We start from the raw sequence: 72,089 nt of genomic DNA on the forward strand, positions 1-72,089 counted from the left end.
AGCAGAAGAGAAGAGTTAAAACAGAAAGGAAGAGGGTAGAGAGAACTTTTTCTGCTTTTGCTCCTTCTTAATTGGATTCAGCTCAAACCAATATGTTAAAGAGACATATTTGGGGGTGACATATTCTGGTTTCCTTCACCAATAAGGATGTTTTTCAGTATTTTTGCATTTCTTACCATATAAACTTTACCATTCTAAGGAGTGGGTGTCATAAGATTTATGGCATCAAAAGCTTTTGGAAGGGAAAGCAGCCCTGGGTTCCTTAGGACTGGTAGACACCATATGTATACATGTACAGTTACACTTATGAATCCATTTTAAATATATACATGTGTACATACTTATGTTAAGCAACAAAATTCTTAATACCTTTATAGTCAGACAACTCCTGTATGTTTGGGTTAAAAGTGGTTAGCTGGGGGAAAGGGATGGTTAGGGAGTCTGGGATGGACACGTACACACTGCTATATTTAAAATGGATAACCAACAAGGACCTACTGTGTAGCAGAGGGAACTCTGCTCAATGTTATGTGGCAGCCTGGATGGAAGGGTAGTTTGTGGGAGAATGGATAGATGCATATATATGGTTGAGTCCCTTTGCTGTCCACCTGAAACTATCACAACACTGTTAATCAGCTATACTCCAAAGTAAAAAGTTTAATAAAAACAAACAAACAAACAAAAAGTGATTAGCCAATTGATTGTTTAAGGGACTTAAGGAACAAAGAGATAAAATGATCAAGTGAATTCCATTTGATGTCATAATTCCCCTGCCTCAGGGAGGGTTTTTAAAATCAGATCAGTTGTAGATTGGGCTTCCCTGGTGGCTCAGACAGTTAAGAATCCATCTGCAATGTGGGAGACCTGGGTTCGCCCCCTGGGTTGGGAAGATCCCTTGATCCCTGGGTTGGGAAGATCCCTTGGAGGAAGACATGACGACCCACTCCAGTATTCTTGCCTGGAGAAGCCCCACGGACAGAGAAGCATGGTGGGTTACAGTCCATGGGGTTGAAAAGGGTCGGACATAACTGAGCAACTAAGCACAGCACAGCACAGTATGTCTGCAGAGCAGAAGAGAAACAGGAGGTGACAGGGAAGGGAAGGAAGGCCAGGGAAGAGAGTGGGTTTTCAGAACAGAGAAACCTAAGTAGAGACCTATAACGGGTCACTAAGGATGCCAGCTTTTGTAATATTTTCTTAAAAAGAAGTTTAATTAGAAGCTTCTGCTTTATTGGATTTGTGGTCACTCCTCCCACAGCCTCAATGATCTCCTGAAATACAAGTCTGTCCATATTCCTACTCCCCTCACTGCTGCTGCTGCTGCTGCTGCTGCTAAGTCGCTTCAGTCGTGTCCGACTCTGTGCGACCCCATAGACGGCAGCCCACCAGGCTCCCCAGTGCCTGGGATTCTCCAGGCAAGAACACTGGAGTGGGTTGCCATTTCTTTCTCCAATGCATGAAAGTGAAAAGTGAAAGTGAAGTCGCTCAGTCGTGTCCAGCTCTTCGTGACCGCATGGACTGCAGTCCACCAGGCCCCTCCACCCATGGGAGTTTCCAGGCAAGAGTACTGGAGTGGGGTGCCATTGCCTACTCCAACTCCCCTCACTACCGAAACCAAAACCAAACAAATAAGTTTCTTAGTAGGGTTCAGGTGCTGCAGCCTCTTTTCTCACCTCTCCATTGTCCACCTTACAGTAGTGTGTTTTCTTGTCTGTCTTTATTTTAATGGTTCATTTATTTATTTGGTAGTTCTGCTTCCCAGGTGGCACAGTGGTAAAGAATCACCTGCCAATGCGAGAGAGGTAGATTCGATCCCTGAGGAAGATCCCAGGAAGAGGAAATGACAACCTCCTCCAGTATTTTTGCCTGGAAAATTCCATGGAGAGGAGCCTGACGGGCTACAGTCCAAAGGGCTGAAAAGAGAAATGACTGAACGACTAAGCACACACACTGCATGTGAAATCTCAATTCGCCCACCAGGGATTGAACCAAGTGACTTCTGCAGTGGAAGAGTGTAGTTCTAACCACTGGATTACCATGCAGTTCCTCTTGCATGCTTTTCCAATTCCAGAAAACCAGGTAGTCCGCAATCTATGTATTTTCTCCTGCTGTCTCCTTGAATTACAAATGTTAATCTCCCCTTTCTTTGTGTGAAGAGCAATCGTTTAAAAAACTGTAATAACTGTCAGGGAAAAGTCCTTGGTTCTTCATCTGAGCAGCAGCACCTGCCTCTCAACTCTACGCATATCTCTTATTTATTTTTTTAAAAAGATTATATTTGTTTGATATTCCATACAATGTATTTTATTTTGATATCAGTCGCCTAAACCCCATGAAACTATTTAAATCTTTGTATCCTGTCCCCTAGCAAAGTGTGACACTCAAGAAATGTTTATGTGGCTTAAGGGAACCCACGTTTGGTTACCAGTGACCCCGTGACGTCACATACCTTGGGCTCAGAATTCCTAAGCCGTATCTCAATATCACCGTGCTTGCAAGTGCCTCCGGAGCACAAATCCCTTTCGCAGGGTCTGAAATGCACTAAGTCACTATTTACCAGTCTTACGACATAGCTCCAAGCCTGGGCTAACCCTGATCCGTGAGAGAAACAGAAACTTAATTTCTAGGAAAGAAAAGCCCGCCTGGGGGTGGGAGGGACGAGGGAAGTAGAACTGTGGGCGTCACAGGCTCTGCCAGAGCTCAGTGCGGCCCCCCCACCCTCACTCCCGCAACCCCCAGCCTCCACACGCTCCGGGTTTCCAGGTGGACGGCACCCAGGTGGGTGCCACATCCATGTCCCATGGCCTGGAGAGCGTCACCCAACCGTTCTGCGCGGAGCCGTGCAGCCGGGCGGGACGCGGTAGATGTCACCACGCGGTGGTCACGCTCTCCTTGGCGACGCGCGGGCGGCGGGACCACGCAGAGGAAGCCGTCGGGGTTCGAGCCCCGGTACCCCGGAAACCCCGAGGGGAGAAGGCGGGGCGGGGAAGAGTCGATCCTTTTCTCCGGAGTTGCGCAAGGGGCAGGACGGCGCGGGTAGACTGGGACCGCCTGGGCGGGCATCCCCGCCGCGTCCCGCGCCGGGAGGCCGAACCAAAAGCGAAAGGAGCCGGGTCCCCCGCAGCCCCGGCGTCGCGTCCGCGGGGGGGTCGCCGCGCGCCGGGCAAGTCGGCGAGGGCCGCCGCTTTGTGACTTCACTGGTTTCGCAACAAGCCCGGGCCGCCCGCGCCCCACCCACCCCGGGCCGCTGCCTCGCCGCCAGCTGCCTCGCTCCGCTCTCCGCGCCCCCCCTCCCTCCGGAGCCGGGCCTGCCCCGCCGTCGCGGAGCCTCGGCTCAGCCCGGCCGCCCGCGGCTGTTCACCGCACGTGCGCCGCCCCCGCCTCCCGGCGGCGCGGAGCAGCCCGGCCACCAGCCCCGCGGCCCGGCTCCGCAGAGCGCAGCGCCCTCCCGGCGGTGGCGGCGCGATGCTGTGCTTTCTCCGGGGAATGGCCTTCGTCCCCTTCCTGCTGGTGACCTGGTCGTCCGCTGCCTTCATCATCTCCTACGTGGTCGCCGTGCTTTCCGGGCACGTCAACCCCTTTCTCCCCTACATCAGGTGAGGAGCCGGCAGAGTGAGGCTGGACGCGGGGCACCGCGCGGGAAGCGCTGCTGATGAGAAGGGGAGGTGTTCAGACCGCACTGGGCGTCCTGCCGGAAGATCGGGTGCCCACGTATAGACGAGGGTGCCCTCGGTGGTCCCGGGATGGACTAGGAGACGGGGCGTGCGAGCTGAGCAGTTCCGATTTTATCCCGACACTGAGCAGAGTGGCATCCTAAGAGGCTCAGGATAGACAGGAGAACTAGCAGACTGGGTACCGGGCAGACGCCTCTTGGGCGGTATTGAGACCAGAGTGGTCCTGATGGATGGCACTTGCTGAGTGTGTAAGAGGTAGTCGCCCAAGTCGCGTCCGACTCTTTGTGACCCTACGGACTGTAGCCCGCCTGGCTCCTCTGTCCATAGGATTCTCCAGGCAAGAATACTGGAGTGGGTTGCCATTCCCTTCTCCAGAGGATATTCCTGACCCAGGAATGGAAGCTGCATCTCCCAGGTAGAATCTTTACCATCTGAGCTACCAGGGAAGCCCTATGCTAAAGCAGCTCCTGGATTTCACTTCCTCTTCCCAAAATCCTCGAGAAGCGGCTGTCTGGCTCCTCTTTCTTGCGAGAAAACTAAGTTTAAGCAGATGTTGAAATACCATCAGTGTGACACTGATGTCACAGCTGGGAAACTGGAAGCAGAACTCACACCCAGATTAATCCCTATGCCAGAAGCACCACCGTGCTACCCTTGGGTCTTTGAGAGCGGCTCTCAGTTCTTTTGTGTGGAGCTGCCCAAGATCCCTTGGTCTTCAGATTGTCAATGATTAGTGACATCTCAGCTGTTGTTGCCATACAGTTTCATTTTTCATGAGTTTTTGCCTCTACTTTATTTTTTGGGGTGGGGGCACACTGCTGGGATCTTAATTTCCTCACCAGGGATTGACTCGTGCCCCAAAATTAGAAGTCACAGTCTGAACCACTGGACCACAGGGGAAGTTTGGCCTCTACCTTTATTGAGAGTCACTTTATCAGTGCCCAGGACACACGTCTGGATTTCCTGTGGCTCCCAGCTCTGTTCCTTGCCCGTGTTAATGGCATTCCTTAAACGTCAGAAAGATCCATCCTTATCCTAGTGGTGTATCCATCCTGTCTTACCCCTCTGGATCTGTATTGATTGGTGAGGGGTTTAGAAAATTGGTGAGACCTAAGGTTACTGCTTAATTATTGTAGGGATTGTAGAGATTACAGAAATTGCAGGGCCTCTTCCTCTTGCAGCAATGCCCTATATAGTCTTTTTAGTAGGCAACGAAGGCGAAATGAAGGTGGAGCAGGTGGGGACTAGAGTTTAAAGGTGCAAGGAAGCAAGCACAGAAGGATGCACAGAAGCCAGTCTGGAGTAACGGTCGGTTTGCTGACGCAAGATGACTTTCCCATCAGGCCTGCTGCCCCTGCAGAAACCTCGGCTTGGTTTCTCCTCGATAGTCTCTGTTTTCATTGTCTCGCTTCTCTTGATTCTGAAGTGGGATAGATCCGCTTAGACTGGTGTAAAAAGAAAGAGTTCTTTTCCCTGTAATGCTTTTTATTGAGAAAGTAGTAGCTTTGTTTGTCACCAGTTTGAAGGTCAGGGGCAGATAATGAAAGTGAAAGTCGCTTAGTCGTTTCTGACTCTTTGTGACCCCATGGACTATACAGTCCATGGAATTCTCCAGGCCAGAATACTGGAGTGGGTAGCCTTTCTCTTCTCCAGGGAGTCTTCCCAATCCCAGGGTCGAACCCAGGTCTCCTGCACTGCAGGCGGATTCTTTACCAGCTGAGCCACAAGGGAAGCCCAAGGATACTGGAGTGGGTAGCCTATCCCTTCTCCAGTGGATCTTCCTGACCCAGGAATCGAACCAGGGTTTCGTGTATTGCAGGTGGATTCTTTACAACTGAGCTATCAGGGAAGCTGGGGCAGATAGTATTTGGTATGAATTGGGTAGGTGATTGGACTTCCCTGGTGGCTCAGATGGTAAAGCGTCTGTCTACAATGAGAGAGACCTGGGTTCAACCCCTGGTTCGGGAAGATTCCCTGGAGAAGGAAATGGCAACCCACTCCAGTACTCTTGCCTAGAAAATCCCATGGACGGAGGAGCCTGGTGCAGGCTACAGTCCATGGGGTCACAAAGAGGTGGACACGACTGAGCGACTTCACTCTCACTTTCACTTGGGTAGGTGATCAGAGGCAGCATTTGAGTCTTTGTAGGGGTTTCTGAGGGCTCCCCAGGTGGATCAGTGGTAAAGAATTCACCTGCCAACGCAGGAGATGCAGGAGACATGGGTTCAATCCCTGGGTTGGGCAGATCCCCTGGAGAAGGAAGTGGCCACCCACTCCAGTATTCTTGCCTGGAAATCCCATAGACAAAGGAGCCTGGCGGGCTACAGTCCATGGCATTGCAAAGAGTCAGACATGACTGAGCAACTGAGCATGTGAGCACAAGAGTCTGATATGGTAGTGATTACTACCATGTCCAGGTGAGATATTAGATGTGCAGAAAAGGGGAAACAGCTGACAGGACCAACCTGTTGTGAGATGCTCAAATCATAGACGTTCCAAGGAAGAAATTTTAAATTTAGCAAGGAAAGAAAACTTTCAGGAGAAAGCAGAATTATAGAAGAAAAAGGTACAAGATTGTTCTCTTGTTGCCTGGAGCCTTCAGCCTACAAGCACGTGATTGCTTGCCTAAGTGTGCCTGGGGCCTTTAGGTTGTTTGCTCTTTGTGCCTACAGGAGTGGCTAGAGCACTGGATTACCTCTGCCCCTCCTAGAAAACCTGTCTTTGAGGCCAGGGCAAGGGCAAGATTAGAAGGGCAAGGACAAGATGGGATTAATTCCTAATTTATCTTGTTGGCCTAGACCTTAGGTGGTAAAGAAGTCACCTACCAATGCAGGAGACACAGGAGACGAGGGTTCGATCCCTGGGTTGGGAAGATCCCCTGAAGAAGGAAATGGCAGCCCGCTCCAGTATTCTTGCCTGGAAAATCCCATGGACAGAGGAGCCTGGCAGGCTGCAGTCTATGGGGTCGCAGAGTCAGTCACGACTGAGCCTGCCCAGCAACTTAACTGTCTAACTCATCTCTGCCCTCAAAGAAGCCTCCAATTCTGGCTGTCGTCTACCAGAATGCTCTACCTCCAGATTATCACAGGCTTTCGTCCTTATCTCCTTCTTTGTTCGAATATTATCTCTGTGAGGCCTGCTCTGATGGCCCACAGGGCTCCTTATCCCCTGGCCTCAATCCGGTCTTGTTTACCACAGCACCTATTACCTTCTAACAAATGATATGATTTGCTTATTTAGTATGTTGATCCTGTAAGATCCATGAAGGCTCCTGATATTTGTTGAGTTTTCTTGATATTTCTTGGGTGTTTATCTGTGAGTCTTGTTTCTCTTTCCTCCAGGGTGGGGCAGAGCCCTTTAGGGAAGGCTTGATAGGCCCTTGGTGGTGGGTCACTGATTTGGACATATTTAGGGTGAGCACCCAATACTTTGGCCACTTGAGGCAAAGAGCCAACTAATTGGAAAAGACCCTGATGCTGGGAAAGATTGAGGGCAGGAGAAGAAGGGGATGACAGAGGAAGAGGTGGTTGATAGTGTTATGCCCAAGTCGCGAAATCTCCCAATGACCACCAGGGAGCCGATATCCGAAGCAAAAGGAAGAGAGTTTTTATTAACAAGCTCGAGCTGGGGCTTCCACCGTTTTACCGACATAGCAGCTATAGGGAGGAGCCCCGGGTTTTGGATTACATTGCTTATATAGGGAGTGTTCATGAAAAAAAGAATTTCTAGGTAGGGGGACGTCTGATTGGTCACTTTATTTCGAAGGGTTGTGTGTTGGTTTTTGATTGGTCCCTATTACGTAGGTAGACCACAAGTTCCTGAACGCTAAGTCAGGAGATTCTGGTCTGGGGTCCGATTGGCTCGTGGGTGGTCGGGTGAGGTCAGGGGATTTCCAAAGGCTCTTTTCCCGGAACCTTACAAAATGGAGTTTTTCTGTTAACAAAATGGAGTAGCTTAGGTTCTTCAATAGCATCACAGACTCAATGAAGGTGAGTTTGAGCAAACTCCAGGAGATAGTGAAGGACAGGGAAGCCTGGCATGCTGCCGTCCATGGGGTCGTAAAGAGTCGGACACAATTTAGGAACTGAACAATGACCCTTTTATGTGAAGTCATTGTTCAGTCAATCTGATCTTCTGATGTTTTTAAACAACACTGAACACTTTAAATAAAAGCCATTGCATTTTACAATTTTACTTATCTTCCAGTTTTATTGAGATACAGTTAACATACAGTGGTGAATAAGCTTAAGGTGTAGAGTATCATGATTTAACTTGTGTACCTCATGCAATGATCATCACAATAATTTTAGTGAGTACCTATCATCTCATATAGATAGAAAATAAAAGAAAAAATATTTTTTTCCATGTGATGAAAACCCTTACGATTTACTCTCTTAACATACAGCAGTGTTCATTATATTACGCATGTTGTACTTTACTTCCCTAGCACTTCCTTATCTTATAGCTGGAAGTGTGTGCCTTTTGGCTTGTTGTTGTTCAATCGCTCAGTAGTGTCTGACTCTTTGCAACCCCATGGACTGCAGCACGCCAGGCTTCCCTTTTGGCTACCTTCATGTTATTCCTCCCCGCAGCCCCACCTCTGGAAACTTCAGATCTATTGTTTGTTTTGAAGTGTAATTGACCTATAACAGTTCCTTAGTTCCTGGTGTGCAACATAGCAATCTCTGTACATTACGAAACGATCACCGCTAGCCATTGCATTTTAATGTTACTTGTTTACTTTTGGCTATGGTGGGTCTTTGTTGCTGCCCTGGCTTTTCTCTGGTTGAGTTGAGCAGGGACTACTTTTCATTGCAGTGTGCGGGCTTCTCCGTGCAGTGGCTTCTTTTGTTGAGGAGCACAGGTTCTAGGGCGTGCTGATTTTAGTAGTTTGCAGCACATGGGCTCAATAGTTGGAGTTCCTGGCTCAGTAGTTGTGGTGCACGGGCTTTGTTGCTCCACAGCAGGTGGTATCTTCCCAGATCAGGGATCAAACCCGAGTCTCCTTCATTGGCAGGCAGATTCTTTACCACTGAGCCACTGGGGAAGCCCTAGCCAATGCATTTTAAATAAGATCCAGAACTGTAGAAGGACTTCTTTCCAGTAAAATAATCAAATTCAGCTTTCTTATCAGACATTTTCTGATAACATTGTTATTCTTCAATATATTGGACAAATGGAAATATACTCAACCTCATGAATGGAATAAAAATTAAAATCTACTGGATTGGCAGAAACCAAAATGTTTGATAACACATTCTACTGTCGAGATTTTGGGACAACAGGCTCCCGTACATCGCTGGTGGGAATGTAAAATGATTCAGTCTCTGTGGAAGGACTTAAGCACTAGTTATCAAAATGACACAAATACAATATCTATAGTATTATTAACGGCTTTTAATAACAAAGGGTTGGAAACAATACAAGTGTCCATCAGTAGAGGACTGGCTAAGTAAGTATGATTTACCTAAGAATACCTCAAACAAAAGCTCTCTACACATGGAATGCGCTCTTTCAAATTTCCATTACATTGTTACATGGAAAAAAGCAAGACTTAGAACCAAATAGCTACCATGGTAAAGATGGTGAGGGAGAAATAATATACATTTGTATTAGCTTGCATGAAGAAACTAATAAAAGTGATTTATCTATGTAGGATTGAAGGAGGTGGTCATGACCACATGGTCACTGAGACCTTAGCTGATGGAAATAAAAGGGTAGGAATAAGACTTGCCTTGCCATACTTAAAAAAAAAGAATGTTTTAATTTTAAGATAACTGTCATTTTACATCCAGATATAAAAAATATTAAAGATCCCATGTGTCTTTTTTAATTGGAGGATAGTTGCTTACTATGTTGTGTTAGTTTCTGCATACAACAATGTGAGTCAGCCATAAGTATGCATGTATATGTTCCCTCATGAGCCTCCCTCCCATTCACACCCCCTACCCCCTCGATGGACGTGAGTCTGAGTGAACTCCGGGAGTTGGTGATGGACAGGGAGGCCTGGCGTGCTGCAATTCATGGGGTCGCAAAAAGCGACTGAGCCACTGAACTGAACTGAACTGAATCCCCTGTAGGTCATCCTCATGTATCTTTTTACCCAGTTTCTCCCAAAGGTAACATCTTCTAAACTTGGCATACCTTTTTAGATGAATTTATTTTTTAGCCAAATGAATGTTTCCTATCAGAAAATTAAATTAGAAGCATGGGGATTAAAACAGTCACCAAATTCAACAAGTAGTTTCTGTACTGCGTGCGTGCTAAGTTGCTTCGGTTGTGTCCCACTCTGCGACCCTATGGACTGTAGCCCGCCAGGCTTCTCTGTCCACGGGATTCTCCTGGCAAGTGGAGAATTGGAGTGGGTTGCTGTTTCCTCCTCCAGGGAATCTTCTCAACACAGGCATACCTCTCCTGCATTGGCAGGCAGATTCCTTACCACTAGCGCCACCTGAGAAGCCCATTAATGCAGGGATGTGAAAACCAAAGACAAATAAAAATCAACCTCAAAGAATTTGTTTAGATTTTTACAAGGCCACACCCATATTCTTAAGTACAATCATGCTTAGTTTGTTATAGTTTCTTACATTTCTTCTCCTACCAAATCCCTCAGGCTATTTTCAGTCACCTTTATCCCAGCTGATAAGCCTTTCCCTTTTTATACCTTCTGCTTTGGCCCGTGTCTTCTACTTCCAGAGCATTCTGTGGCCCTTTAGTTTTAAATTTTTGCCATTTCTGCATCCTGATTGCTTTTCATTGGCCTAGTCTCACGTTTTGTGCAATTACTGTTTGCTGGGTGGCTTGTGTATGCATGTTAGTCACTCAGTCGTGTCCAACTCTTTGCAACCATGGACTGTAGCCCATCAGGCTCCTCTGTCCATGGGATTCTCCAGGCAAGGATACTGGAGTGGGTAGCCATTCCCTTCTCCAGGGGGTCTTCCCAACCCAGGGATTGAACCTGGGTCTCCTGCACTGCAGGCAGATTCCTCACCACTATGCCACCTGGGTGGCTTGTGGTGAAAGGTTGCTGCTGACCCACGAAACACGCCGGGATTCTTGGCCTCCGAAGGAGAAGAATTCAATCTGGGGCCAGAGACAAGGCTTGATTGCTCAGAGCTTTTGTGTAATCAAGTTTTATTAGAGTATAAAGGAGATAGAGAAAGCTTCTGACATTGGCATCAGAAACGGGCAGAAAGAGTACCCCCCTGCTAGTCTTCAGCTGGATGTTATATAGTCACTAGCAGTCTGTTAATGAATGAAAGGAATGTCTTAAAACTCAGAATGGCACCAGGCCCCTCACCCATAAGATGCATTTTGGGATAATCTTGACATCAGACGATTCATCCGGGGCCATAAAACGATAGACTTGAATCTTGTAGAAGGGCAGATTACCATACAAATAGTTTTATTTACATAGATTAGGGGAACAAATTCTGAGTTTAGCATAATGGTTTGTCGAGTAGGTTCTGAGCCATTTGGCGGAAACCAACTTGAAGACAGAGTCTAGGGTAAATGCTTAGTACATGAACATAGCTTAAGACGAATATTTCCATAAGAAAAATGCGTTGGTTAACTCAAGGTTTGAGAATAATTAACTTAAGGTGAAACCAGGTGTCATTATGGCAACACAGTATTTTAAGAGAAACCTCCTTTTAAATTTGTATAGAGAAGGGGAAAAAATACCACTAGTTTGTTTCCTCCTGCCGCTTAAGCGAGATAAAAATGTCTGACACTTGTAGCCTATTTCCTCTGTTTGGAGATCCCTGGCCTTCCTGCCTGTTACCCTGTCAGTGGTCTTTGGCTATTCCCATTGTTCCTCCTCATGACCACACACCCTGCCTAGTGAGTGATGGCAGAAACCTGGGATCACCGAGGATTAAGCCAAAAGGGAGGCCAAATCACATAGCGAACAAAGTAAAAGAGGTTGGGTCTTTAACTCCAAAACTGGATCTAAAAATTATCCTTATTTAGTTAATAATCACAAAATTTAGGTTTTATATATATAATCATAACTATGTGCTAATAATGCTTATAAGGAACAAAATCCGTTTCTAATGGATAAACCAGAATGAAAAGATAAAGCTCCTACAGGAGCAAAAGATAAAGTTCCTGTAATGAATAGATGGGGAAACAATGGAAACTATGACAGACTTTATTTTGGGGGGCTCCAGAATCACTGCAGATGGTGATTGCAGCCATAGAATTAAGAGACGCTTGCTCCTTGGAAGAAAAGCTATGACAAACCTAGATAGCTTATTAAAAAGCAGAGACATTACTTTGGCAACAAAGTCAACTGAAACACGTAGTAGGTGATTAGTATATACTGTGATTGCTAAGATCATTTACAGCACGAGGGTCTGTATTATTAGTCTTCTCAGCCTCTCTTCAACTGTTAGCTCATTCTGCCAGTGTTCATTGTTCATTAACTTTGACTGTGATTCCAGTTGTTCTCCAAGATCATTTCTGCGGACTTCATGAAAGTTTCCATATTTTACACCCTCACTTTGTAGTGCTATTTGTGAATATTTACAACACTTGATAACCATACTGAGAGGTAACATAGTGTGCTAAGTAAGGGAACAACTTTGGAGTAGATACCTTTGATTTGAATACACCTCTGCCATGCACACCAGCTGTTGGAGTTTGCACAATTCATTTGACTTTCTTTGCTTCTCTGTGGGTTAATAATAGCACCTGCCTGATGCATGAACATGTGAACTCACTTAGAACTCGTCAGTGCCCTGGTCAAGAACATAAGTTCTCTGTTGGTGTTTGCTATTAGTCATATCAAGGGACCAGTCTACATCGGTCTGGATAGATGCCAGTGTTAAGTGGGAAAAGACGTTTGGTTGAGGTGAGGGCTAATTTTATAACCCCTCAGTTTGTGAATATAGTAGTAGCTTTCTTAACCAACCTCGACTTAATCAACTTGCTCTCCTAACTGGTAAACTCATTCTCTGAAACACACAGTGACGGAAGCTGGGGGTCCCTGGAAGCCTCTCCCAGCAGTGGCCTCTCTCAGGGCTGCCCACTCTCTTCTCTCATCTACTTCTTTGTCCACCTGTTAAATGCCAGCTGTGTTGGTTCCCAAATGAGTTTATGCCAGTTGTGTTTTCTCTACTGTGATTGTGTGATTTAAAATCAATGTACAGGAACTGTTGGTCTGCGAATGCAAAAAGATAGTTGTCATTTCTAAGGGAACTCAGTTGAATGCTTTGGAAAGATTCCAAAGAGACAAGTTGTCAAAAATTGCAGTCCATTTAGTAGTGTTTATGACAAGTGTAAAGATGTACAGAACCTGATGAAAAACTAGAAGGATTCGGTGCTGTAACTGCTTCAAAAGTGTTTTTAAGATTTCCCTTCACTGTAAAGACACTGAAACTGGAAATGAGATCATCCACAGCACACGTGCTGTGTACGCCAGGAGGACACATAGTGGGCTCATGTAACACATGTTACAGCCTTGACCAGTGCCCGTACGCAGGCGAATGAATGTATGGACAGTTGTATATTTGTGGTGTGTACATATTCATATGATTTTTATTTATTGTTTTTAGTTGAAATATAGTTGATTTACAATGTTTTGTTAGTTTCAGTTGCATAGCAAAGTGATTCAATTATGTATATACATATTCTTTTTCAAATTCTTTTCCATTACAGGTTATTATTAAAAGATATTGAATATAGTTCCCTGCGCCATACATAGATCCTTGTTATATATCTATTTTATATATATTAGTGTGTATCTGTTTATCCCAAACTCCTGATTTACTTCCCACCCCACTCCTGCCATATCCATGTAGTTTTTGATGGCTTCCTGCTTAAACCAGGTTTTTTGATTATTGTGGTTTAGTCACTAAGTCGTGTCTGACTCTTGTGATCCCATGGACTGTGTATAGCCTGTCAGGCTCCTCTATCCATGGGATTCTCCAGGCAAGAATACTGGAGTGGGTTGCCATTTCCTTCTCCAGGGGATCTTCCCAACCCAGGAATCGAACTCAGGTATCCTGCATTGCAGGTAGATTCTTTGCTGACTGAGCTACAAGGGAAGTCCCAAGTTTTTGATTCTTAACTACAGTGAATTTCAGGCAATGGTGACTTTTGCTTCCTTGTTCAGCTGCAACAATGGGACTTGAAATAATAAATAATAGGATAATGAGGTCTCTGTGTATATAGTCAGAGAAGGAAATGGCAACCCACTCCAGTATTCTTGCCTAGAGAATCCTGTGGACAGAGGAGCCTGGTGGGCTGCTGTCCATAGGGTCACATAGAGTCGGACACGACTGAAGCGACTTAGTATGCATGCATGCATTGGAGAAGGAAATGGCAACCCACTCCAGGATTTTTGCCTGGAGAATCCTAGGGATGGAGGAGCCCGGTGGGCTGCCGTCTATGGGTCACCCAGAGTCGGACACAACTGAAGTGACTTAGCTATAGCTGTAGCTGTATACAGTCACATTCAGTTCAGTTCAGTTCAGTCGCTCAGTCGTGTCTGACTCTTTGCGACCCCATGAATCGCAGCACGCCAGGCCTCCCTGTTCATCACCATCTCCCGGAGTTCACTCAGACTCACCTCCATTGAGTCCGTGATGCCATCCAGCCATCTCATCCTCGGTCGTCCCCTTCTCCTCCTGCCCCCAATCCTTCCCAGCATCAGAGTTTTTTCCAGTGAGTCAACTCTTCTCATGAGGTGGCCAAAGTACTGGAGCTTCAGCTTTGGCATCATTCCTTCCAAAGAAATCCCAGGGTTGATCTCCTTCAGAATGGACTGGTTGGATCTCCTTGCAGTCCAAGGGACTCTCAAGAGTCACATATTCTGACATTACTTAATGACATTTCAGCCTTTACACTGCAATAAGGAAATGGAAGATCTAAACTTCCACACCTCGTAGTGTTGTTTGGCTTCTGAGTCAACTATCAGTTCAGTTCAGTCACTCAGTCGTGTCCGACTCTTTGCAACCCCATGAATTTCAGCATGCCAGGCCTCCCTGTCCATCACCAACTCCCAGAGTTCACTCAAATTCATGTCCATTGAGTTGGTAATGCCATCCAGCCATCTCATCCTCTGTCATCCCCTTCTCCTCCTGCCCCCAATCCTCCCAGCATCAGAGTCTTTTCCAATGAGTCAACTCTTCACATGAGGTGGCCAAAGTACTGGAGTTTCAGCTTTGGCATCATTCCTTCCAAAGAACACCCAGGGCTGATCTCCTTTAGAATGGACTGGTTGGATCACCTTGCAGTCCAAGGGACTCTCAAGAGTCTTCTCCAACACCACAGTTCAAATGCATCAATTCTTTGGTGCTCAGCTTTCTTCACAGTCCAATGCTCACATCCATTCATGACTACTGGAAAAACCATAGCCTTGACTAGACAGACCTTTGTTGGCAAAGTAATGTCTCTGCTTTAAATATGCTCTCTAGGTTGGTCATAACTTTCCTTCCAAGGGATAAGTGTCTTTTAGTTTCATGGCTGCAATCACCATCTGCAGTGATTTTGGAGCCCAAAAAAATAAAGTCTGACACTGTTTCCACTGTTTCCCCATCTATTTGCCATGAAGTGATGGGACTGGATACCATGATCTTAGTTTTTTGAATGTTGAGCTTTAAGCCAACTTTTTCACTCTCCTCTTTCACTTTCATGAAGAGGCTTTTTAGTTCCTGTTCACTTTCTGCCATGAGGGTGGTGTCATCTGCACATCTGAGGTTATTGATATTTCTCCCAGCAATCTTGATTCCAGCTTGTGCTTCTTCCAGCCCAACGTTTCTCATGATGTACTCTGTATAGAAGTTAAATAAGCAGGATGACAATATACAGCCTTGACGTAATCCTTTTCCTATTTGGAACCAGTCTGTTGTTCCATGTCCAGTTCTAACTGTTGCTTCCTGACCTGCATATAGGTTTCTCATTATTTCTCCTCTGCTTAAGGTTTTCAACATCTCTGAATACATAAAATTCTTTTTTTTCACTACTGACTTAAACCTGTGCGTGTTTTTCTTCTGCTAGCCCTACTTTTTAAAAGGCAGTAGAGGGTTGCTCAGAAGTCCTGACCAATGCAGGGTTGACAGCTTTTCATCATTAATGCTCAATTTCAACTTTTAGTGTGCTCCACTGAACAGTCCTCTTTCCAACAGTAATTGCATTTCGGTCCATCAGGAATATGAAGTGTAGAGTCACAGCATACTAAGGACAACTTACTAATGACTTCAGAAGGGAGCTGGTATGAACCCAGTTGTAAGATACACAGTTCTGTAAATTCATGTGGAGAGGATATGTTACAATAAAAAGAAATGTAACATAGCAGCAGAGAAGAGTTCTGAACTGTACCCATCGAAGTCAGACAGCTGCAGATGCATGCCTTGGCTTCCGCATTTACAGTTTCTGTGGCCTTGGGCAAGTTTCTTTTCTAAGACTCAGTTTTTCTTCTTTAAGGTGACAGTAAGTACTTTCCTTTATAACATTCTAAACACCAAATAAGATGAACCTGGCCAAGTATAAGTGTTGAGGAAATGTTAACTTTTTTCCTTTTGTAATCTTAGAAGCTATAGTCCAAGCAGAGATGGTCTTTTAGAGACTCCTCTCAGAAAAATTCTCAGAATCTGACCTCTTATGCCTCCCTCTTCATTACCATTCTGGTCCAAGCCACTGTCCTCTCTTGATAAACTACTGAAATTACTTCCTAAGTCTCCCTGGTCCATGCCTGCCTCTTCACAGTCTTTTTGCAACATTCTTTAACAACATCAGTCAACTTGATATCACTTCCCTGCTCTCAGCCCCCAGTGGCTTCCCTTCATGTTTAGAGTAACAGAGTCCTTGCCTTGACTCACATGACCCATGGGGCTCTCCATGATCCCTTTGCCCCTGTGCACTCAGGTCTTGGCTCACTCCCCACCAGCCATGCCTCTTTCCTTCCAGTTCCTCTGATATATTGCCACTTTCTGGCCTTTGACTTGGCTTTGCCCTCTGCTTGTAATTTTCCTGGCCCAAACATTCCGCTTCATTCAGATCTCTGTTTCAAGTACCCTTCCCACATTGCCCTGTCTCGGGTGGGTGGCTCATCTCTCTCTCCCTGTCCTCTTATCCAGCTTGCCTCTTCTTCACACATGCATTACTCCTAGATGATTTTTATTGCCCCCCACAAGAATGTAATTCCACAAAGGAGGGACTTTTTCTGTTTTGCTTGCCACTCCATTTGTGACTAAGATCAGTTGCTTAGTCATGTCCGACTGTTTGTGATCCCATGGACTGTAGCCCACCAGGCTCCCCTGTCCATGGAATTTTCCAGGCAAGGATACTGGAATGGGTTCCCATTTCCTTCTCCAGGGGATCTTCCCGACTCACAGATGGAACCCTGTGTCTCCTGTATTGGCAGGCAGATTCTTTACCATTCACTGAGCCACCTGGGAAGCCCTTCTACAGAATTGCCCGCTGCATAAGAGGCTATCAGTAACCATCAGATGAATCAATGAATCTGATTTTTGTTGTTGTTTTTAGATACTAAGCTTTTCCATGGGGTTGCAAAGAGTTGGACACAACTGAGTGAATGAACTGAACTGCCTGAAGCTTCTCAAAGTGAATTATCTGTTCATCTTTGTATCCTCATCACCAGGCACAATTCCCACCAAGTAGGAGATGCTTAGCACTATTTTGAAAATGTTGTTGTATGAATGAACAAAGAGGGAATTTGGGTTGATAGAGGTAATTGCATGTGGATAAAGTGAGAAAACAATAAGTTATTTGCGTTTATGACTAAGATATTCTTCTCAAGTTTAAAAGTAGTTGAATATAATATTGTATATCAACTACACCTCAAAAAAAAAGTTTACATAGCTATGGGGTACCTCTTGCCCTAGAATAATCACTGAGTGAAGCTGCCAAAAAATTAACCCTAATAATTTAAGGTAATAAAAGGGTATCTTTTTTGGCCAAGAGTCTTGTGGGATCTTAGTTCACTGACCAGGGATTGAACCTGGGTAATGGCTGTGAAAGCATTGTGTCCTAACTACTGGATCACCAAGAGAATTCCCTGGAATGACTATTTATTATAATATTTACTTTGAATAATATATTTAAATGTGAAGAAAAAGGAAACGATCATCTCCTTTTACTGGTGCATTAAGTGTTTTTCAGTTCTAAGTCCTGGCTGTCCTTGGTTCTAAGTCCTGGCTATCCTTGGTTCTAAGTCCTGGTTATCCTTGGTTCTAAGTCCTTGGCTATCACCCAAACAATGGGCCTAGGATTTTAGGGGAATCTAATAAACCTCAGTCTGGGCATGCAGATAATTTTGCATACTGTCAGCATCTCAGTTCCCCCAATAAACCATGAGCTTAGGCTTTAGGGTAATGGAATGGAATCACAGATATCCAATGTTTTGAAGAGCAGCATTCGATCAAATATATTATCATGTGTGTCTTACTTGTAATGTTTTTCTTCCTCTGAGCATCATCAGATAGATTATGAACTGGCTTAATGTTTACATTATTTTGGAGAAAGATGTTAGATAAACCACTTGGAATTTTCCGTGATGAACTAAACTTGTAGAATGTAAACACAGTGAAGAAAGAAAGAAAGTGAAGTCACTCAGTCGTGTCTGACTCTTTATGACCCCATGGATTGTAGCCTACCAGGCTTCTCCGTCCATGGGATTTTCAGGCAAAAGTACTGGAGTGGGTTGCCATTTCCTTCTTCAAATACAGTAAATATAGGTGTAAATTGGTTTCCTAGGCACAACTGTGTACACATAACAGCCTCAATAGCTTCTAAGCCCCAAGCAAGTGAACAATGAGTTCCTATCCCCGTACAGTTTCCAGGAATTGCCTCCTTTACTGGGAGGCAAGTGAGGATGTGGATGGCACTCAGGCAGGGCTTAAGTCACGTGACAGAGAGTTCTATGATGGACGTTGGGTAAGAGGACTCCTTCCGCCAAACTGGGAGGCAACTGGTTCGACTTGGCGTTCATTCTCCACTTTCCTAAACCAGATGCCCAGGTACCGCTGTGCCAGTCAGATCCCACTGCCTCTTCCTTTGCACAGTACGATCACTCACTGTGGGCTTAAAAAGTGTAAAGTGAGGGGCTTCCCTGGTGGTCCTGTGCCTAAGACTCCATGCTCCCGATGCAGGGGGAAAGGTTCAACCCTGGTCAGGGAACTGCTTCCCACATGTGGCAACTAAGACCCAGCACAGCCAAATAAATAAATAAATTTTTTTTTTTTTAAATAAGAGTACCATAGATTCCCTTGGTACTCCCTTGGTGGTTATGCTCTGGATTCTAGTGTAGGGCAGAAAATGTGATGTAATATTTACTTATAATGTATATTAGCTTGGAGACCAAAAGACTTAAAAGAGCATTTTAAGGTCAGAAAGTCTTTCATATGGATATAATATATATATAATATACACAAAATACATATGTATATATGCACATAGCCTTACAGCTTCCTCTGACATGGATATGTATATGAAAAAATATATATGCATATATTTTTAAAGAAAAGCACTTGTTAACATTTAATAGCCCTCCCTCCATGTGGCTTCAAGCTGCCAGGACACAGCCAGTCCCCCGCCACCTCTGACACACACACACACACACACACACACACACCCTTGATATTCTCCTCAGCTCTTCTGCTGAAGAATTTAACCTTCCTGATGATGTTACTCCCAAAACTGACTCTATATTTTGGTGGATATCAAGCCAGGAGACACAACCAAGCCAGAGAATGGAATAAAAAAGGATTTATTAGTAGCAGAAAGTAAGGAAAACACTTTTTCCCAAAGCTGTATCCCCCCCCAAAGTAAAATTAGGTAAGTTTTAAGCTAAGGGTACAAGCATACTCATGAAGGGGCTTGAGTGGAGGGGAATTCAGTATAGAATTGAGGCAGAGGTCAACAGTATCCAAGCTTGAGAACCACAAGGTCAGAAAAGGTCAACATTCTCATCCCTTAGGGTCCTGTGGATCTGGTGGGTGAGCCCTCAAGAGGGGTTTTTCTCGGTTGCTCAGTCACGTCTGACTCTTTACAGCCACAGCTCTGTACATGAGATTTCCTAGGTAAGAATACTGGAAGGGTTGGCATTTCCTTCTCCAGGGGATTTTCCCCATCCAGGGATAGGACCCAGGTCTCATGCAGTGGAGGCAGATTCTTGACCATCTGAGCCCCAGTTCAGTTCAGTTCAGTTCAGTCGTTCAGTGGTGTCCGACTCTTTGCGACCCCATGAATTGCAGCACGCCAGGCCTCCCTGTCCATCACCAACTCCCGGAGTTCACTCAAACTCATGTCCATTGAGTCAGTGATGCCATCCAGCCATCTCGTCCTCTGTTGTTCCCTTCTCCTCCTGCCCCCAATCCCTCCCAGCATCAGAGTCTTTTCCAATGAGTCAGCTCTTCGCATGAGGTGGCCAAAGTACTGGAGATTCATCTTCAGCATCATTCCTTCCAACGAACACCCAGGGCTGATCTCTTTTAGAATGGACTGGTTGGATCACCTTGCAGTCCAAGGGACTCTCAAGAGTCTTTTCCAACACCACAGTTCAAATGCATCAATTCTTCGGTGCTCAGCTTTCTTCACAGTCCAACTCTCACATCCATACATGACTACTGAAAAAACCATAGCCTTGACTAGACAGACCTTTGTTGGCAAAGTAATGTCTCTGCTTTTGAATATGCTGCCTAGGTTGGTCATAACTTTCCTTCCAAGGAGTAAGCGTCTTTTAATGTCATGGCTGCAATCACCATCTGCAGTGATTTTGGAGCCCAAAAAAATAAAGTCTGACACTGTTTCCACTGTTTCCCCATCTATTTGCCATGAAGTGATGGGACCGGATGCCATGATCTTCATTTTCTGAATGTTGAGCTTTAAGCCAACTTTTTCACTCTCCTCTTTCACTTTCATGAAGAGGCTTTTTAGTTCCTCTTCACTTTCTGCCATGAGGGTGGTGTCATCTGCATATCTGAGGTTATTGATATTTCTCCTGGCAATCTTGTTTCCAGCTTGTGCTTCTTCCAGCCCAACGTTTCTCATGATGTACTCTGTATAGAAGTTAAATAAGCAGGGTGACAATATACAGCCTTGACATACTCCTTTTCCGATTTGGAACCAGTCTGTTGTGCCATGTCCAGTTCTAACTGTTGCTTCCTGACCTGCATATAGGTTTTTCAAGAGGCAGGTCAGGTGGTCTGGTATTCCCATCTTTTTCAGAATTTTCCACAGTTTATTGTGATCCACACAGTCAAAGGCTTTGGCATAGTCAATAAAGCAGAAATAGATGTTTTCTGGAACTCTCTTGCTTTTTCCATAATCCAGCAGATGTTGGCAATTTGATCTCTGGTTCCTCTGCCTTTTCTAAAATCAGCTTGAACATCTGGAAGTTCATGGCTCACATACTGTTGAAGCCTGGCTTGGAGAATTTTGAGCATTACTTTACTAGTGTGTGAGATGAGTGCACTTGTGCGGTAGTTTGAGCACTCTTTGGCATTGCCTTTCTTAGGGATTGGAATGAAAACTGACCCTTTCCAGTCCTGTGGCCACTGCTGAGTTTCCCAAATTTGCTGGCATATTGAGTGCAGCACTTTCACAGCATCATCTTTCAGAATTGAAACAGCTCAACTGGAATTCCATTACCTCCACTAGCTTTGTTCATAGTGATGCTTTCTAAGGCCCACTTGGCTTCAAGCCAGAATGTCTGGCTCTAGGTGTGTGATCACACCATCGTGATTATCTTGGTCGTGAAGCTCTTTTTTGTACAGTTCTTCTGTGTATTCTTGCCATCTCTTCTTAATATCTTCTGTTTCTGTTAGGTCCATACCATTTCTGCCCTGTATCGAGCCCATGTTTGCATGAAGTGTTCCCTTGGTATCTCTAATTTTCTTGAAGAGATCTCTAGTCTTTCCCATTCTGTTCTTTTCCTCTATTTCTTTGCATTGATCGCTGAAGAAGTCTTTCTTATCTCTCTTTGCTATTCTTTGGAACTCTGCATTCAGATGCTTATATCTTTCTTTTTCTCCTTTGCTTTTCACTTCTCTTCTTTGCACAGCTATTTTAAGGCCTCCCCAGACAACCATTTTGCTTTTTTGCATTTCTTTTCCATGGAGATGGTCTTGATCCCTGTCTCCTGTACAATGTCATGAACCTCCATCCATAGTTCATCAGGCACTCTATCAGATGTAGTCCCTTAAATGTATTTCTCACTTCCACTGTATAACCATAAGGGATTTGATGGAGGTCATACCTGAATGGTCAAGTGGTTTTCCCTACTTTCTTCAATTTGAGTCTGAATTTGGTAATAAGGAGTTCATGATCTGAGCCACAGTCAGCTCCTGGTCTTGTTTTTGTTGCCTGTATAGAGCTTCTCCATTTTGGCTGCAAAGAATATAATCAATCTGATTTTGGTGTTGACCATCTGGTGATGTCCATGTGTAGAGTCTTCTCTTGTGTTGTTGGAAGAGGGTATTTGCTATGACTAGTGCGTTCTCTTGACAAAACTCTATTAGCGTTTGCCGTGCTTCATTCCATATTCCAAGGCCAAATTTGCCTGTTACCCCACGTGTTTCTTGACTTCCTACTTTTGCATTCCAGTCCCCTATAATGAAAAGGACATCTTTCTTGGGTGTTAGTTTTAAAAGGTCTTGTAGATCTTCATAGAACTGTTCAACTTCAGTTTCTTCACCATTACTGGTTGGGGCAAAGACTTGGATTACTGTGATATTGAATGGTTTGCCTTGGAAATGAACAGAGATCATTCTGTCATTTTTGAGACTGCATCCAAGTACTGCACTTCAGACTCTTTTGTTGACCATGATGGCTACTCCATTTCTTCTGAGGGATTCCTGCCCGCAGTAGTAGATATAATGGTCATCTGAGTTAAATTCACCCATTCCAGTCCATTTTAGTTTGCTAATTCCTAGAATGTCACCTTTCACTCTTGCCATCTCCTGTTTGACCACTTTCAATTTGCCTTGATTCATGGACCTGACATCCCAGGTTCCTATGCAATATTGCTCTTTACAGCATCAGACCTTGCTTCTCTCACCAGTCACATCCACAGCTGGGTATTGTTTTTGCTTTGGCTCCATCCCTTCATTCTTTCTGGACTTATTTCTCCACTGATCTCCAGTAGCATATTGGGCACCTACCGACCTGGGGAGTTCCTCTTTCAGTATCCTATCATTTTGGCTTTTCATACTGTTCACGGGGTTCTCAAGGCAAGAATAGTGAAGTGGTTTGCCATTCCCTTCTCCAGTGGACCACATTCTGTCTGAGCCCCAGGGAGACCAAATTCCACAAAACAGTTCCAGAAAGTGTTTCAGGCTAACTTTACCATTGAAACAAAACTATGAGTCTTTACAACTATTTATTACCTTTACTAGTTTTATTCCTCTTGCTTGATAACAGTTGTTTGTTCTTTTGTTCCCTTAAGATCCTTATTGCTGAGGCATGTTCAAGGCAAACATTGTGGCCAGGCTTAGATGACAAAGTGGCTTAGGCCTAAAGTGGTTTCTCTTGTGTCAAATAGCTTCATCTGGTTCACTTCCTCCAGGGCCCCCTACCCTATCTGTTTACAAGGACAGGATGCTTTGGGAGCTCTCTTCCTCAGAGCTTGATAGTAGCCGGATCACACCTCATCAATGTTCAGAGCAGCTCCAGTCTTGTTTTTGACCCATATTTTCCCCTAGTTGGTCCACACTTTATCAAGGTTGACAATCTGCGCAGAAGCTCTGATTCCTCTCTTAGGTGGTGATGTCTTATTCCAACTTTCCCAAAGTAAGCTGGGTGATATTCATCAAGGCTGACTGTGTGGTGATGAATGCCGTCAGTATTACCCAGATCTCCCGGTCTTTCTGATATTTGATGATGCTCCGTGGCCATGACTCACATGGACCCTAAGTTTCTGGGTCTTCCTTGTCAGGATGGCATGTCAGTGGCTGAGATGAAAGAGGGAGACTTCTGTTTGTATTAACAACAGTAGGCAACCACTACTATCCTTAAAGAGTTTCCCAGGTGATACAGTCAGAGAAGGCAATGGCACCCCACTCCAGTACTCTTGCCTGGAAAATCCCATGGACAGAGGAGCCTAGTAGGCTGCAGTCCATGGGGTCTCGAAGAGTCGGACACGACTGAGCGACTTCACTTTCACTTTTCACTTTCATGCACTGGAGAAGGAAGTGGCAACCCACTCCAGTGTTCTTACCTGGAGAATCTCAGGGATGGCAGAGCCTGGTGGGCTGCTGTCTATGGGGTCGCACAGAGTTGGACACGACTGAAGCGACTTAGCAGCAGCAGCAGCAAGTGATACAGTGATAAAGAATCTGCCTACCAGTGCAGAAGACACCGGAGACTAAGCTCACTCTCTAGGTCGGGAAGATCTCCTGGAGGAGGAAATGGCAACCCATTTTCAGTATTCTCGCCTGGAAAATTCCATGGACAAAGGAGCCTGGCAGGCTACAGTCCATGGGGTCGCAGAGTTGGACATGACTGAGCACATATACACACTATCCTTAAAAGTTCTTAGAAGTGGCCACTTTTTTTTGTTTTTTTGGTCCCCCACCCCCGGGGGGCTTGCAGGATCTCAGTTCCCCGACTATGGATTAAACATAGGCCCAAAGCAATGAAAGCTTGGAATCCTAACCACTGGACTGCCAGGGAATTCCAAGATTCTGCCTGTATGGTTTAAAACGTACAGATAAGCAAGGATAAAATAGCATTCTGAAATCCTGAGCTTTCGAATGGCATGTTTGATGTCATGTGGACTGCACACCTGGGCCCTTGAAATATGTCCTGGTTTGTTCTCCCTGGATGGATGGCCCCCAAGTCTGGTCATCTTCTCATCTCCTGTTGGAGCACCTTTGTCCCCACTTCTGCCTACCCCCTTACGTGGCAGATTCCTCTCAGACCCATGACAACAAGTACTCTTGCATGAATCACTGGGTAGCTGCTTTTCTATACTCTGAGGGCAAGAAAAGAAGGCTTCTTTCCCCTGTGTGAATTACTCTTCTGGCAAAGTGCTGCCCAAGGGCACGCATGTGCTGTCTCCACTTCTCCCCATCACTGATTCCCGTCCCCTCCTCACCCACTTAGAGCCTTGTCGTGCTCAGAACAGTGTCCTGCACATCGGGCAGCCTTCTCCATGTCAACATCCCTTTAGTGAGAAAAGGAACTATTAGTAGGAAAATGGTGATGTTAACTCTTACAGTTACAAGGGACACTGAGGTTTGTTTGTTTGTTAATATTTATTTGCTGTGCCGGGTTTTAGTTATGGCACGCAGGATCTCCAATCCATTGTGGCAGGCAGGGTCTAGTTCCCTGACCGGAGCCGGAACCTAAGCCCCCTGCGTCGGGAGTGCAGAGTCTTAGCCACTGGGCCACCAGGGAAGTCCAGGTGTCACTGAAATTGAAGTAATTGGGACCAGAGGCATTTGTGGAAAGGGAAACATTAACGTCTTCATACTCGCCAACTATTAAATGTTCACAAAGCTCAAAGGCTCCTGCTTCCTGCACATACAGGACACTTCACTTTGAAGTGCATCTTTTCAACTCGATCCATTTTTCAGTACTTAAATTTCAGAGCTGTTTTAAAATGTGGAAACATTTAAGACGGGTCTGAGCTGTTTTATATTGGGAACGCTTTTGCTGTCACTTTGAAATGCTGCTTTATGTGAGCAGCTTGAGAGCATAAAAATGTAAACCTTGGCGTGAATGAATAGAAACCAGCATATGCCAAATGCTGTGTTCCAGCTTTAATTCCTTGATAGATTACATTTGAAAAATGTCTCTTAGCTATTTTTTTGTTAAAATAATTTATCATCACGAGTATGCCCTTGATAGCTTATTATTTCCATAAAGCACTGATAAGCCTCAATAATATTTTTTGTTCAGCCTTCCATCATCTTTTCAGCAATGTAAATTTTTATGCATCAATTGTCATTTTAAAAATTAAAATGATGTGTTTATATATATTTAATATTCAAATAGTAGATTTTTCAAATGTGATTTTTGGTCTGTTTTTTCCTCCTCCCTGGAAGAGTCAGTACCTCACCAGGTATGAACACACACACACACACACACACACACACGTATACCCACAAAAAAAATGAACACATGCATCTGAGTTTTCAGGTGGAATCATCTGCGGAACACCACCACCATTCACTTTAAGTATTTCCTCACATGGCATTGTCACTTATACTTCAAAACAAACAAATGTACAAACAAACTCATAGAAAAGGGGACCAGAAAAAGGAAACAGTCTCATAGAAAAAGTGGTTTTCAGATAAATGAGTACCAGAGATGTAATGTACAACATAGGTAATATAATTAATACTGTTTTATGTTACATGGGCTTCCCTTGTGGCTCAGCTGGTAAAGAATCTGCCTGCAATGTGGGAGACCTGGGTTCAATCCCTGGGTTGGGAAGATCCCTTGGAGAAGGGAAAGGCTACCCACTCCAGTATTCTGGCCTGGAGAATTCCATGGACTGTGTAGTCCATGGGGACACAAAGAGTCAGACACTACTGAGCAACTTTCACTTTCACTTTCACTGTGTTACATATGAAAGTTAAGAAAGTAGATCCTAAGAGTTCTCATCATAAGGAAAAAATTTTCTTTAAAAAAAAATTATATCTTTATGAGATGATAGATATTCACAAAACATTGTGGTGATTGTTTCATGATGTCTAAGTCAGATCATTATGCTGTACCCCTTAAACATATACAGTGCTGTTTTAAAATTGTATCTCAATAAAACTGGGGAAGAAAAGTGGATTTTTTAATTTTTCAGAGCCCACATGAAAATACTTTGGAACAAAATCAGATCAAATCTTTGGAATTCAAAGTGGCTGAACACATGGAAGGAACACAATATAATACCTGCCAATTACGTGCCTGCCCAGGGGGCTGAACTGAATTCCTTTTTACTAATTTGGACATGCCTTCTCTTTCTCAGTGACACAGGAACAACACCTCCAGAGAGTGGCATTTTTGGATTTATGATAAACTTCTCTGCATTTCTTGGTAAGTACACAATGAAGTGAAGTGAAGTAAAGTGAAGTCACTCAGTCATGCCCGACTCTTTGTGACCCCATGGACTGTAGCCTACCAGGCTCCTCCGTCCATGGGATTTTCCAGGCAAGAATACTGCAGTGGGTTGCCATTTCCTTCTCCAGGAGATCTTCCCAATCCAGGGTTTGAACCCAGGTCTCCCACAGTGTAGCCAGACACTTTAAGGCAGAGTCATTATGTACACAATAATTATTATAAGTAAATTAAAAACTCCCAATCTCACGTGAAGTAAAATGTTATAGTTTATGTATCATTTTTTATTGTTGCTTTTTAACAGGCATTATTTTTTAAAAAATGTTTTATTTTGTAATGGGGTATAGCTGATTAACAGTGTTATGATAGTTTTAAGTGAACAGCAAAGGGGCTCAGCCATGCATATACATGTATCCATTCTCCCCCAAACTCCCCTCCCATCCAGGCTGCCACATAACACTGAGTGGAGTTCCCTGGGCTATACAGTAGATCCTTGTTGGTTACCCATTTTAAATGTAGCAGTGTGTACATGCCCATTCCAAATTCCCTAATTATTCCTTCCCCATTCCTTTTCCCTGGCAACTATAACCTTCTGGAAGTCTATGAGTCTGTTTCTAACAGACATTACTTTTTAGAACACTTGTAGATTCATGGAAAAATTGAGCAAAATGTAGAGATTTCCCATATATGCCTTACTCCCTTGCACTCTTCCTGGTTGCTTTCTTCATTATCAACGTCTCCCCATCAGTGTGGCTTTTTGCTTTGAGGCAAGGCGGAATCTGATATGAGTATCTTTGTTTAAAATGCTCTCTGATAAATGATTAGCTTGTAGTCTGCTTTTAAAAATTCAGTAAAAAATATGGCCGTCATACACTACTGAATACATAGAAATCTAGTTTATCCTGACACATGCATAATATCCATCATGGACATATGGTAATTTAAAATCCAGTCGCCTTTTGTCATATTTTAGGCTGTTTCTTATTTTGCAATTTACATTGCTAAAGTGAATGTATTTTAAATATATCTGTGCATATCATGTGGAATTTTTCTGTAGGCAAAATTTGCTGAGTTAAAAGGAACAGTACCCTCTCACACCATTCACAAAAGCCAGTGGCAATTAAAGAACTAAACATGAAGAACAAAACCATAAGAGGATTTGGATGTAATTGTGGGAAAATATTTTTAAAACCTTAAGATGGAAAAGCTTATCTAAGCTTACACAAAACCCAGAAGCTAAATAGGAAAGAACTGACAGATTTAGATAGATAAAAAATTAAAACTTCTAAGTGATGAAAGATACCCAAAGTTAAAGACAAACAACAGACCAGAAGAAAATTCGTAATATTTATAGAAGACAGTAGACTAATGTACTTAATGTGTATAAAAACAGCTACAAATTAAAAATGAACAAACTCAAGAGAAAAATTAAAAAAAGATAAGCATGCAATTTTCAGAAGAAATGCAAAGGACTAGTGAACATACTAACCCACTCCAGTGTTCTTGCCTGGAGAATCCCAGGGACTGGGGAGCCTGGTGGGCTGCCGTCTCTGGGGTCGCACAGAGTCGGACACGACTGAAGTGACTTAGCAGCAGCAGCAGCAGCAGTGAACATACTAAAGGTTTCTCAGTCTCATGGACAATCAAAGAAATGCAAATTAAACCAACAGGTTGCCATTTTTCATTTGTTAGACTGGCAATAATTAAAAGGACAACGGCACGCAGTAATTGCTTTCAGACGCTTCTGTGGGAGTATAAATTGCCTCAGTCTTGGAGCAATTTGGAGGTACTTCTTGGCATTTTAATTGAGCATAGTTTTTTTGACCCAAGAATACTACTTCGAGGAATTCGTCTTTCAGAAACACTGAAAGTGTGCCAAAGACATCTATATGAGGATGTTCATTGAGCATTGCTTGTAGTGGGAAAAGTACGTAATGTAGAAATCTATCATTAGGAGAATGATGAGATAAGTATGGCATTTCACTGTACATCATGGTGAGGTATATAGACCTATTTGTACTGACATTGGCAGGATCCCCATGGTGCATTTTTTAATTTTAATTTGTTTGTTTCTGACTACACTGGGGCTTCGTTACTTCTGCAGGATTTCTCTAGTTTCCGAGATCGGGGAGCTACACTCCAGTCACAGTGCTCGGGTTCTTAATGTGGTGGCTTCTCTTCCTGTGGAGCACGGGCTCCAGGGCTCATGGGCTTCAGCAGTTGCAGCGTGTGGGCTCAGAAGTGGCTCACAGGCTTAGTTGCCCCGTGGCATATGGGATCTTCCCAGACCAAGGATCAAATCCTCGTCCCCTGCATCAGCAGGTGGATTCTTAATCACTGGGCCACCAGGGAAGTTAGGTGTGTGTGTGTGTGAAAGAGAAAGAGAGTCGAAGTCTGAGTCTGATGGCAGAAAACAATAAGGTGAGCAAGGGCAGGGGTGAGAGCGTGGGAAGACTGTTGCAATCAGGGGGCTGATTACGATCTTGATTACAACCAATACAATCTTGGTAAAAGCCATACAAAACTGTTCGTGTATTTTTCCTTCTGAAAGGTCACTAAAAATTCATCACAGTCTGTTTCCTTTTCAGGGGCAGCCACAATGTACACAAGGTATAAAATAGTAGAGAAGCAAAATCAAACCAGCTATTTCAGCACTCCTGTTTTTAACTTGGTGTCCTTGGTTCTCGGATTGGTGGGATGCATCGGAATGGGTATTGTAGCCAATTTCCAGGTACGACCTGAAGTCTTTTCAGTTATTGGGGGTGATGGAGTTTATGTGTCAGGAAAGAAAAGTGAAAGTGTTAGTTGCCCAGTCGTGTCCGACTCTTTGTAACCCCAGGGACTGTATGTAGCCCCCCAGGTTCCTCTGTCCATGGTATATTCTCCAGGCAAGAATACTGGAGTGGGTCACCCTGCCCTTCTCCAGGGATATGCATCTGGAGGGAAGAAGCAAGAATAGCAGAGGCACGCTTGTGCCAACAGATCTCTCAAGCAGCTGATGAGCATATGAAAATTGGGACAGTTTGCTTTTTAGAAACAAATCTTTTTTTTTAGATTGATTTATTTGTTTATTTTTGCTGTGCCGTCTTCGGTGCTTTGCGGGCCTTTCTCTAGCTGAGGCAAGTGGGGGCTACTCTTCATTGCAGTGGCTTCTCTTCTCTGTAGTTGTGGCTCAGGAGTTGTGGCATACAGGCTTAGTTGCTCCGTGGCATGTGGGATCTTCCTGAATCAGGGATCGAACCTGTGTCTCCTGTATCGGCAGGCGGATTCTTTACCACTGAGCCCATGGGAGAACCCAGAGACAAATCTTTATCATTTGGAAGTCAAGTCTTGGGAGAAATGGGATGCACGTATGTATGACTGTGAAAAGGAGCATGTTTCAACCCATGCTGTGGGCTCTGGATGGCTCTGTGCCCTTCCTGAGGTGGTTTAATGTGCTGGGAGAGCTTCTTCAGTCATTGTAATGGTTTCGTTAACAGTGTGAACATATTTCTGCATGTGAGTGTGTGCATATTTTCTGATGCTACTGTTTGAACCTCTGGTGTTCAAAGAGAAACATGTGATCTCTACCTTTCACAGATGAGGACCTAGGTACATGGAAGCGAAAGAATCTGCTCAGGGTTACTCAGCTAATCAGTTGCGGGGCTGACATATGGCCTTATTGGAGCATATTAACTTATATGACAACTACTGAAGAGTCTGCTTGATCTGTTCTTACTGTGTCAAGGGTTGGAAAGACATTGTTTATTTGGCCACGCTGTGTTGCTTGAGGGATCTTAGTTCCCTCACCAGGGATTGAACCCATGTTCCATGTAGTGGAAGCACAGAGTTCTCACCACTAAACTGCCAGGAATTCTGCCAACTTATTTTATTCTAACTTGTGAATTCCTATGATTCCAAGGTCTCTTTCAGGGAAAGCTGGGACCTCTTTGTCGACGGACACAATATTTTATATTTAAAAAATGTATTGTATTTCAAAGGAGTACTAACTATGAGTACTCGCCTCACAGGGTTATTGCTGGCATGCAATGAGATAATGCACAATACCTGGCAATCTATACTTGGCGGTCATCACTTGGTGATGGTCATTGGTCCATCACTAGAGGCCAGCACCCCAGAGGGCCTGCTCTGCCATCACCATTGTCCCTGTGTGGCCACGGTGTGGAAGTTACTCCTAGAGGACTTCTGGTTCTGCCCAGGAGATCTCCTTCAACCATTTTCCCAACAGAAGTGAGTTGATCTTGTGTGATGCTTACTTTCAAAAGAAGGTGTCAGCCTTCAATGCTAGCTGGCTGATCAAGTCCACTAAAGCCACAGCAGGAGCGTGCTTCCCCCCGGCGTGGACCTGGGAGGCTGATAACCTCGGGCCTCCACCTGCACCGTTTGCGGTGCCCCTGTTCTCTACTGTCTGCAGGCATTAGGCCATTGTCAGAGAGCCCGCTGCCTCACCTGCACCATGTGGGCCTCAGGGAATCACCTTTTCTGCCCTGCACCTGGAGGAAGCCATCTGTCGTCCTCGTTGTTTAGTCGTCAAGTTGTGTCCGATTCTCTGTGACCCCATGGACTGTAATCCTCCAGGCTCGTCTTTCCTCCACTGTCTCCCAGAGTTTGCTCACATTCATGTTGTCTGTGAGGGAGAGTATAATAAAGTGCTCTGGGAAATCCAGGGCTGGGTCGTGAGGGGTGAGGCACCCTTCCTTATACGACACAGAATCTTCAGGACAGCCCAGGGCAGGGATGTTCCTCCCAGGTCGACAGCCAACGTGTTTTTGTTTGGGGGTGTTACCAGTCCACAACTACCAGTGTTTCCCTGTTAACACTGGCAAAAGGTGAGTGCCCAAACTGCAGCTCTCTGGAGTAAAACCTATAAGGCTTCCAGGGCGGCATCTGCAAACTTAGTTTGCTTCTGGCTCTGTTGAATTTTCCTACTGTTGTTGTCTCATATGAGGAAATAAGGGCTTCTCAGGTGGCTCAGTGGTAAAGAACTTGCCTGCCAATGCAGGAGACATAAGCGACATGGGTTTGATCCCTGAGTCAGGAAGATCCCCTGGAGGAAGGCATGGCAACCCACTCCAGTATTCTTGCCTGGAGTATCCCATGGACAGGATCACAAGAACTTCAGGCTTCTTTAGTGGCTCAGAGTATAAAAATCTGCCTGCAATGTAGAAGACCTGGGTTCAATCCTTGGGTTGGGAAGATCCCCTGGAGAAGGGAGGTGGCAACCCACTGCAAAATTCTTGCCTGGAGAATCCCATGAACAGAGGAGCCTGGTAGACTATAGTCCTTAGGGTTGCAAAAAGTTGGACACAGTTGAGCAACTTAGCACACACTCACACACGCATGAGGAAATAAACACCACTTGTTGCCACATTGTCATGTGGTAGAGCCCCTTAATGACATTTCCTTTCATTTTATGATTGCGTGCATTTTACATTCCATAACAAACAGCATTTAGTGAAGTTTTCTAGGTGATGGACATTTATGAAAACATTTCATGCTTTACTTGTATAATTCTAATAATGACCTCAGAAGATAGTTAGTAGTTTATCAATGGAGACATGGAGACACAGAGAGGTTAACAGTCTCCCAAAATCTCATGAATCATGAGAGGCAGAAGTCACCTTTGAATCAAAGCAATCTGCCCAGAACCTATAGGGAAGAGTTAATGTCAAGGCCAGAATGAGGCAAAGTCTGTGAGAAAAAAAGCATGTATACAATTCACAGCTCTAGTGTCAGAAAGCACGATGGAAAGACATTTTTTTAATGGAAAGGTGATGAACTGGAAAGTTACAATTTGTCTGGTGGAGTGTGGTGTGAATTGTTCAGTGGGGGACAGTATGTCCTGTGTGATATCCTGCCAGGTCATTCTCACAGTAACGCAACATCACGAGTGATGCAGGTGTCTGTGTTTAAACCATAAAGGGCAGACTTTAGGAAGAAGACTTAGGTGGTTAGATAATTACACTTTTGGTTCCCTTTAAGGCTTCTGTGAAGTGATTTTATCTTCATAAAGACCAGAAATAGGATCTCTAACTTTTCCTGAGAGCAAAGTGTTTACTTTGTCATTGGGTCTATAAATATATCTTTACAACTTCCTTGTTTGATATCCTGTAATTCATTTTCAGCCTGCTGTGAGCAAACCAACATGAGCAGTTATCTCAAGAAGATTTAGAGATGTGAGGGCAAGTGAGAGAGTTGAGTGGTGGTTTTTCCTGAGTTGGAGGAAACCTCATTTATCAGAATCTCACAGCTGGCTTTCTCTCCTGCAGGTGACGGAGGGCTGTGTTTTAGTGTGTTCTCACCAAGCAACCTCTGTCATGCTTTTGAGTCCCTCACAAAGTCTCCTTTTTGGAAAAGTCATTTCCCGAGGTTGAATCCTGTCAATAGCCTAGTTTTCTCTAGTGTTACTACTAGGTTGTCCAAAATGTTCATTTGGGTTTTTCCATACAGTCTTACAGAAGAAACTATGAACTTTTTGGTCAACTCAATATCAACAGAGTTTCACAAAAAAAAAAAACAAAAAAAACACAAGGTTTTCATCTTAACCTCTATGCAAAATTCATGTCTGATATGAGTCATTTGCCTTCTGAAGGACATCTTGGATGAGAGAATATGTATTCCACCATGAAAAAAGGCACACTGAAAATACAGCTCCTGCTAAATTGAGGGCCTTTGGACCTGACTTCATCAGGGTTAATTTGGGTCTCTTAAAGTTTGCAGAATAAGATCCAAAAGGATACGTTGAATTGGCCAGGGTTGAGGAAGCAAATTTCCTGACAGTGCTAGTTAGAGGGGTAGGGTAGCAGTGGAAAACAAAGTATGTAAATTCTGGATCTGATTTGCTTACCAGCACGAAAAGAAACTGGAGGGTGGAAAGTACCAGGATCATCGGAAGATGCTCCTAAAATAACCTCAGTGCCTTCGCAGTAGATGCTTTGTCTTTTGTTTATCTTTCCTTGCTCAGTTGTGCCTGAGTCAAGGGGTGAAAAGAATTTGTTTTTCTTATTTCTTTTATATATTTTTTCATTTAATATGGGCTTTCACACCCCCCTGCTCAGTTTTATTGAGATACTTTTACTGAACCAGGCCCATTTTGCTCAACTCTTAGCAAGCCAAACGTATGCTGTGGAATAATCAGGTTGCTGGCATTTACTTCAATGCTGGAAAGGCCTTGATCATTTTCTGTAAGCTGCTGCATTTTCCCAAGACGGGGTGGGTGCCTTTGTGATGCCTGGTGGGCTTGAGAAGCCCAGAGGCAGCGAGTGTTCGATGTGCGTGGAGTAACAGCGCGTGTGTGCCGTTCCCTCTAGGAGCTGGCCGTCCCCGTGGTCCATGACGGCGGCGCCCTTCTGGCGTTTGTCTGCGGCGTCGTGTACACGCTCCTGCAATCCGTCATCTCTTACAAATCCTGTCCCCAGTGGAACAGCCTTTCCACGTGCCACGTGCGAATGGCCATCTCTGCTGTGTCCTGCGCAGCGGTCATACCCAGTATCCTTTGAGCGTTTGTCAGTGTCCTTGCAAGCCTGACACACCCTTCAGCTTGCTCCTATTCCCCCCAAATGGAGAAAGCTAAGGCTGACAGCCAGGTGTCAACAGGCCTCAGAAGAACAACTGGGCAAATCACAAGGAAAATAGCTCAATCTTGTCTGGTTAAATCAAAAGAATCTTTGGGGGAAAGAATGGTGTGAAGGGAAAATGGAAAAAAAATGTCAGGACACTTCAGTCTCTGTTTACTTTCCTTCAACAGGGTCCGTTTCATGAGCCATGTGAAAATATGTATTTTTCTTTGTAGTGGTTGGCTAAAGACATCAAATATTGATATTGTACTTAAGGTAATAGCCCAGTGGAGTTCCAAGAAGCAAGATTGTCCCTTCTCCCCACAACTAGTTGATTAGAGGGTTTGAATTACTTGTCCACATTAAGAGGTTTTAAAAAGCTCTATACTATTTATTTATAAGTCATTTAAAACACATTTAGCCTTTTCTTTTTACCACTGATTTCATTTTCAAAATGAAATTTTATTTTTTTCTATGTCAACAGTGTGGAAGGAAAACATAAATTTTTCATACTTATATATTCTGATTTAGAAGAAAAGAAAATCAACCCTTCCATTTTTTTTTCTTTCTCATTCTTTCTTTTCCTTTTTTCTTTCCCCCAAGAGGTATTTAACAAAATAAAACTGGTCTTTCACGGGTAGAAAATTTCCCATCTTTCAAAATATCATCTGCAGTCATATCGAATACTGAAGAGTCATTAAAAATTGATGATTGCTGTCAGATTATTGGAAAGCAGCAACAATTTTATTAGCACTGGTTTTGTTCATTTGGGTTGGGTTGTGGTATGTGGTGGACAAGCTTGAGTAAAAAAAGGATGGTGTCCTCATGTGCTTCTAAGCATTAAGCCTTGCCTTTCTCTTTCAAAATTGAAGCTATACAAAATGTGAAGTCTAAGGATGGTTTGGGATTTTGTTTTTGTCATTTAGGGAAGGAAATATTTAATTATAAAAATTTCTAAGCACAAAGGAATGAAATCCTAGTATTGAGAAATTTAACAAATTATAACTGGTTCCTGAGATAGTTCCTTCTCTGTTTCCTCATCCTATTTATGGATCGAAGACATTCATGCTTTCTCTTGACACATATCTCCTCAAAACTTCTAGGTTGTATTAGTTGTCGGATTTATAAAACCATTTGTAAAGTTAGAAACAAAATTTCTCTATGCAGGAAAGCTTTCCTTGCTTCCAACTTTGGAGACAGATCTCTAGGTATTAAAATGAGAGAGTTTTAATAGAATTAGCATTTCAGGCCAGAGTTTCACATACTAATAGTTCCTGTTTCTAGAAGTTCCTAGGAGACATGCTGAGGGGTAGAATCCCTGAACAGAAGCAGATTGATCCAATTAACTTGAACAGATGCACCCATATGAAAAAGTCTGTCGTCTTAAACATTAGCATCATGGATTTATATTTCCTTACAAAGCTTTTCAGGCATCTTTAAAATGCTCTGTATTAGTTCCATGAAACAGCCTCATTTGACTCCTGAAGAAACCGAGGCCTGGGGTCAGGCTTCTAAGCTCTTCCTGCTAAATTGTCCATCTTGCATCCAGCTCCTGCATCTTTCAGAAGCCTTCACAAAATCACTTATGATGCAGGTTCCTTTTCTTGAGATGTGTAATCAGAGGCTGCCTATTTCTCCAACCTCAGTTTTACGCTTTCTCCCCTGTGTGTGTGGCTCTTTGCTATTCTCTGCGTTTGCTGGTGCTCTTCTCTTACCCAGATAACCTTCTCCACCTTGTCTTTCTAGAACTGAGCTGTCTGGCCAGCACAGTAGCCACTGGCCACATGGGGCTGGGGAGCACTTGAAACGGGGGTAGTCTGTGCAGAGATGGGCTGCAAGTGTAAAACACCAGATGTCAAAGACTTAATGAGAAAAAATGTAAACCATCTCATTAATAATTCTTTGCAGTATTACATGTTGAAACGAGAACATGTTTGGTATATTGGGTTAAATAAGATATGTTAAGATAAATGTCACTAGGTCCTTTTTTGTCTTTGTCAGTGTGGCTACTGTAGTAGAAAATTTGAAGTTATATGCCTGAATCTCTGTGGGATGACGCTGTTCTAGCTCACATGCTTGTGTGCTCAGTCCTGTTGGACTCTTGCGATCCCATGGACGGTAGCCCGCCAGGCTCCTCTGTCATAGGATTTCCCAGGCAAGAATACTGGAGTGAGGAGCCATTTCCTCCTCCAGGGGATCTGCCCAACCCAGGGATCAAACCTGCGTCTCCTGTATTGGCAGGAGGGTTCTTTACCACTTGAGCCACCTGGGAAGCTGTTCTAGAGAGCTCCTCAAATCCCACAACTTATTATTGTTGTTTTTTGGCTGTGCTGCCTTCACCAACCAGATATCTAATCTTCCCTCTGAGTCATCACTGCACCCTATTCTTTTCTCTCTAACGAGGCACATTCCCTGGGTCCATCAAGGCTGTGATATTTCTGGGAACTGAAACCAGGTCTGTTTTGCCAGAGTTTTCTCCACCTCTCCACCTTCTCCCCAGCATGGTACTTGATGGGACTAAAGGTGAGGTAAAGAATTAAGTGAAAGAATTAAGAGAATTAAGCTATTAGAAACAGAAGTATGGTCATGACATGATCAGGGGACCTTCGATGCTCTCTACTTTTACTTTGAGAAACTGAGAAGTATTAAGAATGGCAAAACATGGGAGGTGGGGAAGGGCAGGGAGAGAGGGTGCTGACTCCAAATTCAGAGATGCTCAACTTGGCATTAATTGACGCAACACTTGGAATCCTTAACTCTTTGCAGAAGCTTTTCATTGAAGAACATCCCCATTACTCTCTAGCTTTCTTTCGTCTTTCAAGTTCAGTCAGAATGGCTGCAACCATCCTTGTGCAGACAGTTTTGTCTACCTTGCCCTGTAGCCTCAGTTCCTGGCTTTATTAGACTGGCCTCTCAGGGTTTGTCTTTCATCCCCTAGGTCAGATGTAGGACGTTGGATGTAGGACGTATCTCTTTGATTTGTAAACCCTTTGGGCCAAGGACTGGGGCCTTCCCAGGTGGCGCTTGTGGTAAAAAAAATCCCCCTGCAATGAAGGAGACCAGGGTTCGATCCCTGGGTCAGGAAGAACCCCTGGAGGGGGCATTATGGCAACCCACTCCAGTATTCTTGCCTGGAGAATTCCATGAACTGAGGAGCTTGGCAGGCTACAGTCTATAGGGTCACACAGAGTCAGACACGACTGAAGCAACTTAGCACACATGCACGCGTGGGCCAAGGATTAAGGGCTCTACTTATACCCAGTTACTCAATGGAAAAAGTCTGTTTTTTTTAAACAATAATATCTTAACTTACTGTAGCTTATTTTTGTATATGAGCCTTGGTACTTTGTAAATGCTTTGGTACTTTGAAATGTTAATTTTTCCTTGAAGCTATTGCCTGAACATAATATTTTAAGGAAAAAGAATTTTAATTGACATTTTAATTTAAGGAAAATAGTACTTTAGAAAAAATTACCCATATTAGACTGCTGTGTCAGTCATTTTGACCAAATTTAATCAACAGGATCAAGCAAAATATAGCCACAGATTAAAAATCTGCTATACATAACTGCCAAAGTGTTGCTAAGGAAGAACTATTTTCATGTTGTATTTAAATTTCTGTCATAATCAGACTTAAGGTTTCAGATGATAAGAAGCTGATATAACTGGTACTAACATTTGAACACTGTGTAATGGTTATATTATTAGAAGAATAATCTAGTCTTTAACACTAAAGGACCTAGTCTGCAATTTCCTTAACTAATTCCCCCTTTTTAGTGATTGCCTGTGCTTCACTAATTTCTATAACCAAGCTGGAGTGGAATCCAAAAGAAAAGGTAAAATTTAAGTTGTTTTAAATGTGACTGTCAAACCTGGTTCCTGCATTTTCAAAATTATTTTAAAAAATTTGAATTTCTAATTCTATCTTAAACCCTTCAACCATTGAGGCTTAGTGAAAGAAGTGAGATTGAAGGGCAGGGAAATGATGTGAATGAAGGTGTGTGGCAGTCAGAGGAAACAGACATGCTAAGCAGACGGGGGATCTGCTTAGCAGGGGATGGCAACAGAGAAGAACAGTTTCTCAGCATAGTGTGAGAAATAAATGTGGATGGGGTAAGTTTGTGGAGGAGTAATCACCGATTCGATGGACGTGAGTTTGAGTGAACTCTGGGAGTTGATGATGGACAGGGAGGCCTGGCGTGCTGCAATTCATGGGGTCGCAAAGAGTCGGACACGACTGAGCGACTGAACTGAACTGAACTGAATTTGTGCAAGTCTTTAAGAGGTGGGCAGAGAGGCTCATGCTTGATGTAGGTGATCAGAATAAGCCTTTGAAGGCTTTTGAACAGGAAAGTAAAAGAATATTATTGGATGAGTATCATTAGTCAGAAGCAACCCCTGGGATGGATTGAAGAGGAGAGAGCCTGGAGGCAGGATGGCAGGAAGAAGGTAGTTCCACTAGATTAGATTTCAAATCGAGATTCACCTACACTGGAATTAATAGCATGAGCATGAAAGGAAATGAAGTGAAATCACTTCCAAGCTTTTGTCTTGGGTGAGCTGAAGAACATGTTCTTATGAACAGATTCGGTTCCTAACAGGAATTAATGATTCCATGGGGGGAAATGGATGGGTTTGGTTTTAGAATAGTTGAATGTGAAGCTCCAGTGAAACACCGAAGAGAAATGTCCAGTTAGACACCAGGGACAGGATCAAGAGCTATCAGAGCATAGGGCGGAGTGACAGGTAATTTCCAGACCAAACATGGGAACATGAGGAATCAGATGTTTTGAACTGAGATCAGCTCATACCCTTAGTTAACCTACAGAGAGACGGGCGTTACTGACGAGCAGGAGTTTTTTCCCAAGGCAGATGCTTTTCGAAAAGCAGTTTCAAGGATTTCTCTGGTTGTCCATTGGTTAAGACTCTGTGCTTCCACTGCCGGGGGCACGGATTTGACCCCTGGTTGGGGTAACTGCAGGGTCTAAGGAAGGATTTTCCACCATTACAGAGGAACCCGGCAGGAGGCAAGAGAGACTGAAGGTGGTGAGGACCAGCCAGGCAGAAATTAGGAGGAAAAAGTTCTTCCTGAAAAGGAGAGCTCACAGCAGAGCAGCCTCAGGTGTATTTTACTTTTTAACCACTGGAGGGAGGCCTTCCACCACAAATCAAATGAAACACGTCTGCTGCTGGGAAAGATTTATCAATCCCCCGACAGTTAACCATCCCCTTTTTTCCCCATTCATTTTCTATCTTAAAAATATGGAGAGTACCTGATTTTCTATTCACTCCAAAAATTGCTATCCCACTCATATTGTCTTCTGTTCCCAATATCCACAAATGCAAAGAAAACCCTTTACATCAATTAACGGAATACAATGCAGTGCAAGAGTCTGGACCCTTGCTTCAGTGTACTGTTATTAACATCATGCTACAGATATCCTCCCCTCCCCCCAAATTCTGCTTCTATCTGGATAAGCCTTCTTCATTGTCCAGGGATGACATGATATGGGGTTAATGTTGTAGTGCTATCACCTTTGAAAAGGACGTGGCCCTCGTTCTGGACCCCCTAATATAGCTGGTCACATGCTCCCCAGGGTGGCCTGGGTGAGAACAGCGGGTGGATGCAACCCTCCATGGGGAGGAGGAGCAGTGGTATCAAGTTTGATGCACCTCGATGAGATCTTTGTGGTGGAGCAAAGAAAAGAACCCACCTGTAATCTAGCACATTTGTTTGTTCACCTTTGTAACTGACAGCAGAGCAGACAGTGAAGCAGGAAGAAAATATAGGTTATGATCTGAAATTGGAGGGCTGGAACTGATGACAGTCCACAGGCTAATTTGGCATGTGGGCTAAAATCAGAATGTAGACAAGCATTTTCGACTTGGACTCTGCTGCTGCTGCTAAGTCGCTTCAGTCGTGCCTGACTCTGTGCAACCCCATAGATGGCAGCCCACCAGGCTCCCCTGTCCCTGGGATTCTCCAGGCAAGAACACTGGAATGGGTTGCCATTTCCTTCTCCAATGCATGAAAGTGAAAAGTGAAAGTGAAGTCACTCAGTCGTGTCCGACTCTTCGAGACCGCATGGACTGCAGCCCACCAGGCGCCTCCATCCATGAGATTTTCCAGGCAAGAGTACTGGAGTGGGGTGCCATTGCCTTCTCCAGACTTGGACTCTAGACAGTATTTAAAACTGTTTTTGTTTATCATTTTTTAAAAGATTTTTTGATGTGAACCATTTTTTATAGAGTCTTATTGAATTTGTTACATTATCACTTCTGGATTTTTTTTTTTTTAATGTTTTGAGTTTTTTGGCCCTGAGACATGTGGGATCTTAACACCCCCTGTATTGGGATCTTAACCACAGAACCACCAGGGAGGTCCCTAAAAATGCTTTTAAAGTGGTTTCCAGCATTTAAAAAATCAGGGAAGATATCTTTGTCTCTGACACACGCACACACACTCCATGGGCTTTTTTTTTTTTTTTAGTCTCAAAGTAACACTGGGGTCGTATTTTCCCATTTGACAAGAATGGAACAGAACGGATGAGGCATGGGCTCCCCATTGTCCCTGTCTTTTTGCAACCATCAGTTTCGTTTCTTTTTCCTGGCCTCCAGAGGTAGCCAACTTTGGAACCCCAATTGAAGCCCTCTGTTTCATGCCTTGCACCCTCTCATTCCTGTCCCCAAGAAGAGAAGTCTCAGTATTGCCTTTGCTTTGTAGCTGTGCTAACCTTATAACAAGCAGACCTATTGTCTGAACTGACGTTTTCTATAGCAACAGAGAAACACAGAAGCCAGTCTCCTTAGATGCACACACTTCAGATCTTAGGAATAAGCACACAGACGCTAGATAGGTGTTTTTCAAGCCTGTCTTTCAACTTTGGGGTTCCCAGTGGTGGGAAAACCAGTCATGCTTTGTATGGAAAGTTCCTTCTTCTACTGAGTCCACATCTGCTTTCCACTCTCAGCCATTTTGTGGTCTTTCTTCTGCCCGTTGAAATTCCACAGACAAGTTATAAAGCCAGAGTATGTGAGAACCAGAGAGAACTTTGGGGTTATGTATTCACATTCTCGTTGGGCAGCTGCCCTGACGCACACCCACATGGCCTTGCTCACCATGTTTCCTCCGGGGGTTGATTTATGCTCCCTGGACAGCTTTTTCCTCTGTCCCGCCCTGCTCATTGTTATTTCAATATGTCCATTAAAGTGAATGCATGTAGGCTCAATTCTGTTTCTTTTGTTGTTGTTGCCCTTAGGATTATGTATATCACGTAGTGAGTGCGATCTGTGAATGGACAGTGGCCTTTGGTTTTATTTTCTACTTTTTAACATTCATCCACGATTTCCAGGTTGGTATTTATCCAGTCATATGTTATAAGTTACTGATGATAAGGGTTAGTAGGAAGCCATAGAACATTTCTCTCATTAAAGAAACATAAGAGCATTAGCTTTCTTTTTTACCCTTATGTGTTTGAAAAAAAAAAAAATTGCAAGTATTGTGCAACTTAGTGTATTCCCAAAGGAAAGCATCTTGAATAGTTCTCCCAAACAAGGAAACATTCATCTGTCCCCTGCCATTTGATGCTTATGGTCATAGATCCTGGTTATTTACTTTGTGAGGAGGTCTCACTTACAAGTTCCAAATAACAGGAAATATGTCTTTTCTTAAAAATAAAAGTGTGTTGTTGAAAAATGTTCTGCAGGCGGAGAGAAGGTGGGACCTTGTCAGATTTGGCAACAGGGAAAGTCTTGCATCTTGAAACAAGTGAATTATTAACTAAAAGGTTACAGAAAGCCAAGAAAATTCTTGAGGACCCAACTATAGTGAGATCATCTCTGAGGGGGTGCAAAGCTCTTAGGAGTTTCAGAGCTGGCACTGGTGTTGTTTACCTTCTTTTAAACTTTTTTTTTTTTAATAGAGTGTCACCTTAAGAATATCCACAGAAATCAATGGTGATGTTTGAAGAAAGAAGAACTCTATCTCCCTCAGTGGAAGTGGCAGACAATTCCTGGAAGTGGTACAGAGGACAGACAGGGTTTTAACGCTACCCTGTATGGAATTCATTTGCAGCACATCCAGGACTTGAATTTCTTTAAGAATTCCCAATAGTTGTACTATTTCCAAAGGTATGTTTTCCTAGAGAATGTAGAGCATTTATGACATTGTAGCAATGTTTTTATAACTTTCCAAATAGACACTCTTTTTGTATTAACAAATTCCTGACAGACAAAATAAGGTATTCCAGCAAATGGAGACCTCTTATTTTTATACAAATTCTGTTTTTGTTAATTTCTGTCTGTGTGAGTGATTTGTGGAGATACACTAACTGAGGAATTCATTCAAAAGTAAAATCAGGGGATGTTCTTTTTAAGATTTTATTTTTAGAGAATGCACTGTATAATTTTATATCATAAGAGCATTTCTAAAATTCCGTTTAAAATGATCATTAAGATTTAGTTAATAAACTAACACTAACTAAGAGACTGATTTTTAGATGAACCAAGCAAAAAGCTTCTATCAAAAGGCCTTAAGACCACTATGCACATTAACTCAGTGGCTATGGAAGACCTCAGTCTTGAAATTCCGTCCCCCGCCCCGTGGGCCTCCCTGCTCACAGAGACCCAGCTTTTACCCTTGCTGCTCACTGACGGCAGGCTGTAGTGATGGGTTCCAGGTGGGATGGTTTCAGCCAGGCAAGTTAGAAATCAAATCCTGCTAACAACAGAGTGAAATGGAGGTGAGCAACTAACAAGAAGAACTCACTGGATTCCAGAGTGATGAGGGGAGTGAGGGGAGTGTGTCTCAGGGAACATCTGAGGAATGCGGGATTATGGGAAGGAGACTTGCTCAATCCTAAACCTCTGCAGAAACCAACCTGTGAAAAGCATTACACATTCCACTTACAAAGCTGCCCTTTATTGTTCCTGGCATAACTCGACACACTGTCTGACTCAGAAGCCGCACCACACATCTCGCATTCCTCTCACGCCAGTCCACGGGCGCTGACGGGAGTGCAGGTCTGAGAGGGGAGGGAGGGGAGCATGGTGCGGGATGGAGTTACTCTGCTCCTCTTCTTCATCCCCACGGCTGGATGTTTGCACACTTCATGAGATGTGAAGCAGATCCTTTGCTTGGTAACAGCACATCATGAACGACGAGTGAAAAGCAAGTCATTCCAGAGGAAGAAGTGAGTCTTGAGATGCAAAGGTTTAAAAGTGGAAGAGAAGGAACTCACCTTCAGGGACCCTCCAGACCAGAAAGCCATGTCTGGCCAAGAGGTTCCAGACCTTGAGGGCTCATGCCAAGGGCAGAGCAGCTCACGTGGCCAGCCATGGAAGAAGGAGGCTCAGTAGTGGTCAGCCCCCTCCGCAAGGACAGACCCTATCTCCCCTGAGGGTTCAGCGGTGACAGACTGAGACCCACCCCTGGGTCGGTGGTAACTTGGAACTGAAATGCTGGTTACATCTGTGTTCTGTGGAGGACGAAAGCCTCTTACCTTTGCTGTGGAACCTGCAGTAGAAGGAATCCAGGGTTGGGTCTCCCTTGGAACAGACTGTTGTTATCAGCCCTTCTTGACGCATTCATTGTCAGCCTTCATTTCTGTTTCTCTCTGTGTGATTTAGATTGGGAGCTCCTTGAGGGCAGAAGTCTGTGCCTTAATCTTTGTTACTCCAGCATTTACCAGGCTGCCTCCTGGTACACAGTAGGTGCTTAATAAATAAAAACTCACTGAATGCATGAATGAGGGAGTGAGCAAGTGGAGACATGGCTGGGGGATATCTGTAGTACTGCATAATGAGATTTACTCTGGTTTACTAATGAGGTAATAAATAGTCTATGTCACCTTTTAATATTGACTGTTTTACTTTGTGTGCTGTGAACGTTTCAGTTGTTTGGGCCTCTCCATTCTATGATGACACTCATCATCCTGGACAGTTATCACAGACATTATTCCATGGGCTAGACCAAATGGTACACCTGGCTTGGCAAACTGAGAAGGCCAAAACTCACTCCAGACAATCACGTTCTGCTGATATCATGAAATCTCAAAAGCTGGTCTCCTCCATATTTTGGTATTATTTCTGATTTCCATGAACTTGCATTTCCTTGGACCTCATGGCTGAAAGAGTAAAATAAAATGAAATATTTCTTTATTTTAAATCTATGTCTCTGTTAAATTATAATATGTCGACTTGGTACTACTATGAAGTATATTTATTCAGGGAAGTATTCTAGCTCCACTTGGATTCTACAGAGGTAGAGTTTAAATATTACTATTTTAAACAATTTTGGCCATACCATGCGGCATGTGGGATCTTAGTTCCCTGACCTGGGATTGAATACTTACCCACTGCATTGGAATGGAGAAGGCAATGGCACCCCACTTAAGTACTCTTGCCTGGAAAATCCCATGGGTGGAGGAACCTGGTAGGCTGCAGTCCATGGGGTCGCTAAGAGTCGGACACGACTGAGCGACTTCACTTTTCACTTTCATGCATTACAGAAAGAAATGGCAACCCACTCCAGTGTTCTTGCCTGGAGAATCCCAGGGATGGGGAGCCTGGCGGGCTGCTGTCTATGGGGTCGCACAGAGTTGGACACGACTGAAGTGACTTAGCAGCAGCAGCAGAAGCAGCATTGGAAAGTGGAATCTTAAACACTGGACCTCTGAGGAAGTCCCAAACCTTATGTTTTCTTAATTCATGTAGTTTTGCCTGTGGGCAGGATGGCTCATCTTTGTAGAGATTTTTGAATGGTAGTATTAGAAGTTTGCACAGAAATCCAACTCAACATTGTTGAAAGAAAGAGAGGCATCTATTGATTCAAGTTATGAGAGGTCCTGGGTGGAGCTGACTATAGGGATGGCTGGATCAGAAAGTCACCAGGACTCCATCTATTCTCTCCTTCTCTCTGTTGGCATCATTCTCAGGCAGGCTTTCCTCTTGGTGGGTGTGAGATGGCTTCTAGAAGCCCCAGGCTACAAACTCTCCAGTGGAATGAGAGGGCTTCCTAAAAGTTCTAACCAAAGCCCTCCAGTTGAAACTCACTTTTTCTGATTGGCTGCCTTGGGTCACATGCCCACCCCGTCACCCAAGGAAGTGCAATGCTCTGATTGGTCAGACCAGTGTCACATGTTCACCTCTGGAGCACTGAGAAGGGTCCACACCACCCAAACTACTGGGCTGATGGTGCTGGAAAGTTGTTTCTCAGAAGAAAGGGATGGGAAATGGGTCTTGCACCAATGTAAAGCTGCAGATTCCACTACAGAATTCAGTTCTCCCTGACCCCAGAGGCCAGAAGAGCCAACCTAACTTGATTCAGAGTAAACCAAATTTTATCAGCTGCCAATCTTTTCAGGTAAAAAAAAAAGTCATACAGGTGATCAGTTTGCCTTCAGTTAACTTCAAAGTCATGTTTATATGTTTTCAAATTTCTTGTGTTCTTATTTAATCTCTGAGGTTAGTCAGACAGTAAACTGTCACATGTTTCAAATGAAGAAGCTAAGGCAAAAAAAAAAAAAAAAAGAAGTTCAGTGACCTGTAAGTGGTTCTACTGCAACAGATTCCAGTCTGGAGCTCTTGTTTTCTTGATTAATAATCAAGTGCATCTCCCCTGCCCCCTAAACACTAACAGAGGATTCCACAGAAATTGCATTTCATAAACCAAATTAAGTGCATTACTGTTGTGCTGTGTCTGGATTTCCTAACATCCCTTACATGTGGCATGGCCCCATGCTCCCATTTTTCACTCATTTGGAGACGCCCTGGTCTGGTATTTGGGCCTGGAATGAGGAAGGGGCAGTGGGAGGAAGATAAGTGGTCTTCACTCTCTCCCACTCCCTGATTCTGGCAAGCCTGTAAGCCCAGCCGTCTCCCCACACACATACTCTTGGTCTGGCTCTGAATGCCCCGCATTCTCCAGGCCAGAATGTCATACATCTGTATCCTGTCTGTTGCACAAGAGAGCAAGCAACCACAGCCTCAAGCCCTGGAGGGGAAGTTTCTGATGCTCCTGGGTCACCCCCAGCAGATCCATCTTCTAAAATGAAGGGCAGCAGGATGCCAAAGTTGCATTGGGGGTGGTGGTGACCTCCAGAACTGATGCTTGGAAAATGCTGACGCGGCTAGCAGCCATCTGCCCTGTGGTTTGGGCCAGGGTGCTGTGAGATGATGCCTATGAAGCCTGCAGCCTAGGCAGTCCCTCAGTGATGCGCAAAGCCCTCCATCCCCGGAGCCAGCTTCACCTCTGGACTCTTCAGTTACGTGAGTCTCTCTTTAACTTTGGTAGACTCGGGCTGGATTTCTCACGCTTCTTCCTAAAAGAGCCCCTATTTATACAAACACTCAAGAGTTCGAATATGCAGATTTAGCAAACTACTGTTTCCTGGACTTACTGTGCTGGGGTGGAAAGATAATTTCTAGATAAGTGGCCATTCAGCCGTTCCTCACTTGCAGTCCTGCAACTCTGAATCATGTTTTCTTATTTTTAAAATTTTGAATCAGTCATATATTGACGCAATTCAAACATCCAAACAGTATAAAAAGGTCCTCTGTGAAGAACCTTTGGACTTGCCTCTTCCCACACTTAATTCACCCCTCTTCTGGCAGATAGCCCCTTTCAATGAAAATACAAGCAGAAACATACCTATAAAATGATTTCCCTTTTAATTTCTTTCCCAAATGTAGCATACCTTGCAAACAGTTTTGAGCCTGCCTTTTTTGACTAGGCAGTGTGTCTCGGAGATATGTCCTTACCAATACATAGAGAGCTTCTTCGTGTTTCTTTGTTGTTCTGTTTTAACCCCTGTATAGTATTCCATGTGCCATCCTTTATTTAACAAGTTCGATGATCAGTCATGTGGTTTCCAAACTTTGCAATTACAAGTGAATGACCTAGTACATGCAGCGTTTCACATGGTTGCAAGGACGTCTGCAGGAGAAATCCTGTAAGTGGGAATGGTGGCACCCACAGGAACTGCATCTGTGATTTTACAAATTACTGTCATCTTGCCTTTGGAGCCTCTTTACTTGAGCATTTTTTGTTGGAAAATCTTCCCAGCTATTTCGCCTTTTCATCCAAACTGGGGATACTGATGGTAAATTCACCTTTTTTAGGCAACACATTCATTCATCATGTGGATTCTGCAGTACAGAGTATGGGGCAGAGACCAGCTGACTGTGTCACTGCTCTTCTACAAACCCCTCTTCTTTCCCCTTGCATTTAAGCTCCCCAGGGTAGGGGAGGGCAAGGTTGCTCCCCTCTCTGCAAACAGAACACCATCCCTGTCTTCTGCCTCCTCTCAGGTGCCTGCTCTCCTGTCCATGGTCAAGAGTGTCTCCATCTCAGTCCAGTTCAGTTCAGTCACTCAGTCATGCCTGATTCTGTGACCCCATGGACTGCAGCACTCCAGGCCTCCCTGTCCATCACCAACTCCCGCAGCTTTCTCAAACTCACGTCCATCGAGTCAGTGATGCCATCCAATCATCTCATCCTCTATCGTCCCCTTTTCTCCCTGCCTTCAATCTTTCCCAGGATCAGGGTCTTTTCAAATGAGTCACTTCTTCGCATCAGGTGGCCAAAGTATTGAAATTTCAGCTTCAGCATCAGACCTTTCAATGAATATGCAGGACTGATTTCCTTTAGGATTGACTGGTTTGATCTGCTTGCAGTCCAAGGAAGTCTCAGGAGTTTTCTCCAACACTACAGTTGAAAAGCATCAATTCTTCGGCACTCAGCTTTCTTTATGGTCCAGCTGTCACATCCATACATGACTACTGGAAAAACCATAGCTTTGACGAGATGGACATTTGTTGGTAATGTCTCTGCTTTCTAATATGCTACCTAGGTTGGTCATAGCTTTTCTCATTCTCTCTTGGGTTTTTCCTTGTGATCTTGCACTTCTGTCTCTGCCTATTCTAATCTTGTCCCTTTTCTATCCACTTTCTCTTTTGGGATCTCTTTGAAGGCCTGCCATTTCACTTACACTTCCTTATGTTCTGAGAACATTTTGCTTTTATAGACATCAGTCGTCAATCACCATATTCTCTTTCCTCTTTCTGGCAAGCTGACTCACTACAGAACCCTGGGGGAACTCACAGGCTTTTGGTCCTCCCTGACCTTATAGCTTGGTGGTCAGTGTGGAATGACCAGTGGGGAATAGGGGGCACACAGAGAGAGAGAGAGATTCCAGGTTTGAGAAACATAACTTAGAAATAATAGGCTTTACCTATTATACAGAGTGAAGTAAGCCAGAAAGAAAAACACCAATATAGTATACTAACACATATATATGGAATTTAGAAAGGTGGTAATGATAACCCCACATGCGAGACAGCAAAAGAGACACAGATGTATAGAAGTCTTTTGGACTCTGTGGGAGAGGGCGAGGGTGGGATGATTTGGGAGAATGGCATGGAAACATGTATATTATCATATGTGAAAAGGATTGCCAGTCCAGGTTCGATGCATGAGACAGGGTGCTCGGGGCTGGTGCACTGGGGTGACCCAGAGGGATGAGATGGGAAGGGAGGTGGGAGGGGGGTTCAGGATGGGGAACACGTGTATATCTGTGTTGGATTCATGTCAATGTATGGCAAAACCACTACAATATTGTAATTAGCCTCCAATTAAAATAAATAAATTTATATATATTTTTTTAAAGAAATGATAGGCTTTAAAGATGGCCTACCTTAATACAGGCCCTTGATCCATCATTACACCATAATCCATAGCATCCATGAGGGTTCACTCTGGGTGTGGTGCACATTCCACGAGTTTTGAAAAATGTATACTGAAACGTATCCACTATGGTAGCATCATACCAAATACTTTCACTGTCCACAAAATCCTTTTGTCATTTTGAAAAAAACAAAATTGTGTTTACCTATGGGGAGACAGTGTTTACTTCTTTTCAGTGTTTTTCAGGTTTTCAGGGAATTTTGCTTAACCACTAAGAACGTTTTTTTACTTGCTTGCATTATTACTCATGTCCTGTTAATACTGATTGAGCATCCAACCATGGCAAAGATGATGTGAGAAGGTGATCATCTCATAGTTAGCTGCATTTTACCACCGAGGAAATTAAGGTGCGTGCAGTGAGGTTGTCACCAGGCAGGTACCAACCAAGTGATGACGCTTGGACCAAACCCAGGGATGTGACCCCGACAGCCAGCCTTCCCACCAGGACCATGTAATTATCATCTGTTCTCACGTGAGTATGAATTAACTCATCAGCGTCTGTAGGATCACATCACACAAGGCCTTGAGGGGGTGAAATCCCTAAACTAGCAAATTTAGAAAAATGGGTGAAACGTCCATTTTCTTGCTTCAAAAGAGTGAATCCCGGCTGTGCTCTGTGCTTCCAAGACTGACAGGGGTGGGGCAGGGTGGCAGGGAGAGGGCAGTGGGAACACATGAGGGAGAGGGCTCCCGTGCCACACCAGTCTTTAGTGGGAGTTTGAGATGAGCCCTCCCACGCCATGCACGACCCCCGAGGAGAAGTAACCAAAATGGCTAAGGAGTCCATGGGGCAGCGAGGCTGCAGGCCAGGGGTAACACTCAGCATGGCCAAGGCTCTGGTGGTTATGAGGGTGGTTTCCTAGGTCTCTGAACTCTTGGTATGTCTTGCTTTTGGTTGCTGCAATAAGACAGGCTTGGGGTTAGACACATCTGCTCTCTACTAGCCAAGGATGTGGCCATAGTAGGGTGAAGAGAGGCCACTTAGAGAAGTCCTCACACTTGACAATGGGCTTGGCATTTGACCTCCGGCAGGCGATGTGGATGTAGGATGTAGAGTTCTAAGAGCCTCTAGCAGCAGCAGAAGGGTCTCAGGGCTCGGAGTCCTGGGTTCCAGCTCTCTTGCTCATCAGGCTAATATTAGCATAAGTGATAGGAATGCCTGGAAGACAAAATTCACCTTCCAAAACAACCTATTGCTCAGGGTCAGGCCAAAGAAGCAAGTTTCGGGTACCACTCAAGATATCTGATTTAGGGCGAAGAGTGATGTAGTTAGGGTTGGCCAGCGATTTGACAGCTGCTAACATAACCTTTAACATGTGTATTAAAATGAATACTGAGCTTAGTTCAGTCTGTCATTTCCTCTTAATACTTGAAAAGCCACAGTTTTGTTTGCAAGTTCCCCCCAAAAGCTCTAGCTGGTAAATTTATTCTTCTGCTTGACTGCACTTGGAACTCTGAAGTCAGAGCCACCTTGAAATTGAAACTGGGAAAATCCCTGGTGTCTCTGCCCGGGAGAAGAAGCAAAGGTATATTCTGAAGTTTATTAAATAATTACCCAGTTGTTGACATGTTGTAAGAGGAAGAAAGAGCTGAGGTGCTGGCAAGTAGGGATAGAGATTAGTTAGGATTTGGGGTCACGGGGCTTATAAATGTGGTAGAACATTCCAGTGTTCCCTGACCTTTGGCTCAAACCAGGGCACGTGTTCTTCCGAGTAGACTCAGGTCACCAGGCCTTGGCCTGCAACGTCGTTATTTTGACTGTCTGAATGACCATGGTCAGCTTGGATCCAGTTAATGCTGAAGATACTCAAAAGTCTTTAGCTGTTGGGAGCAGATGTAGCAGTGACTTGAAAGGAGTAAAATAAGTGAGAAACAAAAGTTGGAATTGGCCATTTCGAATCTCATCTGCAGTCGGTGTGAATGGCAGATGAGGGCAGGTTTCCTAATGAACGATCCTGAAACTAATTTGCTTCCAAGGTTCAGAGTGGAAGGATAATCCTTTCACTCAGAATTCCCCAGACTTCAGCCATTTCTGTGTCTCCTTTGTGACTTTTGTGATGCTCTTAACTGCAATTTACTGAATACTTTACTCAAAAGTCTTTAGCTGTTGGGAGCAGATGTAGCAGTGACTTGAAAGGAGTAAAATAAGTGAGAAACAAAAGTTGGAATTGGCCATTTCGAATCTCATCTGCAGTCGGTGTGAATGGCAGATGAGGGCAGGTTTCCTAATGAACGATCCTGAAACTAATTTGCTTCCAAGGTTCAGAGTGGAAGGATAATCCTTTCACTCAGAATTCCCCAGACTTCAGCCATTTCTGTGTCTCCTTTGTGACTTTTGTGATGCTCTTAACTGCAATTTACTGAATACTTGTCAATGACTTAGCCATCTTTATCCATTCATCTGCTGAGGAACATTTAGATTGCTTACATATCTTGGCTCTTGTAAATAATGCTGCTATGAACATAGGGGTGCATATATCTTTTTGAATTATAATTTTGTGTGGGTATTGCCCAGGAGTGGGATTGCTGGGTCTTCTGGTAATTCTATTTTTAATTTTCTGAGGAACCTCTATACTGTTCCATAGAGACTGAACTAGTTTACATTCCCAACAGTGTAGGAGGGTTCCCTTTCCCCACACCCAATTTAGCACTTGTTAACTTAACTATTTTTATTTTACAGAGAAACTTCTCCCACTGCTTCTTCTGGACTGCCTGGTTGGTAAATGGTGTTACCATTCACTGGGTCGCTCAAGGTAGAAATGCTCTGCTCCTCACCCCCACCTCATGTTCTGTTAACTTCCTCTCCTATGTACAGTGTTAAAAGATAATTATCTTCCAAACCAGGGCATTCTGTAAGTAAAAGTGACATTATTAATAAGTGTGCCAGAAATAAACTGGGTCTGTCGAAAGCAAATAGGGACTGTGTTGTTAATCATCTCTATGGCCATGAATCCTCTTCCTCCTTCCTTTCCCACCATCACTCTCTTAGTGCAGGCCTTCATAATTATTTGCTTGGACTAGTGCAGTAGTCCTTGGAGAAGGAAATGGCAACCCACTCCAGTACTTTTGCCTGGAAAACCCCATGGGCAGAGGAGCCTGGTAGGCTGCAGTCCATGGGATTGCTATGAGTCAGACATGACTGAGCGACTTCACTTTCAATTTTCACTTTCCTGCATTGGAGAAGGAAATGGCAACCCACTCCAGTGTTCTTGCCTGGAGAATCCCAGGGACGGAGGAGCCTGGTGGGCTGCCATCTATGGGGTCGCACAGAGTTGAACACGACTGAAGCGACTTAGCAGTAGCAGTGTAGTAGCTCACTATGGTTTTCTTGATTTCATTCTTAGTTCTTTTCAACGCATGTTACGCATAGCACATACATACACATGTGTTATATCAGCCTCTTAAAATCCTTCAGTAACTCCACATAGCTTCAGGATAAATTTCAAATTCCTTAGTATGGTTTACCAGGCTCTTCACAGATCTGGTTCTTTTTTATCCTTCCAACCTGTGAGCTCATTTATTTATTCATTCATTCAACATTTATTGAGAGTTACTCTGGGTTGACACCATGCTGAGTTCTGGAATATAACAATAAAGAAGATGGCTTTCTGCCCTCAAGGTATTTATAGTGGAGAGGAGAAACAGCCAAGGAAACACTAGAGTAAGGAAAGTGGTGAAGTACTGCCTTTTCTGACCTCACTGCTCCAGGGACCTGGAAGCTTGATAGAAATGCAGAATCTTAGGGCCCCAACTTGGACTCACTAAATCCAAATCTGCGTTTTGATAAGACACACGTGATTGGAGTTAACACTAGTTTGCAAAGCTGGGTCTGTGGGACCATGCTAGATGAATAGCTTGGTTTGGGTCCTCAGGGAGGGTCATGCCCGGAAGGAGACTTGAAGGAGGAGACAGTCTGCTCAGTGGAGGCGAGGTAGGAAAAGGGATTCACCTGTGCTGTATCCCTGAAGCAACAGAACATCTGCTGTTTGGTGGGAATTGGGCTTTCCTGGTGGTTCAGATGGTAAAAAATCCGCCTGTAATGTAGGAGACCTGGGTTCGATCCCTGGGTCAAGAAGGACCCCTGGAGAAGGAAGGAAATGGCTACCCACTCCAGTATTCTTGCCTGGAAAATTCCATGGACAGAGGAGCCTGGAGGGCTACAATCCATGGGGCTGCAATGAGTTGGACTGAGTGACTAACACCTTCACTGCACACATTGTTCAGTATTTAGATTTGAGGTGGGAGCCTCATCTAACTCAGAGATACCCTTATTCAAGGAAGAAATTTGATCAATTTCAGCATCTCCATTTTTTCTTTGGGCCTATCTGGAAACCGTGATTTAGAATGTATACTTTAATTCATAGAGACGAACAATAGAATAGAAGTGACTAGGAGCTCGGAGCGGTGGGTGGGGTGGGGGTGGAGAGGAGAATGGGGAATTATTGTTTAATGGGTACAGAGTTTCTGTTTGGGATGATGAAAAAGTTCTGGAAATGGATTGTAGTGATGGTTACACAATACTGTGAATATACTTCATGCCACTGAAACTGCATGCTTCAAAATGGTGAAAGTGGCAGTTTTTACGTTGTGCAGATTTTATTGCAGTTAAGAAAAGAGAACCAGTACTTTTTTTTGGTCAGAGTCAAAGATTTTATTTTCAAGTTCCTGCTTTGGCACCCCAGCAAGTCAGGTAACTTCTTGGAACTTCAGTCTCTTTACCTGTAAAATGGGAATACCGATATTACCTGCCTCATAAACTTGTCATGAAGATTCACTGAAGCAAAGCACATAAGATATTGGGGAGTATGCTGAGTTTTCCTTATGCCCATCAATGACGCTTGCAAAGTATGTTCTTCTTTTGTCTATTGATTTTTTTTTCTTAATTTTGACTGCGCTGGGGTTTTGTTGCAGCTCTCAGGCTCCAAGAGCGGGTGGGCTCAGTAGTTTGAGGGCTTAGTTGCCTCATGGCATATGGGATCCTAGTTCCCTGACCAGGGATAGAACTGTGTCCCCTGCATTGGAAGGCGGATTCTTAACCACAGGACCACCAGGGAAGTCCCTTGAAAAGCATGTTCTTATATCTTTAGCACAATGCCTGGCACAACTAATCCTCTGCATCACTGCTATTTTCACTCCTTCCACATCCTCTTTGAGGTAGCTGTAGCTCTTTGAGCTGACAACTCTAGTGCCTGGAACAGCTAAATCCATTTCAGGAATAGAGCAGAAGCATCATTATTCCAAGTGATTCCAGTGTGGAACCAAGGCTGAGGAACTCTGCTCTAGCAGTGGCTCACAAACTTTAGTGTGTATGGGAACCACCTGAAGGACTTGTCAAAACAATTTCTCGGTACTCTCCCCTTCTCCAAGTTTCAAGTTTAATAGATAAATAACAGTCTCTCACTTTATTCATCTATCTGGTGGCCCTTGCCTTTTGTTTGGAGTCTACCCACTACTTAACCTCTTCCAGACCCATCACTCAACTGAACAATAACACTTAACAATTAACACTTCTCTTAACAATGCTTGCCAGTCACCTTCTTCAGGCCAATGGTCTCAATATTTGCCAACTGTGGCATTAGACACGATTCACCATGTCTCAGTTTTCCTCCTTTGAACTCAGAGTCGCTACTCTGGGTAGTGTCGTCCTAATTTCTCTTTCCTTCTCCCTCTCCCACTTGGAAGTAGGGATTCCCATGTGGGACTCCCATGACCATGTTCTGGGTTTCCTATATTCATCCCTTAAAATGAGCACAGTCTTAGAAGTGAGATGCACATGGGTTTATATCTTGCAACCTGGACAGTTCACACGGAGTTTCATTTTCCTCATTGGTGAGTCTTGCATGATGAGGATAGTACTCCTATAAACCATAAACACATAACACCCAACGGTTACAGTGTTTTACCTTTAAGAGCATGGTAAAATCTTGACCTTGAGGAGAACTCCAGAAGTGGTGGGACTGACCTATAGGATGCAGAAGGCAGAGCCAGGGGTATCAAAACCACAGTGTGGAGGAATAAAGCCAAGATTTACCAAAAAGCAAGGAAATGGGCCCAACCAAGGATTTTCCAGGATACCTGGGCAGACAGGGAGGTGAGAGATGGGCTCTGAGAAAAGGAACTGACTGAGAGATTCCCTGTGACTGCATTAATGTGTGAGCCTACATACTGGCACGTGTACAGGATGGGGTGGTTAATAGTGCTATCATGGGCTATGGAATGACCCCAGAAGACACCCACAAGGGGATTTCAACCCCATCAGTGTGGAATTCAGTCCCTTTGGCAAGAAACAAAGTGATAAACCTGTTACAGTTTGCACCATTTATTATGGTCGTGTGCAAAACATGAGCACGGGGTGTTACGCAGAGCTCTTGTTACGAAGAGACGAGGTCTCTGAGTGCTGTTTCCCGTCGGTGGTGTTATTTAGCAGGATGGCTCACATGTTGAAATCTGAGACTCCTTGGGTGAAGCACCCCTCTGCAGGCTGTACCAGATGTTGCTTGTGTAGCTCCCCAAGCCCAGAAAGATGAGTTAATCCTTGAAGGAAATTATTCTGAACTTGCCTCAGACTCAGAGGCTTTGATCCAACAGGCCATGGCAATAAAACACTAGGCTATCAGAGAGCTGTGGGTGGTAGTCCTATCTCTGAGAGGGGAACAGGGCCACTGGCCGCCAGCTGCATTCCAGAAGGCCTCCAGATGCAGAGAGCCAGCAGCAGAGGCCTCACTTAGTGTGATGTCGTGAAAATCCTGCACTTTAAACACATGTAGTCATAAATGAAAACTTCCTCACCCTTTACAGACCCTGCTGGAGTATCACGCTCTCCAAGATGCTTCCCGGAAATGTTCCAGGCCTCACTGACCCCACTCACTTTGCTTTACCCTCATGGTCCATAGTACACAGCCTACCCCTTCATGATTCTCCAAATACAGTCTTCTGCCTTCAGTTAAGTGGTAAGTTCCTAGAGATCCTAAACCAAGTCTAGTTTGTATTTCTTTGCATCTCTGAATGTCTAGCATTCTAAGAGCATCGTGGCCATCATTTCTTCCTTAGGATCCAGCAGAGTACCTGGCACACAGCATATGCTCAGTAAGTGTTTATTAAATGCTTATGAAATGAATGGAATTATTGGTTGATAGCAAAGCTGAGCTGGCATGACAAAACAAATAAGAGAAGGTGTTACAGGTACCTCTTGTTTTGTTTGCCCAGCACCTCACCCACTTTCTTCCAGAAGTTTCCTCATTCTTCACCCATCTTTGTGGTTCCATAGGAGCTGCCATGTTGTTTGATGGTTCTCTGGAGTTTATCTGACTTAACACTACTTCACTGAGTCCTTCTAGGGGGCTTTTAACCTTGGAACCAGAGGGAATGTTAAAATAATCTCTTTTAGGTGTCCAAAGCTATGTAGCTATACTGGTCTATCCACCCCCAAGTTTTTCACCACCTGGAGAAAGGTGATGGCTAGCTAAAAGGAAGAATGTAAGTAAGAAAGTGAAGGAATGGAGGTACAGAGACAAGAAGAATAAACAAGAACCCTGATGGTCTTGGAGTTCTGTGTTTTAGTGTTTGCTGTGCCCCAGGCATATGCTTGTCTTTGGGTTCCACAGGTGTCACATTATCCCTCACTAGCCCCTTCTTTTGCATAAATGAGTTTGAGTTAGCTCTCTGTCATTTGTAACCATGCAAGTCCAACTAATACAGAAGCTCCTGTTCTGTGGTAGAGATAAAGACTCCATCAAAAAATGAATAAAATCCCATTAAGCCACATTATGAAGTTTTGAAAACAGGAATATTTCAGAATTTCCCATCCTCATTTGTGATTTTTAATAAATCCCCCTGATAGCCCACCCAGAGCTTGCCCAGTTCTGAGCAGAGGGAAGGCACCTGGAGGCTACAGTTTCTAGTAGGTTGAGTCTTTATTTTTCATTTTTGATGACTTTTTAAAAAATTTATTTTTGGCTGTGCTGGGTCTTCATCACTGTGAAGGCTTTTCCTTAGTTGCAGCGAGTGGGGGCTATTCCCTAGTTGTGTGCAGGCTCCTCATTTCAGTCGCTTCTCTCATTGAGAACCATGGGCCTTAGGGTGGGGGAGTGGGCTTCAGTCATTGCAGTTCCTGACCTCGACAGCACAGGCTCAATAGTTGTGGCTCACAGGCTTAGTTGCTCTGAAGCATGTGGGATCTTCCTAGATCAGGGATCAAAACCATGTCTCCTGCACTGGCAGGTGAATTCTTTTTTTTTTTTTTTTTCTTTCTTAAATTATGGAAGTATGATAACACATTTACAGGAGACTTGGAAAATATAGGACAAAGTTACATACAGTTTCATTGTATATTACAATTATTTTTTAAATAGATAAATTAAGATTTTTAGATAGAGTTTCAATACCAAATTCTCAAAAATTAAACTGTACAGAAAAGTACAAGGATATAGTAGACCTGAAAAGCACCATGAAGCAATTCAGCATAAATAAGATTTATATGGGTTTCACACAAGAGATGACTTTTTATCTATGTGTGCATTTGCGTTTGCTGAGAATCAGATGTTTGGGGCTGCAGGGCCAAGTGCATGTAGAATAGTGGGCTCTGAATGGCAGTCAAGGACTAAACATGAAAGGATGGCCTTCATGAACAGGGGTGATGGAAAAGAGCCCTTGAACAGCTCCATACGAGACAAGATGCTGCTAGAGACTTACCCATATTCTCTGAGCTTCAAATCCAGGCAAATGGCCCAGTGCATAAGCGGGAACTTATGGGAACAATGGGAGAAGCTTATATGATGTTGGGTCCCTAGCTCTGTGGCTCTGGTGACCATATTTGTACAGTTAATCTTTGGCATCAAACCCTTCTCTAGACAGACTGGTCTACTTATTGACACCCAAATAGGCCATGTGGATTTTATCCTTGGCACATCTGCTCTCAAAATTCCTGGTGCCAGATACCTCTCCTTCCCTTACTTCACCTCTTTCTGTTCATGTTAAACTCATTCTCCAAGGTCCAGCTATCTTATTTTCTACAGAAATGACTTTATTGTAATCAGTCTCATCTGGCATTTCATCATTTATTCTAACAGTGGTAAATATGTGCAGTATAACCTCATTCATACGCCTCATTCCAGGAAAACATCACCAAATGGTATGGGTGCTGTCTTTCTCCAAGACTGTCAAGAACATTAGAATTCTTCCCCACATAGCGCTTGAGGCAGCCACTGAAGGCTCACGGCAAGTGAACGAGACCTAGTTGCTATCTCTGTTCCATCCCCTCATACTGTTATTTGAAGTTTCTAACTGTGCATGTCTTCTGTCACCAACTGGGCTATTAAGTCCTTCAGGACAGGAACAGTAATAGTAATAGTAACAAGAATCTTAATAACAATAATAATATCCACAATCATGATAACAAAAACAACAATAATAGTAGCCACAAATACTTTTTAAACACCTACAGGCGCCGACACCCTACTATTTTACACACGCAGTCAGCCCTCTGTATCCAGGCTCTGCATCTGCAGATTCAAACAACCTTGGATTTCAAACTGGTTGGCTGAATCTGCATGGATGTAGAACCTTGGGTGCGGAGTGCTGACTGTACTACCCATTTATATAAGGGACTTGAACATCTGCAGATTTGGGTATCTGTTGAAGGTGAGTGGGTGGTGGAACCAATTCCACGTGAATACCAAGGGACAACTGTATTCTCTAATTTAACACTCAACACAATTCTGTAGATGAGGGATTAGTGTTATCTCTGTTTTATAGACAGAGATTCTGAGTTTCTTATTTATTTTATAAATCGATTTTTTAAATAAAACTTGTAAATGTTTTAGGTGTATGGCATGGTGATTTGATAAACATATGTAGTGAAATGATTACTGCATGTAAGCTAATTAACATATCTTTTCTCATAGTTACCTTTTTTGGTTATTGTTAGTGAGAGTGCCTAAAATCTACTGTCTTAGCAGATTTCCAATAATCATTATGGTATTCTTGCCTGGTAGGCTGTAGTCCATAGGGTTGCTACGAGTTGGACACAACTGAGCGACTTCCCTTTCACTTTTCACTTTCATATATTGGAGAAGGAAATGGCACCCCACTCCAGTGTTCTTGCCTGGAGAATCCCATGGACGGAGGAGCCTGGTAGGCTGCAGTCCATGGGGTCGCTAGGAGTCGGACATGACTGAGCAACTTCACTGTCACTTTTCACTTTCATGCACTGGAGAAGGAAATGGCAACCCACTCCAGTGTTCTTGCCTGGAGAATCTCAGGGATGGGGGAGCCTGGTGGGCTGCCGTCTATGGGGTCGCACAGAGTCGGACATGACTGAAGCGACTTAGCAGCAGCAGCAGCAGCAGTAACTACAACCCGAACACTAGATCTCTAGACCACATAACTGCAACTTTGTACCTTTGACCAACATCTCCCCACTCCCCTCACCTTCCCACCCCTGTTAACCACCATTCTATTCTTAACTCCCATGTATTCAACTATTTCAGATTCCACATATAAGCGAGATTATTCAGTTTTTTTCTGTCTGGCTTATTTCAGTTAGCATAATGTCTTTCAGGCTCATTCACATTGTTGCAAACGGCAAGATTTCCTCCTCTTTTTTTTTTTAAAGCTGAATAATATTTCATTGTATACATTGGGTTGACCAATATATGGAAAACCGGAATAAACTTTTTGGTCAACCCAATATATACACTATAATTTCTTAAGCCTCTCATCTGTCAATCAACACTTAGATTGTTGCCACATTTTGAGCCGAAAGATGATAAGCAACTTGTCCAAATGTACATAACTGGAATGTGGCCGAACTGGAATTTGACCTCCAAGCCTTTACTCTTACCCAACATGGTATATCATCTTCCAAGAACCAGAAAGTCATGTGCATCATAAGTATTTGCTAAATATAGATTTGGGGTTTTTTAAAAATAAAACAATGAGTTCAGTTCAGTCACTCAGTCATGTCCGACTCTTCGGGACGCTGTGGACTGCAGCATGCCAGGCTTCCCTGTCCATCACCAACTCCTGGAGCCTACTTAAACTCATGTCTATCTCGTCGGTGATGCCATCCAACCATCTCATCCTCTGTTGTAATAAAACAATGAGGTTCTTCAAAAGAGAGTGAAATTGAATCAAAAATAAAAGAAGCAATTTCTCCTCCCAAAGAGTTGGAGCATTCTTGAAAGGGGTTTCTTGCCTAATGTCCTTGGCTGAGGGTGATGCCGTTTCGCATTCCCCAAACAAACACACTTTATGGAAACAGGAATACTAAGGATCAGCTCTGGGGAGGAGATGGACACTCACTCGGGTGAAGAAGCAGCTCTGAGAGCCTGGGAGCCTCCTGGTGGATCTTCATGGTGGCTCTGCCACCTCCCAGCCTCTGGCACCTCTCTGAGACTGTACCCTCATTAGTAGAAAGATTCATTTGAACTCAGTGAGCACTTTCCCAAAGTCTTCTCTGAAATATTAGCCATACAAGAAATTCATACATAAAGTGGTTCTTGTTGTCAGATGATATTGAGAAACTGCATTTCCCCTTGGGTGACTCACAATCCATGTTCAATGATCTGAGATGACCAGCCGGAAAGAACCTGCTTATTTAGTATTTAATTCATGTTAATTTTTTTTTGGCCATGCCACATGGCACATGGGATCTTAATTCCCCAACCAAGGATCGAACCCATTCCTCCTGCATTGAAAGCACAGAGTCATAACCACTGGACCACCAGGGAAGTTCCTAATTAATGTTTACTTAACCCAGTGTTTCCCAACCCATTTTGGTTTCACATAATAACTGCTAATATTTCTCAGAACTAATACCTACATTTAGGTAAAAACAATTGGCTAAATATTTTCTAAAGAGCCTTCCTACAACCCTCTATGTCTAGAAATAATAATATAACTTGACTATAAACTGCCCTTCAGTGAATCAAAGGTGGAAGCATAGTTTCAAAATTTTGAGATTTCTTTGTCAGAAAAGTTTTCAGGGTGTTAAGATAACCTGCTCAGGTTTAGCCATTCACCCTGCCCTGTGAGTTTCTGGAAGTGGACGATAGGGGGCACTAGTAGACTGCAGTAATGGTCACCCCTCCACAAACAGCAAGAAAGAGCAACTGTGGTTGTCGCAACCAGAGCTGTTCCTTTTCCAGGGCAGTGGAAAGCTACTGAGAGTCAACGCCTCCTTTCTGGGTCTCTCTCCCTTTTCTTTGGAGAAAAAATTGGGATTGAATCAGGATAGATAACATTGTACAATTGCCTTTTACCTTTCTATGTAGAAAATCATGTAAAGCAACTCTTTCCAACTGCTTGTGGTTGGTTGTGTTCACTTTGGGGCTTTGTGTTAGTTGTGTTCGCTTTGGGGTTGTGTTCACATTCGTCCATGGAAGTTCTTAGTGAACTAAATGTAGAGTCTGTGAGTTGAAAAAGGAATTCTTTAATCAATTCTCTCATTAAAAAAAAAATTGTACAGGTGAAGAAAAGAACAAATTTCACAAAGATATAAAAAGTTCTTTTCAATTAATATTTTTCTCTAATCTTTGGGTGTAAGGCTTATACAGTAAGCCTTTTCAACTACGTGGCTCTAAGAGACTCGGAGGCAAATGGGATAATATACACAACTCAACTTTTTCTCACCTATCCCCTCTTTGTCCTCATTTTCCTATGAAGTAGGACAAAGCGGGCAGGCTTCCCTGCCCAAGTCAAACACAAGAGATTGGAGTGACTGGTTCTAAGTCGATATTTTCATTTTCCCAACATCTTCCCTCACTGTTAACTCCCACCTCAGCCCCGGGCTGCCCCTATATAGAACCCACCCCTTAGGAAAAAAAACTTTCCATGGGTTACACAACTTTTTCTTCAAGAAAAGCATAAATAAGATTCAGGAGTATAGCCCACAGAAACTAACAAAGGACAGAGAAATCAATTTCCGCAGATAGAAATTCTCTACATCCCGGCTCAGATGAACTTTGAGCTTGGAGAGTTCAGCCTTCACACGATTTCATCTGGTTGTGTGTACAAGGGACCCGAGTGCCCAGGCCACACAGGGAGGTGTGCCAGCCTGGCCGCCAGAGCTTCCTCCCCCCTCAAGCTGGACCCCAGGCCCAAGCCCTTAGGTCCCAGGCACTCATCTCTGCAGGCAGTATGGGGCACAATCAAGAAACAGCTACATTCCTCCCTGATTCTCCCCATTTGTATGCATGCTAAGTCACTTCAGTCATGTCTCACTCTTTGGGACCCCAAGGACTGTAGCCTACCAGGCTCCTCTGCCCATGGGATTCTCCAGGCAAGAATACTGGAGCGCAGCTTCCCTGGTGGCTGAGAGGTAAAGAATCCACCTGCCAGGGCAGGAGACACACGTTCAATCCCTGATCCAGGAGGATCCCACATGCCTTGGAGCAGTTAAGCCCGTGTGCCACAACTACTCAGCCTGCGCTCTACAGCCTTTGAGCCACAACTACTGAGCCTGTGAGCGGCAGCTCCTGAAGCCTGTGCGCCCTAGAGCCCGTGCTGTACAATAAGAGAAGCCGCCGCAATGGGAAGCCCGGGCACCGCAGCTAGAGAGTAGACCCCACTTGCCACAGCGAAAGAAAGCTTGCATGCAGCAACCAAGACCCAGCACAGCTACAAACAAACACATAAATAAACAACTAAAACAAAAAAGAATACTGGCGTGGGTTGTCGTTTCCTCTTCCAGCAGATCTTTCTGACCCAGGGGTCAAACCCAAGTATCTCATGTCTCCTGCACTGGCAGGTGGATTCTTTACCTCTGATCCACCAGGGAAACTCTATATTTTTCTTCAATCCCATAGTCACCCTCAGAGTTAGGCATATTATAATCTCCTTTTATAAAGGGAGGGAGGGGATCTGAGTGGTTAAGGAAATGGGCCCGAATCACTGAACTAGTTAACTCAGTTTTGAACTCAGGTCTGTGTTCACAGCTCAGAACCATTACACCATTACTTTCTGTTCTCAGCTCCTGTTTTCTGCTATAATAACATTCAAATCATATCCTCTAAATGTGAAAGATTTTTTTTCCTATACTTTCTTCAAGTTTGCAGAGATAACTATATTCGACAATGACATTTGTGTCCACCTTTCATAGTCACTGGAGCAAGCAAGTTCCCTAACTTAACTCTGCACCCCAGGTGCAATGGGAGCCCCTGCCTTGCCCTCAGGGAACTTGGATAATGGTTACAACATTCCAGTGAGCAGCAGCTCCTCCAGTCCTGCTTCCAAACTGCTTCTGTTAAAAGAATTGTCAATTCGAAACAAATGTGCCGTCATGAAGTCTCACTCCTATCCCAAATGCTCAGCTCTGGGCCCCTTTTAAGGTGAGTCTGAAATATCAAATTTCCAGCATTCACTGGATCATGGAGAAAGGGAGGGAGTTCCAGAAAACATCTACTTTTGCTTTATTGACTATGCTAAAGACTTTGACTGTGTGGATCACAACAAACTGTGGAAAATATTCTTAAAGAGATGGGAATACTAGACCATCTTACCTGTCTCCTGAAAAACCTGTATGCAGGTCAAGAAGCACCAGTTAGAATTGGACATGGAACTGGTTCAAAGTTGGGAAAGGAGTAAGTCAAGGCTGTATACTGTCACCCTGCTTATTTAACTTATATGCAGAGTACATAATGCGAAATGCCAGGCTGGATGAATCACAAACTGGATTCAAGATTGCCGAGTGAAATATCAACAACCTCAGGTATGTAGATGATATCACTCTAATGGAAGAAAGTGAAGAGGAACTAAAAGAGCCTCTTGATGAGGGTGAAAGAGGAGAATGAAAAAGATAGCTTGAAACTCAACATTGAAAAGAATGAGATCATATCATTTGGTCCCATCACCTCATGGCAAATAGAGGAAAAGTGAAAGGAGAGACAGACTTTATTTTTGGGGGCTCCAAAACCACTGCAGAGGGTGACTGCAACCATGGAATTAAAAGACGTTTGCTCCTTGGAAGGAAAGCTATGACAAATCTAGACAGTGTATTAGAAAGAAGAAACATCACTTTGCTGACAAACATTCATACAGTCAAAGCTATATTTCTTCCAGTAGTCATATACAGATGTGAGAGTTGGACCATAAAGAAGGCTGAGCACTGAAGAATTGATGCTTTCAAATTGTGGTGCTGGAGAAGACTCTTGAGAGTCCCTTGGGCTGCAAGGAAGTCAATCCTAAAGGAAATCAACCCTGAACATTCATTGGAAGGACTGATGCTGGAGATGAAGCTCCAGCCATCTAAGGCCAAGAGCTGACTCACTGGAAAAGACCCTGATGCTGGGAGAGACTGAAGGCAAAAGGAGAAGCGTGTGGCAGAGGATGAGATGTTTAGATAGTTTCACTTACTCAGTGGACACGAATCTGAGCAAACTCTGGGAGACGTGGAGGACGGAGGAGCCTGGTGGGCTAAGGTCCATGAGGTTGCAAAGGGTCAGACACGACTGAGTGCCTGAATAGCAACAACAGCAACAACTGAAATATCACTCAGAATCAGGCCCTCTTATCCAGACTGCAGCCAGGATGGATTGAGGCTTTTCTTCTGCCACCATCTCTGGGCTGAGCCCTGATCAAATCCTTTCTTTAAAGTACAGTCCAGGGTTAACATTTTATGGGATCAAATACTTGGTCTATTCACATCTGAGCTGTCAATGTCCAGAAAACAAAATTTCTTACTTGGGGAATTAGGGCACCTTTTTTGATTTTTTACAAAAAATTAAAAAAAAATTTGTTTTTAAATTTTGTGTTATAGAAAAATCTAGCCTGGGAATTCCTTTGCAAAAGATGTATGTGTCCACTATATTTAACATGGATAGCCAGCAACGTCCTACCGTAAAGCATATGGAACTCTGTTCAATGTTATGTAGCAGCCTGGGTAGGAGTGAGGGTTTGGGGGAGAATGGACACATGTATATGGATGGCTTCACCCCTTCGCTGTTCACCCAAAACTATTATAGCATTATTAATCAGCCATACACCAATACAAAGTAATAAGTTCAAAAGAAAAAAATGTATATGTGTCAGGCATCTAGAAAAAGAGAACATGTGGCAGTACAACAGCTTGCATTTAAGAACCAGTGAAGGCTTTCAGAAAATGTATGGAATTTGGAAGTAAAAAACTTGAGTGTGAATCCTATCACAACCTCTTATTGCTTAATCTCTCTGGGCTTGCATGTTTTCCCCTGTGGAATGCAAGTAATAATGCCTACATACATAATACATAGTTCATATATAACTGTTGAGCAGATTCCTATAAAGTACTTCATAAGATTTTAAAAGATACTATTGTTGGTATTGCTGCAGCACTAAAAAACCTGCCTCTGATTTGACAGGATAACCTTCAACCTTGCTCCCTTGGGGCACACTTTTATTCTGGGTGTTTACTGTGTGCCAGGCCTTACATGTGGAGAAGGAAATGGCAACCCACTTCAGTATTCTTGCCTGGAGAATTCTGTGGACGGAGGAGCCTGGTGGGCTGCCATCTATGGGGTCACGCAGAGGCAGACACAACTGAAGTGACTTAGCAGCAGCAGCAGCAGGCTTTACATGTTTTCAGGTTCACAGACTCTAGCTCATTCCTACAACAATCCTAGATGGTTGATGCTGTCTTTAGCATCTACATTTTATTTATCTTCATTTATTTATTTGGCTGCACTCGGTCTTTGTTGTGGCATGTGGGATCTAATTCCTCAACTAGGGGTTGAACCCAGGCCCCCTGCATTGGCAGTTTGGAGTCTTAGCCCCTGGACCACCAGAGAAGTCCCTAGTATCTACATTTTGTAGCCGAGGCCAAGAAGTGGAGCAAAATCTGTGTGGCTATGAGCTAATAAGTGATTGAGCCTAGGCAGTCTATTCCAAAATCTATTCTTTTAAGCACTGTATCAGTAAAGTCTCACTTTGGAGGTGAGTAATAGAAACTCAAAATAACACTGGCTTGGGACTTCCCTGGTAATCCAGTGGCTAAGATTCTGTACTCCCAATATAGGGGGCCCAGTTTCAATCCCTGGTCAGGGAACTAGATCCCACATGTCGCAACTAAGATCCAATGCAGCCAAATAAATAAATTAAAATATTAAAAAAATAACACTGGATTAAACTAGATAGAAGCATATTTTTCTTTTATGCAAAAGTCCAGAGGTTGACAGTTCAAGACTAAAGCAGAGATTCAGCTCCATACAGTACTCAGGACTCCTAACATGTTGTCTCATTCTCAGCATCTGAAAAAGAGGCTAGAGCTTCAGTTGTTATAATACACCTGCTTTCCAAGCAGCAGGATGGAGGAAGGCACAGGATAGAAAAGGGATAAAACACATGCCAGTTGTTTATTGTGGACTGTTCCTGGATGTGGCCATACGACATTTCTGCTAATATCTCATTGAACATAATAGCAAGAGGGCTGGGAAATACAGTCATTATTCCAGATGGCTTTGTGACCCATGGAAACCAGAGGGTTCGATTACTGAAAGAAGGGGAGAGGCAGTCAAGGGCTAGTGGATGTATGGAGGAATAGTGGCAGATAAAGTTGGAGAGGTGGGAAGGGGCTGGGTGATGAGAACTTTTAAGGCCCTACAGCTCACCATTCAGCTCACCAGTCTTTGGGTTCATCTCCCATTTGGGCATGTACCAAGGGAAGGCAGGGATATCCCTTGAAAACCACCACTTGTGGCCATTGACTGGCCCTCAGAAGCTTTGTAATAGGCACTCCCAGAACACAGTGCAATATTTCCCCTTGGTGGTGGACTTGGTTCCAGTCTCAGTCTCATTAGCTCATTAGGTTAGAATGGGGATAGGTGGCTTCTGATTCATGTTTCCAGAAAGTCCAGAAAGAGGGGGTGGGGTAGGAGGATCCCAGGACAGACTACACAGCCACTAAATGGCCTTTGGCTGGCATCTCTGAATCTCTAGGGAGAGCCTGGATGCCACATGCTGGAAAGTGACTTCACTGTTTCCAAAGATCTTTCCCATATACTATTTCTTTTGGAACACATAATATTACATCATGAGAAACACTGGACTGGAAGAAACACAAGCTGGAATCAAGATTGCCGGGAGAAATATCAATAACCTCAGATATGCAGATGATACCACCCTTATGGCAGAAAGTGAAGAAGAACTAAAGAGCCTCTTGGTGAAAGTGAAAGAGGAGAGTGAAAAAGTTGGCTTAAAGCTCAACATTCAGAAAATGAAGATCATGGCATCGGGTCCCATCACTTCATGGGAAACAGACGGGGAACAGTGGAAACAGTGTCAGACTTTACTTTTTTGGGCTCCAAAATTACTGCAGATGGTGACTGCAGCCATGAAATTAAAAGATGCTTACTCCTTGGAAGAAAAGTTATGACCAACCTAGACAGCATATTCAAAAGCAGAGACATTACTTTGCCAACTAAGGTCCGTCTAGTCAAGGCTATGGTTTTTCCTGTGGTCATGTATGGATGTGAGAGTTGGACTGTGAAGAAGGCTGAGCACCGAAGAACTGATGCTTTTGAACTGTGGTGTTGGAGAAGACTCTTGAGAGTCCCTTGGACTGCAAGGAGATCCAACCAGTCCATTCTGAAGGAGATCAGCCCTGGGATTTCTTTGGAAGGAATGATGCTAAAGCTGAAGCTCCAGTACTTTGGCCACCTCATGCGAAGAGTTGACTCATTGGAAAAGACTCTGATGCTGGGAAGGATTGGGGGTAGGAGGAGAAGAGGACGACAGAGGAAGAGATGGCTGGATGGCATCACAGACTCGATGGACGTGAGTCTGAGTGCACTCCGGGAGATGGTGATGGACAGGGAGGCCTGGCGTGCTGCAATTCATGGGGTTGCAAAGAGTCAGACATGACTGAGCGACTCAAATTAACTGAACTGAACTGAATATCATGGTGATAGGGGTTGCTCTGCTCCCTATTTTGCCAAGGAGGAATAGAAAGTCAGAATCCTATGTGATATTCAGTAGGATGAGGGGAGGTCTTAGAATCTGCTTTTTTTTTTTTTTTCATAAGAGTGCCAGGGGTTTCTTGCATGTGTGATCAGTCATGTCTAACTCTTTGTGACCCCATAGACTGTAGCGCACCAAGCTCTTCTGTCCATGGGATTTTCCAGGCAAGAATACTGGAGTGGATTGCCATTTCCTGCTTCAGGGGATCTTCCCAACCCAGGGATCAAACCTGTGTCTCCCGTGTCTCCTGCATTGGCAGGCAGATTCTTTACCCCTGTGTCACCCACGATGGTGATTCTTAGGTTGAAATAACTCTGAGAAACTGGTCCCATCTTGGGAGTGTGGCAGATGAATCAGGATACCATAAGCTCCATGATGACTTTCAGGTGTGTCTTTTGTAATTAATGCTGCACCTCCACCTGTCACAGTGCAGGTACTCAATAAAAACCTGATGAAAGGATGAATGAAGACAAATTTAGGTATCCAGCCTCTTGGATACTACTGTTGGGACCAGCCCAACAATGAACTGACCTGAAGGAGTGGTGCAACAATTGGTGTAAGGGCCTTAGACTTAAGAAAAGACGAGGTTATGCTCTTGCCATTTCAGATGATGGACAACAACATTGGATACCAGGAAGGCATGTCAAAGAAAGGAAAGAAGAGGACATGGTTCAACATCGATCCTCCTGGAAAGCCGCCAGTGATGGGGATAACAAGACTGACAATCAGCAACTGCCCCGAACCGGCTCCAAGGACCAGCAAAGCCAAACTGCCCACTTGGGGTCAATTGGAGAAATTTGATCACTGAAGGGGAAAAATGGGTCAAAGAACAGGGACAGCCTTTAACCTCAGCTACCTTGTTCTTGGCTATGTTATCTGTGGTAACTACCATGGTTAGTGCCAATCATACTTATTGGGCATATGTGCCCAATCCTCCCCTATTAAGACCAATTACATGGGAGGATTCTTCTGTTCCAATTTTCATAAATGACTGTTCTTGGTTACCTGGACCTCTTGACCTGAGCCTTCCTTTAAAACCAGAAGAAGAGGGCCGACAACGTTCAAATGTTAGTGTTAATTATACTGTGGGAACATATCTTACCCCTATACGTATGGGAGTGGAAACTCATTGTCTTAAAAGAGGATTACAAGTTGGCTATCTATAGTTAAAGAACCTCAAGTGAACAAAATTCATTTTTTCTTATTAGAAGCATTTTCCTTTAATATCACAGGAGAACATATTTCTATATTTCCACCCCATCTACCTAACTGTATTATTTCTATAAAATCAGGAATAGAACATTGGGTACAATGGAAATTTGTAAAGCTAATACTGGACATATTATGGCCAATACTTCTGATGGAGAAATTATTGATTGGCGTCTCAAAGGAGATCCTCTGGATAAAAATAACAACTTGGATGTGCTATATTGTTAAACAATACTTTCGACTCCATGAATAACATTGTTAATAGCTCTATATATTGGCATGGAGGGAGTGTCTCCCCTCCCTTACCTCAATTACCTCATATGCCTTTACATTCAAAATTATGGAAAATATCAGCTGCCTTCCAACTCATAACAGCATGGAAGGGGCAATTTAATTCAACAGTATCCGGTCATTCCTTACATTTTGATAAAAATTCAACCCATTGCATTAAAGCATGTGTTCATTTACCTTTCGTATTTTTGATAGGATCTACTTTTTATAATGCCTCTTCTGGGTTACTTACTTGTCAAAATTGTTCCTTTTACACTTGTATCAATTCTTCTCTCCAATTTCAGAATGAGTGTTCTCTATATATTCTGCAAACCAGATCTGAAGCATGGCTTCCTGTAAAAATGAATAGACCATGGCAGGATAGCTCCACAGTCTATATTGTAGAAGAAATCCTTAGGAGAGTGTTAAAACACACTAAACGGTTTATTGGACTGTTAATTGCTGCCATTCTAGGAATTATTGTTATAGCTACTGCAGCAGCTGTAGCAGGAGTGACGTTACATCAGAGTGTACAGACCGCGCACTTTGTGCAGGAATGGCATAACGATTCTGATGTTCTTTGGTCTACCCGAAGACCAATAGATGGCAAATTAGCTGCATAAATGGCTGATTTACAATAGGTTGTTATACTGCTAGGTGATCATGTGAATAGTTTGCAAAAACAGATTCGTCTTAAGTGTGATTGGACTATTACTTCTTTTTGTCACTCCTCACAAATATAGTGAATCTTCATTTCACTGGGACAAAGTTAAGCAACACCTCTTAAATCAAGGTAATCTATCTCTGGATGTGAATAACTTACAAGAGATTATGGAAACTTTCTCTCAGAAACTACACCTTTCGCATGGATCTAACCTAGTGGAAGCAGCAGCAGATATAATTTCTCAATTAAATCCCATTCCTCACTTGAAAACTATCTTAGGATCAGTGGCTGGTTTTATGTTAATTTTTATATGTCTTTTTTTCTGTTTCTACATAGTCTAGCATCAACCAAGAAAGTTGACGGACAACAACAGCAATTAGCGACTATTGCTTTGGCTCCTATGATCAACAATAATCACCAAAAATAAACTTCAAAAAATAAGAAAGGGGGATATGTAGGGAATATACTATGCACAGGCCTGTACTACAATTAACAGGGCTTCTTTGAAAAATAAGAATGACTTTCTCATCACCCCCAGGTGAAGGGCTGGGAGCAGTAAAAAGTACATCATGGAAAAACATCTTGAAAACAAGATGTTGAAGTACTGATGTGGCTGATGGAAAACCATTAGTGACTGTTCTCATAACTAGAGCCTTGAAGGGATTGCTGAGAAAGGTTGTCACTAGCTGAAGAGCTAAACAGAGTCATGAAAGGCCTGAAGGTTTGACATTGAGGACTGTGCATTGTATATCTGTATCCCCAATCTGAGATTGTAAAAAACAGATATCTCTAGAGCATGTACAAGGAAGTAGATGTTAGCAATAAAAAGCAGGCAAGGATTAAGATCTGAGCCTTTGCCTGCGAGCAGCATCAGCTCCCTGATCCCTACCTTATTTCTGAGTCTTATTTTTCCTTATTCTTCTGCGGCACTGTTCCCTCAGGTTGGTTCGTTGTTGGGCTGGTCCCAACATACTACTTCCCCTAGTGCCCTGGAATAAACCTAGAATGAGCTCATAGTTTTCTATGCTTAGTGCTGACAAGGAAGGAAATAACTACTATTAAAATCTCCATTTAGGACTTCCCTGTGGTCCAGTGGATAGGAATCCTCCCACCAATAAAGAGGACATAGGTTCAATCCCTGGTCCGGGAAGATCCCGCATGGCGCAGGGCAACTATGCCTGTGTGCCATAGCTACTGAGCCCATGCTCTCTAGAGCTTGTGCTTTGCAACAAGAGAGTAACTCCTGCTCGCCGCAACTAGAGAAAGCCCATGCACAGCAATGAAGACTCAGTGCAGCCAAACAAACATAAACAAAAAAACCAAACAAAATCCCTCAAACCCTCTATTTAGAAGCAGTAACTGAAGTTAAATGATTTGCCTAAGATTATAAAGATAGGAAGGAAGCACTAGAAAAGCATTCAAATTCAGGCTCTTAAATATCATGCTCTCTTTTTTCTCTCATAGAGAATAACTATTCCATGTCAGGAAATTTCCCATAGCTCAAATCATTCCCCATGAAACAGAAAGTCTATTCCATAGATATTTAACATAACAGTTAACCTGATACACAGATATGAGTCCTGTCATTTGACACCAATGTTATAGAAAAGTTCCACTCCACTTTATAGCCTATTTGCTTGTATTGAAGTGCCAAACTAGATTGCCGGAGAGCAATGTACATTGACCTTGAATGTTGATTTTACTAGTGAGCACACATCTGTTTTTGTTAATGGGGATGAGGGCAATCAGAGTGAGCTGTCAGAAGCAGACATTCCTGACGTGGAATTCTCTCCCCGTCTGTGAAGTGTTATCTATCATCCCTTGGGCTGGAGAGCAGATTGTCAGTTTAGACAGTGGCCTGTTGAACCCAGAAGCTTCTGGACTCTTCTGCTCTTTCAAAAGAGGCCTTGTTTCTTCAGGGCCTTCAGCTGAAGTTGAATCTTAAAGGAGATGTGAGATTTTTGTGGAGTGACTACTTCAAAAGGACCCCAGGCAGGCTTGGAACAGTAACAACAGCTCTGTGG

General features: G+C 43.7%; 1 protein-coding gene across 1 annotated transcript; it reads left to right on the plus strand.

Moving 5' to 3' along the window:
* Window positions 1–3,465: 3,465 nt before the first annotated feature.
* DRAM1 (DNA damage regulated autophagy modulator 1) lies at window positions 3,466–44,149 on the plus strand. The gene is made up of 7 exons (XM_052640212.1): window positions 3,466–3,596; window positions 26,608–26,675; window positions 29,285–29,427; window positions 34,007–34,184; window positions 38,030–38,088; window positions 41,512–41,604; window positions 42,175–44,149. The coding sequence occupies exons 1-7, from the start codon at window positions 3,466–3,468 to the stop codon at window positions 42,217–42,219; spliced, it is 717 nt and encodes a 238-aa protein (XP_052496172.1). The 3' UTR covers window positions 42,220–44,149.
* Window positions 44,150–72,089: the final 27,940 nt, after the last annotated feature.

The sequence above is a fragment of the Budorcas taxicolor genome, chromosome 5 (assembly GCF_023091745.1).
Source record: "Budorcas taxicolor isolate Tak-1 chromosome 5, Takin1.1, whole genome shotgun sequence".
In the NCBI taxonomy this organism is placed as follows: domain Eukaryota; kingdom Metazoa; phylum Chordata; class Mammalia; order Artiodactyla; family Bovidae; genus Budorcas; species Budorcas taxicolor.

Coding starts and splice junctions, on each gene's coding strand:
- DRAM1 (XM_052640212.1), top strand. CDS start 3,466: ATGCTGTGCTTTCTCCGGGGAATGGCCTTCGTCCCCTTCCTGCTGGTG. Junction 26,676..29,284: donor AAACTTCTCTGCATTTCTTG/GTAAGTACACAA, acceptor TTTCCTTTTCAG/GGGCAGCCACAATGTACACA. Junction 29,428..34,006: donor GTATTGTAGCCAATTTCCAG/GTACGACCTGAA, acceptor CGTTCCCTCTAG/GAGCTGGCCGTCCCCGTGGT.